At 29.7% G+C, this 72,089-nt stretch overlaps 4 protein-coding genes across 12 annotated transcripts in view; 3 read left to right on the forward strand and 1 right to left on the reverse strand.

The window, feature by feature from the left end:
* LOC126897231 (uncharacterized) overlaps window positions 1–4,055 on the forward strand; it is a 14,677-nt gene extending 10,622 nt beyond the window's left edge. For all 7 annotated transcript variants that reach the window (XM_050670661.1, XM_050670667.1, XM_050670664.1 and 4 more), the window contains 5 exons: window positions 112–336; window positions 589–825; window positions 1,005–1,109; window positions 1,170–1,375; window positions 3,850–4,055. In XM_050670661.1, the coding sequence (XP_050526618.1) occupies window positions 112–336; window positions 589–825; window positions 1,005–1,109; window positions 1,170–1,375; window positions 3,850–3,871 (795 nt within the window). In that variant the 3' untranslated portion in view covers window positions 3,872–4,055. The remainder of the gene's footprint in view (window positions 1–111; window positions 337–588; window positions 826–1,004; window positions 1,110–1,169; window positions 1,376–3,849) is intronic.
* Window positions 4,056–19,066: 15,011 nt separating this feature from the next.
* On the forward strand, window positions 19,067–43,426 carry LOC126897235 (eyes absent homolog 1-like). 3 transcript variants are annotated; one of them, XM_050670685.1, is made up of 12 exons: window positions 19,067–19,861; window positions 34,116–34,321; window positions 35,572–35,945; window positions 36,365–36,846; window positions 37,609–37,921; window positions 38,153–38,239; window positions 38,364–38,617; window positions 38,703–38,792; window positions 42,030–42,276; window positions 42,426–42,540; window positions 42,642–42,864; window positions 42,954–43,426. In XM_050670685.1, the coding sequence occupies exons 2-12, from the start codon at window positions 34,317–34,319 to the stop codon at window positions 43,032–43,034; spliced, it is 2,271 nt and encodes a 756-aa protein (XP_050526642.1). In that variant the 5' UTR covers window positions 19,067–19,861; window positions 34,116–34,316; the 3' UTR covers window positions 43,035–43,426. The 3 variants fall into 3 exon arrangements, with proteins under 3 accessions (XP_050526642.1, XP_050526643.1, XP_050526644.1); XM_050670686.1 differs by lacking the exon at window positions 19,067–19,861 and adding an exon at window positions 29,211–29,508; XM_050670687.1 differs by lacking the exon at window positions 19,067–19,861 and adding an exon at window positions 33,210–33,228.
* A 2,267-nt stretch (window positions 43,427–45,693) lies between these two features.
* On the reverse strand, window positions 45,694–46,819 carry LOC126898097 (chymase-like). The gene is made up of 4 exons (XM_050672045.1): window positions 46,565–46,819; window positions 46,375–46,488; window positions 46,088–46,278; window positions 45,694–46,015 (listed from the first exon to the last, which is right to left on the reverse strand). Exons 1-4 carry the CDS (start codon window positions 46,817–46,819, stop codon window positions 45,694–45,696), a joined length of 882 nt encoding a protein of 293 aa, XP_050528002.1.
* Window positions 46,820–49,790: 2,971 nt separating this feature from the next.
* LOC126898098 (neprilysin-2-like) lies at window positions 49,791–52,221 on the forward strand. The gene is made up of 4 exons (XM_050672046.1): window positions 49,791–50,985; window positions 51,136–51,253; window positions 51,326–51,438; window positions 51,629–52,221. Exons 1-4 carry the CDS (start codon window positions 49,791–49,793, stop codon window positions 52,207–52,209), a joined length of 2,007 nt encoding a protein of 668 aa, XP_050528003.1. The 3' UTR covers window positions 52,210–52,221.
* Window positions 52,222–72,089: the final 19,868 nt, after the last annotated feature.

Here is a 72,089-nt window from a genome sequence, read left to right on the forward strand (position 1 = left end):
TTTTTTGTATATTTAATTATACAAACATCAACAAAAAATATCTATTTTGGTAAAACTATTTAGGTAATATTTTAGTTAAACTACTGTATTAATTTTTTTTATTACAACTAGGCTATTGAATTTTCATTAGGAAAATTTAAATCAATCAGTGAATTTCAAATTTTCAAAGATTTACTAGTTCAAACTCTGGTTGACAAAAAGTTCATTGTTTCTCCTAATAATGTTACATCAACCCCATCTACAATAAATATCTTTGATGCTGAAACTCTGGCTAACATATATGATGTTGTTATTAATAAATTTATAGAAATTTGTACGCCAAGGTTGAATTCATCAGTAAGTTTTCCAAAACATAATGGTAAAATTTACATATAAAACAATATATAATTATTTATAATATAACTAAATTATTATAAAGGTTATAATGTAATAATTATAAATTTATGAAATATATATATTTTTTATTAAATTAGATTTATGAGTTTTAATCTTATATACTGATGAATAATAAAATCAAAACGCTCGAGTTCTCTTATTTATCATTACTAATTGATATTCTTATTTAAAATGAATGATTTTATTTTATAGACTGAAGAAAATGTAATTGAAGCTAAAGTTATGTCAATTGTGGATGGTTATTGGTACATTCAACTTAAAGATAGTGTTTTGTTACCATTATTTGAAAAGTTATTTTCGGAAGATGAATTTTCATCACCATGTCTAAGAAATATAAGGGATGTAAACTATAAAAATGTTTATTTAACTAATTTGACTGACAAAATTAAAGGACGAGTGAAAGTGTTGCATTTAGTTGATGAAAGTCGAGTAAGAAAAAAGTGGAAATTTTGTTTAGATACTAAATATTATTGTTATATTTAGAACTTATAAAAAACAATTTTTATTTATTTTTCATAAAATTGTCAGATTTATCAAATAATTATTTTTTATTAAATTAGCATCAAATTTAACTTTCACAATGTTTAATTTTATTGTTATTTTTTTAGGTTAAAGTATTTTTTATTGATTATGGAAAAAGTAAAATTGTAAATAGTAAAGATTTAGTAGAAGTTAACAAAATTGAACCACTTATTGCAAGATTACCATATCAAGTATGTTTTATTTTTTTTAGATTTAAATTTTTGGATAAATGTATAAAAACTAATTTTTAGGCAATGAAAATAGTTTTACAATTGTTCTCGCCCAATTGTGTGACTGACAAAACAATAGAATTATTCTATCAGATAGTCGGTGAATCTGAATTACCGGTTGTTGGTTTGTTGAATGTTTCTTATCATGATAAGTATAAAGCTCCATGTGCTCAATTCTGCAGCAAGTTGTATCCCAATACAATTCTGAACATGGTTTTGTATAAACGGTGAGTAATAAATTATGATTATAACATTCAGTAGCGTTTTTGTAAAAACATCATAGACTATACGTTTCATGAGATGTTTGCAAATTTCATATCAACGATATCTACATCTTTTTTTTTTTATTAGATTTCTATATTTTAAAAGAGATGGTAGAGTTGGCAAAAATAATTGCATATTAATTATTCTGAATAGAGGGTAATTATTTATATATTTTTAAATGTACAAGAGTGTATAAAAGCATAATTTTATAGGGTATATTTTAATTATAGAATTGAAACTAATTATACTCTGTATACTTGTTATAATTCAAAATACCTCCAGTAACTTTATATTAAACTAACTAAATTATTTTACTAATAAAAATGTTAATGTATATATATATTTATATAAAGGGGTGTTTAAAAATTAAGGAACAATTTGATTGTTATAAACGATAAGAGCAATAGAAACCTGTTTCCTTAATTACTAAACTTACTACATATGGGATTTTTACACAAAAAACATATGCTACAATTTTAATAGAAATAACAGATCCATGTTTCATAACTTTTATTATTAAACTTAGAATCATGAAAGTAAAACTCCCATAAAGAAAATTGTATAAGAAATTCAAAAATAGTAACTTCAATGTCATTTTCTTAATGAATAGCTAACATAATTATTACATTAGTAACAAACAGTAATTTTTAAAAGTATTAAAAATACGTTATAACAGATTTTTTTAATTTTTACTTAATAATTTTCATTTTATTCAACGGAAAACACTTATTTGTTAAGAAAGAAATTTTAAAAATTAAATTTTTTATGCAGAGTACGATAATTGTACTAGATTTATTATGAAATGGTGGGTTAATTAATTATTAATTACAAATCTAACTTAATTTCTAGTATTAGATTTTATCGTACCAGTGATTTAATTTGGTCCATTGAATGAATTGCTTTAAGATACTCTTCTTCTTCATCAGTTTTTATAGGCCATTTTGGCTCGTCACTGCTCCACACAGCCATCTTTATTCCTCTCTGTCATTTGCCAATTCTTCCAGGTTATATCACAAGTATCTAAAAATTCTGGTTGGGTTCATCTATCGACTTTTTCTTTGTCCTACCAGTGGTCTTTTACCTTCTGGTTTTAGTTAAGCGCATCCTTTATTATTTTATTCGATCACCATACGTGTCCAAGCCAGCTCATTTTTGTTTCTATGAGAGTCTGTACTATGTTCTCTTCTCTCTGCAAGTCTTTAATTTCCTTAATGGATCTTATTTCATAATCACCTATTCGATCATTTTTTTTAGAACCAAAAATGCGCCGTAAGAATTTTCTTTCTAAGACTGCCAGTTTTCTTTTGACATGCGTATAGAATCATCAGTCATGCTAAAACCTTCTATAGTCGCGTTTTTTATTTTTTTGATAATAATTTGGATTATGATATTAATATAATATCAATATATTATCATTTAAGAAAAGTATATCTGTGTTTTTTCATTTGATTGACATAAATTGTGAGGCATAAATGCAGCGGACAATACGAGGAAAAGTTTAATCATATTATAACTTATTTATTGGTTTTTTGAAAGTTGATCCATCATTTTGGAGTGCAAGTATTTTTAAATATTTTTAATAAAATCTGATTCTGTTTTCTAAGATATTATTAACTTTCAGATTATATACTAACAGAGATAAGTTAATAGATAGAGCGATTATATACTTAAATATATATAATATTGAGGTAGTAAATTATTAATCAAAAGCTTAATGAAATAAAAAAATTTTAAACCTAATATACTCAACATTTTTTAAAATAAAAATCAACACACTTAAACTAAAAAAACATTTTTCCACTTTCTTAAGGTGTTATTTTTATATTTGAGAGTAAAGTTATTACACTACATTGTTATAAAGTTAAGAACTTTTATTTTGCTGTTTTAATAATTACAAATAATATAAAAAAATTGTGTAGACTTTATATAAAAACTATTGTTTTAAAAAAGAAGAAAATATTTTCAACATTTGTATGGGTAATCTAAGAATAATTATTTTATTTAATATTAAAGTTATAGTGATAAAATGGGCGCTGTTAAGTAATTTTTCTTGAATTTTTGTTTTTAAACAAATAATGATTAAAAAATTAAATAAAATTGTAAAAAATACTTGATTTTTATCTTGTTGCTCAATTATTGTAATAAAAAATTAAATAAAAATTGAAGAAAAGTTTTATTAATGCTGAGTTATTTTTGTACAATAAGATAATGTAAAATTAAACTTGGAATAATATATTTTATTCTTAATTTTATTATTTGATTGATGTTTCTATAGATGACAAGCTTTACTAAAGGGCCTATTTTAGCTGTATTTTAATTAAATTCAAATACTTAAATAAAACATTGTTTTTACATATCTATTTATTTTAACTAAATAAAATTGTAATAAATAGTGCATTGTATGTTTTGAATACTGATTTGATTTTATTATTTTCAGGCTTCAAGATTCCAAGAAATAAAAATTGAATTGAGTTATTACTTATTTTTGTTGTGAGATCATTAATTTTGTTATTATTCTTATTAATGAAATTTGTTTTATAATAATGTTTTCTAATTTTGGTGATTGATAATCAATTTTTTTTTAGATTTATGACTAATCATGATTATTAAATAAATAGTTTTATTTAATTGATTTTCAACAAATATATTGAGAAGTATTAATTATTCATAAATTTACATAGTCTTATAATATGTCCATGATATACTGATGTATAGTCAGTGTTTATAGTGTACAAATATTATTCGTAAAGTATTAAGAAGTTATTTAACTGGGTATTTCTGTTAACTTGTACAGTTTTAATTAATAAATGTGTTTAATTTTTAATATTATCATGAATGATTAGTTAATTAAAAGTTTTTGTTTTTTGTGTTAAATAAAATTTATCAACCTAATAACTGTCAAAATATTGAAACCATTATTATTTTTATCAAGTATATAAATGTTAAAAATGCACGTAAAAATCCATTTTAAATAATGATATTTTTAATGCAAATTTTATTAGTACAATGTATACTGGTCATTCTTATTCTAAAAATGGACGAATAAAATGTTAATTTCTTAAAAATGTATTTAACTAAGAATTGATCGTCTTTTTTTTGTTTATTTTGTATATTAATTACTACATTCAGGGAGTATTTAAGATATTTCCTGGTAACATATAGCATAATTTGGTCTAGATAACTAGATGAGTCGGCTTTCAAAAACTTTTTAAGAAAAATAAAAAATTTTGTTTTATATTTAAATATAGCAAAAAAGGAATTGGAAATACTTTATGTACTCATTTTTACCATTTTGTTTATGTTTTAATTGCCATCGCAATTTATTTATAGATAAAATAGTTGTTACTTAAAAAGTAGCCGTTCCTACTTATCCACTTAAATATTACACAATCTTGAGTACTTCATGCACACATGTGAAAATAATGATTTTTTATCGTTTATTATCAATTTGATAATTGTTCATTCGTGAACACTCGATTTTTTGCACCAGTTATCCATCTCATATCTTTAAGGCATATAATTTTAAAAATAGAACGTAGATGTAATAAATAAAACTTTCAGGGGACCTAAGTTGGGATAATTGAAATTTGAATATTTGATTTATGTAGGAGTGTAAATTACTACTGGTAAATTATTATGGTAGGGTTTGATCTAATTTTCACTAAAATATTTAAAAGATATTTTATAACCGGTTAATAAGGTTTCGATTCTTTAAAAAAACAAAATTGAAGTTTCGGCCAGGATATCGATTTTTTATTTTGTGTATTAGAACCAATTTTGAAAGGTTCCAATTATTTGGAACCTTTTACCTAGTTATTTATTTTAAAATACACATTTTATCGAAAAAAAACTAAAAAAATATACATATATATATATATTACAAATTATCTGAAGAGTATTTACCTCAAAACTATGCTATCTGAATCAAAATATGTTATGCGATGTAAATTAGTCATTTGAAAAAAAAAGTGAAAATTTTATTTAAACTTTTTTTTTTGAAACCGTATTTACAGAGTGATTTTTTATCATATATATATATATATATGTGTGTGTGTATGGTGTAGGTTTAATTTATTCTTTATAATAATTGGATTATCTAAAATAAGTCTCTTGTTTAAATCATAGTGAAGTTGTGCTTTGTTTATTCAGTGATGTTACAGAATTGTTCACTAAATCTGTTGATTGATTGTCTGTCACTTAACTGACGTGCGTAGGCGCTAGGTACACTGTGAAATACGTATAGCGCACCGAGTGCTTAAGAAATAATGTGCTCTATCTATATAACCGGAAATATCAAAGCCGAACGAGGAACATGACGCGAAACATATTATATTTTTCTCCCTTGTCTCGTGTACGTAACGTTTTGACACATTATCATAACACATCGTAGACAACCGCGTATGTATAGTTGTAAAAAATAGAGTCGGCTGCAGTACCGCGTCCGATAATCTGCGATAAAAATATTCTGTAAAGACGTTATTGTGCATAATGCGACTTAAAAAAGTAATGGCGTTATGTTATCCGTTTATATATTCAACATTTCATTAGAATATTATTTTGTAATTGGACTTTTAAAAAATAAATAACAACTTTTACTGAAGTGCACTTTTTAGTATTTTGCTTAGAAATTTTGTTAATATTGTCGTGAAATCTTGTTTGCTCTAATATTTACAGCGTAAATATATTTAAAACATATACTCCGCCCACGCTTCATATTCACTCAAGAATTCTAAAATAACTTTATAAGTACTTGTACTCAAAATTTTGTGTAAAAAAATATCTAAAAAAATGGCTATTTCAAAAATTAAAAAATAAAAATTTTATATATTTATTTCGTATTAGAGATTACTGCTGAGGTTCCAAAATGACCTTCAGTATCCTACAATAATTAAAATAATACACTTTTTGCAGCAGCAGAATGATACGAGGAGAAGGTAGTGTGTAGTATAAATAAAAGTATATCAATTACAAAATTATGTATATTTCAATGATTAATTGCATTTATTAACTTAGGATTAACATGCAGTTTATATCGCCCGATCTGCTTGGTATTCTTGTCCTACCGCCGAGTGTTGATCAATGCATACGTGGATTTTGCCTCACTGGATCCGACAGTATACGGTACTTCAGTCATGAATGTCCCCATCTCAATACATTCACCACTAAATTCTAGTTTTTTCTCACGCTGACACTCCAAATCCTCCAGGTTTTCCGCTTACACAAGCTTAGAAAAATACCAATAAAATTCGTCGGCTCACTGGCAATGAGTCAGCTGATCTCAGTAGAGAACGACTCGATTAACACTGCACACACGTACTGCAAAGGTGCCGAAACGACTGATCGGAGTGTGGTAGGTCAAAAGAAGGGGATGATAATCTACGTGGAATAGTTACCTGATTTTACGCAAAATGTTCAAACAGTCAGAAATGTATACTAAAATAATAAATTATTTTTGAAAAAATTGTCATCGCTTAGTTGGTATCTTCAAAACAATTTCCATAAAAAGTTGAAAAACATTACAATATTTTTTTTATTTAAGAATATCATCTCGCCCCGAGCATTAATCGCATTCCTCTATTCAACTAGTTTATACAATTTGGAATGATCTAAGAAAATTATGGGTCGAAAACAACTATTGGACCAGTAATTCAGAAATTATAATTTGATTTTAACATATAGACTAAGGGAGAGGTGTAAGTATGAACATATTATTAGACATTTCTCAGCCATATTTCTCCTTCAACCGCGTACAAAAATGTTAATAAATTTCTAAGTACTGGTGCAAAAGTTGTTATCGCACCGTTATTTTCTTTAATTAGACCATTTCTTATAAGCTAGTTAAATGTTTCCACATTTAAGACATTTCATAAATATTTCCGTTAAAAAAAGTTTACACCCCTATGAGTTATAAGTGATGATGGTAAAAATTAATTAGTACTCGATAAATTATAAAATATATGTAACTAAAAAAAAATAAGATTTGGTGGACGTGTCAATAAGACTGTCGATTTTAGTTGTTTTTATTTGAGTCGGCTTTTTTTAAAAGTGTTTTTTAATAAACGCCTTTTTTCAGTGTAATTTTTGCGTTTTAATAAATCAAACGAACTCGATGCAGTAAACAAACTAACATCTCAAAATTAATAACACAACGTGCAACGTTGTAAATAACAACGTGTAAATGTTATCACCTAATGTCTGGTTGAAAATTGTTAGATAATCGTCTTAAATGGACACCTGCCAAACTTAAGGATTTATGACTATTTATAAATAATCCGTACCTATTGATTTAAACTGTTTTATAAATTAGACGAGTTGTAGATTAAGGATGATATTATATTGTTATTAGTCGTTTTATCATAATTGGTATGTAAGTCAATCATGATTGGTATAGTTACCTAGAATTGACTGTACCTATCATAAAATGTATGTCCCAAAAATTACACGGAGCCCCAAATTTTCTTGGTAACTCGCCTAGCCTCTTTTGGCCCGCCTACGTTATTTTAACGAGTAATACATATTTTAATGTAAATTTTGGCAACTGTGGTAGTAGATATGAAAAAGATGCGAGAGATTATTTTTTATTTGGATGAGAATTTCACTTTAAAAAGTTTGAAACGTTTTAGTGGTATTTGAAAGAAATCGCAAATTTCAGAAAAATGTTATTGTCGCACAAAAATTTATTTTAAATTGTGTTTTCAAGAAATTACTGTGAACGTCATTAATCCCCGCGGATAGGAGATAAGAGAATACTTGCACGGCTCGTCTGTAGGTTGCGAGAGGCGACCAATGAGGTTGCGTCACCTGACATAACCTCGTAGCCGGTGTAAAATGTTGTCAAAAAGTATGAGGAGTCCTGAATATAATTCAGTGGGAACAACGAGGCCGGAAAAAAAATCATGAATTTCATAGTATCATCACATTATTTTGCTCCGATTAATACTCGTTATGGATAGAGGGAAGAACATTATGTAACTTATAAGCGCGGGAGTAATAGATCACAGATTGACCGTTTTTTGTGCAACAGAGAGAGCCTAAAGTGAGTTTGAGATTGTAAAGTCACCTTAGGCGAGAGTGTGACCATTACAGACTCGTGGTAATGGTGCTGTACACCATAGCTCCGTTACAACATTAGCTGGAAGAGAGTATACGAAACCAAAAAGAACGCAGAGGGAGAATTAAGGATTTGGCGGTGGAAATCGAAAGGCGAAAAAGAGTTTTTAAAGACTGTAAGAAGGAAAATGGCGTGCGATGTCGAGGAGGGAGACATAAATGACACGCGGAATAAATTTACCAGTAGAGTAAAGAATACTGCAGAGAATATTGTTGGCCAGAGTAGGAGTAAAATCACTTTTACTCTCCAAGAGAGTTTGAGTTACCGAGAAATGAGGAAACCTGGTGATGGAACGAGGATGTTCAGAATATCGTAGAGATTAAAAAAGAGCAGTTTAAAGTATGGCAGGAGAGTAAAAAGAGAGAAGATTGTACGGAGTAGAAACGCTTGTACAAAGAAACCGAGTGTGCGGTAAGTAAGGCGAATTTTAAGAGGTATGACGAGTTGTATGATAGGCTAGAAACAAAGAAAGGTGAGAAATATAGCAGAAATGAAAATGCTTAGATGGACGAGTGGAGAGACTAGAGAAGAAAGAATAAGGAACGAACTTATAAGAGGGAGTTTAGGCATAGCGTCAATCGCAGACGAGGTGAGAGAAAATAGATTAAGATAGTTTGGTCGTGTTACGAGGAGAGAGAAATCGGAAGATGCAAGAACAGTTATAGAAATTTATGTTGAAGTGAGAAAAGATAGAGGAAGACCAAAAAAGAAATGAAGGGATGTTATGGAACGCTAAGTGGAAGTTTAGAATAAGGACCTCGAGTAGTTGTAATAAAGACGAGGAAAGACTGTGAACTCCATTAGCGTATTAAAAGAGGGAGGTCATGAGATTAAACCTCTCCAATTTTTTTTTCGAAACTACTTTTATTTGATTTAAGATCTTTAAAATTTCTTGAAAAATGTTTTTAAAAATGATAGTTTTTTATAGTTATGAAAAAGTAGTGGTTGGGGGACCACGTTCACTCTTAAAAAATTAATTTAAACTTCTTTTGTGTACATTTTTAGTTTCGACACGAAGCTAAGAAAGTATTAAATTTACAATGTGTTTTTTTTTGTTTTGTTGCCACTTATTCTTAGTTCTCATCGGACCGATTTTAATAAACAATACGCCAAAAGATCACAAATCGTGTCTAATCGAAAGCATTATCCTGAAAAATTAAAATTCTCCTCGTTTCCCGCAAACGGGGAAAATCTCCCAAAAATACAATTTTTTTTTTTATTCAACTTAAAAAATTACTGCTATTGTTAATATCAGTTATAATTATTTTTCTTCCATTGATACATTATATATATTTCATAAATATATTTCATAAATATATGAACAAATATATAACCATAGACTAAAATAAAGGCCATAGACACCAATTTTTTACGCAGAATTAATCCTTTGATCCATTTTTTAATAAACGAAAATCGCTGAGCTCATAAAAACACGTCTAACCTTAGCGAATGCCAGTGACAAAGTAAAAAATGAATCTGGTTGAAAATTTTATCATAATTCAGGGTACATGTGTACCGACATTATGAAAAAAATTGTTGATAATCGGACTCACTACATTGGCGAAATTTAAAAATTTCCATTATTTTCCGAACACACTAGTTCTCGTTAGTTCTCGAAAACTAGTAATTAATTTTCAAGTATTATTTTTTGAGATATTAGCACTTGTAGATTTAAAAAGGACGAGAAATTCGATAGTGACGATAGAATTTCAATCTTTATATAATTTTCATCTCGCTTAGATTTATATTATTTTATTATTACCACGTAGTTAGTTTTAACTACTTGAAATTAACTAATACTTTAAAATATCATCCCTAAAATTACTTTTAAAAGATAAAAAATTATTAAAATACCGATAGTCGTTTTATGAAGAATAGATACTACACAAAATGATAAAGAGAGTAAATAGAGCTAAAGGAAAAGTATAATGTATATATCGATGACTTACTTCTTGTTAGTGGAAAAAAAAAAAATTTATTTTTGTCGTTTCAGGAGAGTAGTTTTAATTTTTTTTACTATTATCTCTTATATGTTATATGTTATATGCATTTTTTAATGCAATTCAGTTACTAAAATATTGAGTTCTTATTTTTCGCACTTTTACATTATACATTTTAGTAGAAATTCAGTACAATTATGTAATTAGCTCACTTTTCTCCTAAATGCACTTTATTTTTTGTACTCAACCATCGGTATAAAATAATTTTTAAAAACAAAAAAAAAATTGTAATAATAACGACAACGATATAAACAAAAACAAAACAACAACAACGATATAAACAAAAACAATAAAAACAAAACAACGATAGAAACAAAACTAATAATAAACAAAAATTACAAAAACAAATAGAAAACACATTAAGTCGGCAGTATAACTCCAAACTCGGACCTGAAACTGTCTCTCCGGAGATGAATTCTAAGACGAGTTAAATATACATAAAATATTACTGATAATATTTTTAAAAGCTTAAATGTAATTTTAACATAACTCTTTTTTTTATTATTCATTCATTTACTTTCATTATTATTCTATATAATATATAAAACGATATTTTTTCACTTAATTTTTTTCTACATTAAAAGATTTCAATCACTAAAACAGTCATTAATCTATTTTTATTTTTCACAATTTATGGATTTCGAAAATTATTTTGTCAATGTTATGTAAATAATTATTCAATAAGTTTTATTTGCATTTAATTAGCTAAATCTAGGCCGGTAAAGAACTGAAACATCGTCTTATCATTTTCTTCTCCAAGTATTTAGAATAGAAAATGAAAAAAAAGTGATTTTCTAGAATTATTACGGCATTTTAATATCTTGAATAGTTAGTTATGATATGTTGTATTGTGAGAATGTATTACAAATTAGATTATCATTTATTGAAAAATGGTTCGAATGAGACAGAAAAGTGTGGATGCAATTGTCCGAAAATTCGATAACTCTTACTCGGATTAAAATTATTTCTTTACTCGTTTTATTGATGAGATTATCGTTTTCTTTTAAATCCATTAGTTTTCTAGAAAAATGTTAAAATACATAATATTTCGTAAAATTGCTGAAATTGGCATATTTACGAATATTTCATCATATCTGACGAACCATATGTGATTAATCTAATGTTTCATAGGAAAATTGTTTAAAATTAAATTATACGAAATAAAAGTAATAAGTACAAATTTCATTAATAATATAGTTTATGAGGAAATAAAAAGTCATCAAAACATTGAAACGAAATTCAAATATTAATAATAAGCTTAAAAAATATCTAATACGTATAATAATATGATAAAAAATAGATCTATGATCTATACATTTTTTGATAGTTGTTGAAAACTAATATCACAAATTCAAATAGGTCAATTTTATTTTTATTTGTCTCTTTTTTTTTTGAAACTGATTTCAATGTTATTCCGTATGTTTTTTAAGACTGCATTGTTAGAACTATATATTTTAATGTAATTGCACAAGACTTAATATTTTCTTTTATATTTTTTAAAAATATATTAATAGAAGGATGCGCCTTACAACGTTGTTCATTAAAATGTGAATGAAACGATACACAATTATTTGTAGTATGCACTGCTATCTAATAACACTAATAGAATAGTAAAAAGTCCGATTAAATTAAAAGCAGATAATTATTATTGGGTTATTTTGGCAAATATTTTAACCGGTGGTTCTCAAGATTCTATTTATAGACAGGTATAAACTATCGGTTGGGTGGAAACGATGAACGTCCGTATTGATGGACCGGTAGCATTTATGATTTTTTTTTTTACAACTTAAGCTTATTACAGTTCAGTCCCAAAGTTTTTGAAACGTCTTTATTGTAATTGTTCTGTCTCTTAGATTGCCTCTTTTTGAGTTATGCGGTGTTGATATATGGCATAAGTTTTTTAGATTTTCATTTATTCGAGAAGGTGTTATATTTTTAGCAATTGTAGTTTTATACTATATTAAAAAACAAATTGTTGTTATTTTATTTTAAAAACACATTCTCCTGTATAACTTAAGAAAATAATCACTTAATAAATTCGGAAAGCTCCTGTGGCTAGTCGAATATTTTCGTTGTAGACTGAATTTAGAATATTTTGGTTGGGTGGAATAGTATTTGATAGATCCATTCTCAATCTAAGCCAGTATTGTTTTTCTATAAATTAAACTAATATTTTTATGCTTTCTGTATAAATTTTGCTATGGTCATTAAATTGGTGTGTTACTATTTTTGTCCGTTTATAGAAAAGTGCAATAGTTCTTAATTACATTTCAGGTTAAAAATAATACTTTGTGTAATATTTAAACGCTTTTGGCAAAAATAAAGAAGTTTCCTTGTATTAAATCGTGTTCTATATTATATGTACTCGCTACACGCCTTAGTTACATACATTATTTGTACACTTTAGTTACACATTTAACTCAGTTTATAATGTGAGACTAATGCGTCCGTATAAAAAAATTAACAACAATTAATGCTATTTGTGCAAAAATAAATCCTAATTAAAAATGTTAGATATACAACACTATGACACTAACGAACTGCACAACTTAGTGTATTAGCATTATCGAATGAAATAGACTTACTATTTCTAAACGCTATTGCTATAGACTATTTATTTTATTGTTAAAGCAACGCCTATATAGGCAATATTTCTTACTATACACCATAAGTATTCCTAAATATGTTAGATAGGTACACCGAATACTCCTACTCGAAAAATGATTTTTACATTGAAATGTTAGTGTTAGAATCTCTTTAATAACCTTATAACGCTTAAAATCCTCGAGTGTTGAAGACTAATAAATTGCACGATTTAGTTTTATTAGTATTTGTTTAGGTTAGATAAGGGTTTAAAAAAATCCTTCGACATTCGGTAATAGGGAATTTAGGAAAGCATTTTGACCAAATTGTAAATTGCCAAATCATTCGTATATTTTCAAATATACGAATTATGCAACTACTTTATAACTCTTTACAATTTCTCCGTAAATATTACATTACTAAATTATTAAATAATTTCATGCTAAGTTTAATTGGTATAATAAGTACTATACTTCTGTATTATATTTGTAAATCATAAAACTTGAATTCAGGATATAATTAAGAAAATAGGAATTAATAATAAAATAATCGTCACGTTTTTACTGAGTTGGGATTTTTTTTTTTTTTAGTTTAAAAACGCGCTGGTTAAAATTTACTCAATTTCCCTATAGCATAATATAGCTACAAAAATATATAACACAAATATATGTACTACAAAAAACCATCTTGCGTAAATCCTTGAAAAATTTTATTTTTAACGAAAGTGTAAAAATAATAAATAAATAATAATAACAGCTGAAAACTTCATTTACTAAAATATTTGCAATGAACTTTTTTTTCTTTCATTTACCAAAAAATACACATTTTAAATGCATACATATAATTCGGAATCGATTCATTTAGTTAATATTATTGTTTGATTCATTTTCTAGTATAAGTTGTACGGCAGCATTGGAGAAGTATTGATGTTTTAGCTTCGATGCGAAGCTGAGAAGGTATTAATTTTACCATGATGTGTTTATTTTTTTTTTTATTTTTTTTTTTATTTTTTTTTTTTTTTTTTGTGTCTGTCACTACTTTTTCTCAGCTCTCACTGGACCGATTTCTTTTAACAATACGTCAAAAGATCACAAATTGTATCTAGTTGAAGACATTACCCTTAAAAATTTAAAAATTTTCCCTCGTTCCCCGCAAATGGGGGAAATATCCAAAAAAATTACAAATTTAAAAATCGACAAATTTTGTCATTTTTTTCACTTTTTTTTCTTAAAACTTCCATAACTTTTTCAAAAATCAACAAATCAACATAATTTTTTTTTAAACTAAAACCTTAGATATTTTCCTTTCATTTGATATAATTTTTTTGAAAATTTAACACTTAACCTGCTCATGGGGGGGGATTTAAAATTGCAACTTTTTTACAAAAACTAACTTTTTCAACTTAATTTTTGAAAATGTTCCGGAAATACTGCGTCCTTTAAACATATATCAAATTAAAGCTTATTTTATGTACTATAAAATGAAAAAAAAAAATTTGTCCCGACACTTTATCTTCTGCATGTAAACGGTTGCCGTAGTTAAAAAAACACTATTTTTGTGTTAAAATTTTCGATTTTCAATTTTTAATTTTCAACTTAAAAATGCTATAACTTTTCGAAAAATGCATGTATCAGCACAATTTTTTTTTTTCTAAATACATTATAAGTACATCTTCCATTTGACATACTTTTTATTAAAATTAGACAATTTCCCCTTATATAGGGGGGGTTCAAACTTTGAAACATTGTATAAAAAATAGAACTTTTTCAACTGAACTTTTGAAAATGTTCCGGAAATACTGCGTCCTTTAAACATATATCAAATTAAAGCTTTTTTTATGTACTATAAAATGAAAAAAAAAAATTTGTCCCGACACCTTATCTTCTATGTGCAAATGGCTGTCGAAATTATAAAAAAAATGTAATATTTGCGATAAAAATCACCTTTTATAACGATGTTTTTTGTACTTAAAACTGCCATAACTTTTTCAAATATTAACTAATCAAAATAATATTTCTTTATATTGAAACCTTAGGTAATTTTCTTTCATTTGATATCATTTTTTTTTGAAAATCTAACACTTATTCTGCTCACAGGGGGGATTTAAAATAGCAACTTTTTTACAAAAACTAACTTTTTCAACTTAATTTTTGAAAATGTTCCGGAAATACTGCGTCCTTTAAACATATATCAAATTAAAGCTTATTTTATGTACTACTAAATGAAAAAAAAAAATTTGTCCCGACGACCTATCTTCTATGCGCAAAAGGCTACCGTATTTAAAAATATGCTATTTTTTATTAAAATTCTAGGTTTTGTATTTTATTTTATTTTAAAATATTTTATTAGGGGAATAAACTGACTTTCATGAATATTATATAATTTCATTGACATAGAATAAAGTTCATAAGACATATGATATTATACTTATTAACATTTTTTACTTTTTTAAAGTCGAAAAAGTAATTTTTAAATTTGAGTTAGCTTAAATAGCCAATTTTATCATGCAACAAAAATCAACGAATAGTTGCCGAATGGGTAACACCTTGATCTTTAACGCCTAGGGTACGAGGTTCAAATCCGTTTGTGGCTTCTAAAATTTTGCATTTTTTTTTTGAGTTAGAATAGAATTTTCAAATCATTTGATATTTATCTCATTTAGATTCAATAATTTCAATAAATATAAAGGATCTTATCACTATAGTCTCCCCTCGTGAGAAGAAATTGATATTCATGTTAATATTATTTTACTATGTGGTTCTTTTTCTGGCTACGATTTATTTTGCCAACCCTCACTAGACCTACTTTTTTCAACGATACGTCAAATGATTCATTTAAGTTTATGATATTTAAGTTAATGATTAGTTTAAGTTATTACTCTTAAAAATCAAAAAAATATTCCTTATTCAAATAAAAAGTAGCTTAACTAGATTTGTCCATACAAACAATTAAAATCATTAATTTTTAATATTCTTAAATTATTTATTGTCGAATTAAATTTGATATGATAAAAGTATTCAACTACAAAAGTAAATAATTTTACTTTATAATTTATTAATTTTTTAACTCTATTTCTGTGTGCTACTACCAGTCTATAATATGCCAAATTTTTTAGTAATATTTTGCTATATAAATCATAAATTTAAAAAAAAAATGATTTTTAGTTTCACCTGAAGTTAACGATGGAGTTTTACAATTATAATTATATTTTTGATAATATGCTCAATTGAGTAAATCTTTTTAACTACTTTGGTTTGATTGGTTCATTTAATTAAAGTAAATTATTAAAATTAATTAAGTTCTGAATATTTCAATTGCAGAATTTTTTTAAACACCAAAAGTTATTAGGATATGATTACTATTCTTTCTATTTCAGTTATCTATTACGATAAAAATGTAAAAAAATCGAATTTTTCTGACAAATGTACTGTAATTAGTAATTATAAAATTTCCAGATTGCATATTAATCTTAAAAATTTCATTTTTTTCAATTTAATAATGTCAATTTCAAACTTGCAAGTTGAACTATAAGTTATGGTAACAAATTCATTTTTTAGCTTCGATGCGAAGCTGAGAAGGTATTTTTCATTAAAACTTTCACTTTAAAAGACAATAAAAAATAGGTTCAAAATGATTACCTTTAACATATTAAAAATCAAAATCAGTATTAATTTAATACAATTTTTTTTGTTCTTAATTATTTTTTTTTATATGTAAATACTTATTTTTTAATAATAAGTAATAATATTAAAACTTAGAAGTAATAGAAAAAGTTTAATTGCACATTTGAAAACATCACGAAAAGTTTATTTAGAAAAGTATATTTTTTTTCTGATGAAAGTTCCTTTTGTTTAGTGTATTTATTCATAAGTAACAAAATTTTTTTATTAAAAAGTATTGCATAAATTCCTTTAAATTTGTATACGCATTAAAAGTATATGAATATACAACTCCTTTTTATTTTTATAATATCTCCGTAAAAATTACAATATTATATTATTGAATACCACTTTCATACTCAATTTAATTACTGTAATTATTATGTATTCATATATTATAGTTATAAATCGGGGTAAAATTAAGGGAATAAGTGTTATTGTTGTTTTTGAAATAATCTACCAATTTCATTTTTTTCTATTTAATAATATTTATTTCAAACTTGCAAGTTGAGTTAAAAGTTATGGTAATAAATTCATTTTTTTTTTATTAAAACTTTCACTTTAAAGAACAAAAAGAAGTAGGTTCAAAATGATTACTTTTAACATATTAAAAATCAATAATAATTTGAAAATAATTAATTATAAAAATTATATAATATATAATTAAAATAATTACTAATCTGGATATAATTAAGGAAATAGGAGTTGATGTTGGGTTGGGTTGGTTACATTTTTAACTTTATAATGCTATAACTCATTGAAAAGTGTACGAATCAACACAATTTTTTTATGAGAAATAATATTTTTTAATAATCCCTTTTTCATTCGACATACTTTATCTTAATCAGGGTATTAATAAGAAACTAGCAGATAATGTAGCTTTTGTAATTATCCACCAATTTCTTAGAATTAAACACTATCTACTGATTTGCATCGAAGCGTTTCTTATGATAGTGATTTTAATCACTGTCAGATTAAATCTATACTGGACCCAACTATGCAACATCCCCACTATGCCGCGACCCCACTGTGCTGGGTTTTTTTTTTAATTATTTTTTCATTGATTATTAAACGTATGAATCAGATTTTACCTATAATGTATGTAAAACATTGTCGTTTGTATTTGTGTGATTGATGTGGTGTATTCTGGAAATCAAATCGATAAGCAGTGTGTATTATGCATTGTAAAAAACGATTCCAAGCATTTAGTATTATTATTTGTGATCATGTTTGTTATCGATTACCAATACATTTTTCTAAAAAATAATCCCACGATATAGTTTTCAAACTATACTCGAATCGAATTACTTCCAATTTCTTTGTTTTAATCACTCGTGAATAGTATTAATGGAGTTTTTATTTTTCTCACTATAAAGTGAACTTAAATGCCACTTTTGGCCATTTGATCGATGCCCCTTCAGTCGTGAGGCTTCGCGCAGAAGCCGTTTCCGCCGGTCTTAACCTTTTCCGAGTATTGGATTTCAACTCGTGATAAAGGCGAGCGGGTTCTCGACTCACGAATCTATGACAAGTAAGACGGTCGCACGCGTTTTCAATTACTTTCGGATTACTTTCGGTTCGTAGTGTTCTATTAAAAACAACGACGACTCACTTCCTCTTATATAATCGCAACAATAAGTAAATGTATAAAATGCGCGTTAATAATTTCACCTTAAAAAGAAAAATGTGGCTATTAATCGGAGAAATTAGCGGTTCTTCTACTCTTCTAGGATTGAATGTAAAAGTCTACTTTAATGTAAACGGCGGCGGTAAATCGGACTGATGAAAATGTCCAACTCTTCTGTTTGTTTACGTACTTGAATTTAACCGTTGGACGATTCGATAATTATCTAGGAACGCATGCAGCTACTCGATCCTCAGCATAGTTTGGTCGTTATCGTATTTAATTATGCAAAATCTAGTTCAATGTTTAATTACAATTGGTTATTAATCGTTAAATGATAATTGCGATTACACGTTTTTATCGTACTTAAAAACGATTTGATGTTCATAACGACGTGTTGTGAAATAGTTTCCAACATAGTTCTATTTACATTTACATTTAGTTGGTACCGCTGGATACGCTCATCGCTACATCGGCACCACAATTACTCGATGAATATCCGACGAACCGCTGTGATCTTTTGCAAGTAAATAATGCGTTCGAGTGGAGGCGTGTACCGATACCGCGATTGGCCAGTAGCGCCGCACCGCCCTAGTGCGCATCGTGACCGTGTCGATACCTGTGCGTTGCACGACGGTAACGATTAATCGCGTTGTTCACGTTATTAGTGTAATGACGAGTTATTAATCTCGACGGTCGCGCAGAAACAACAACAAAAAAAAAAGGCCGATACGATTATACCAAGACGGCACATTTGTCGGTTGCTCGGACAACGGCAAAAAAATCCATACTGCGTGTGTGACAACGGTAGCGCAGGCACCACAATAGTTCTTCGGCAGACTCTCCGCCACCGCATTCACCTGCGTCAAACACGCCCATTAGCGTCATCTGCCCTACCGGGCAAACGCATGGAACCCAACGAATGATTTCCGTGCTCGGTACCATAGCAAGGACGGATACCCACAGCGCGAGTATCGTGCCCACACTGCTTGTGCGTTCCTACTCTATGTCATATGTGTACACTGTTTGGCGAAAGAGGTTTCGCTCATCTGCTGGTCCGACGCACTGTCAAATGGTGATGGTGGGGAGGAAGGTGGAAGTCGCTTAAACCCGACACCGTCGTCGACGCGTTCCCCGTCGACCCTCACCGCCGCCAACGCGACCGGTATCGTGTTTCGCGCGCTCCGTGGACGCCGCCGGTCGTCCTGCGCCGCTGCTCTTCGGTAGTAACGTTCAGTCGGCCGTCGTCCCGTAATCGCGTCCGTGTCTCGTATTCAACCGGTCGATACCATAAATTCTATGACAGTAGTTGGGTTGTTTGCTTTTTTCACCGTCTTCACGTTGGTCGGTAGAAGATAACGCCAAGCTGATTTCAAAGTTTTCCAAAAGGCATAATATCGTTCACGATGCCAATAGAAACCAAACGATGATTTCAGTAGTAACAAAATTTGAATGACAAATGGAGTTAAAAAGTGAGTCTCTGGGCTTTAATTGATATATATTTCGATTTCATAATAAAATTCACTCATAACAACACTTGGACATTTACGGTAAAGTACTTCTGCCGGCAGGTTTCTTACTCTTTATAAGAAAACTGCCTTCTGTTATAAGAGTTACGTGTTCATAAACTATGCTTATTGTTTATGCGTTCGACAGATTGTATAAAATACTAATAATAAAAAAAAAAAAAGAGAAACAATAGCGCTTATTTTATTTACATAATTTAGCGCATAGGTCGATTATTATGTAAGAAAACTTTTCTGAATTATTTTACACGATATAACAAGTATCATCAGTGTAAAAGTTGTTTTTTTTTTTGGGGGGAAATTTTGAAAATTTTTACATATGTCATAATGGTCAGTGTTGTTTAATGATAACCTTTAAGGAAAGAAAACGCTGTTTTGCGTTCACGTAGACAGTTTTTTTCTATTGAACGTTATTTTCTTCGCGCCAGTCTATTTTACGCTATTATTTTTCTAAGCTACGATTTCAGCAAGTTTTTTTAATTTTGAGGCACTACTTAATGCGTTTTTATTTTGTCATAATAAATAATTGGATTAACAACTATTAACAATCAGTTGAAACGACAGTATACTTTGATAGTTGAATGAGCTCGAATTAAACGGTTAAGTCGAAGGTAAATATTTCGAAGTCTATCATCAATTTGAATAGCGTATGCAAAAACATATACGATATGTTCGATTATAAAACAAATCTCAACAATACTATAGAAATAATAGCAACTCACAAAGAAAAACATGTTGTAATAATAACTATAGTTCGCTTGTGAAGAAACCACACTTCTGTAAAAGTATTAGGGTCTCTCGTCGTGACAAATTTCAAAGTTTTTTTTATCAACCCGTTCAATTTAATGTCGAACAATTAATAAAGTCGATTATTATGCTAATCGATAAAATTGTTAATGGACACAACATACCTACCCTTCAAAAAGAGTAGCAATAGTAAGTAAGTAAAGTAGTAGTAATTTCAAACGAATAAATTCAATTTGCATTATTAGCTTAGAAATGTTGCTTTTAAAATATCATTATGGTCATAAGTATATGTTTAATAAAATCAACATTGTTCTATAAATAATGTATTAATATAATTACGCCCGTAAAAACGTTTTCGTTAAATCGATAATCGAATTATTCAACGGACTGTTTATCGATATTTGTATTGAATTGAATAAGATTTTTGATTTAGTGTAGAGTACTGAAAATCCCACGCTAAAGCAGAGAAAAATACTGCGGGGTAGACTCGGTCGATTTTGCTAGATTAGTAAATTTGTGTTTTTTTAACAGTCTCGGTTTTTATTGTGTCGGACACGCATATTTTTTGCCATATCGTAATTTTCCCATGTATATTATTATTATTTGGTTTTTTTTACCGTTTGTTTTTTACTCTAAGCGCGTTCTATCAATAGTGAACACAACAGTAAGGCCGCTCACGTATTTCTTTGGAATTACTTAAAAAAAAAAATAAACAATATGCGGTTTCTCGCATTGACATATATTTGTTTCCGAGGATCGACGTTAAATAAACCGGATATTTACTGTGATTAAAAATTGCACGTAATTAGCGCGATTAAACACTTGTTTACTACCCGGAAGGATTAGTTTTGTGCGATTATCATATTGTCGAGATGATGGCAGTTTTTTTATCTCTGCTCATTACAACCGGATATTTAATAAAATACTTAGCTTTTACGAGGATCGAAAGATTACTAGTGAAGTCAATCGATTAATCGGTAGAGTTGCTGTATGTAAGGTGCGTAAATCATTGGTGTTTTTTAATTATACAAGTAAATGAAATATATGAAGTATAAATGAAATCATCTATTTATCGACAAGTTTTTAAATATTTATTTCGGGTTAATCGAATACATTTTATTCATTATGATGTATTGTCTTTAAAAAATAAATGCAAAAACACAATAATTAACGACGTGATACAATTATTTGGCCCGTCTGTTATTAATTATTTGTCATATCTGTTTAAAAACCAGTGAAAATCTGGTACGGGCCCTGTGTACATTAAAATAAAAAAAAAAAAAAAGGTTCTTGTATACGAATTGATTTCGTCTTTTTTCTCCTGCCAACGAGCAGTTTTTTATAATGTACGTACTTTTCTCTGAATGCGCATAACTACCGCCGCCGTATAGGTCGCACAGTAAACACATATACCCACACTCGGTCGTCGGGGCGATCACCGAGTGCTGCTGGCGAAACCCGATACTTTGGAACGTCCGCCCGCCGAGGGATGCGAAGCCCTTCGCATTGTCAGTGAGTGTTATTCTCTCTATTTTATTATGTCGTTTCGAGGGTATTCTTCTTTATTCGCCGTCGACAACAATATTATTATTATTATTATTATTATTACTGCCGTGTGGACTATAGCTACCGTATTTTTTCATACCATACGTACGCGCATTATAATGATGCGATAATTCTGCGAATGGTGTACAATGCGAGGAGAAATATAAAGAGATAACGACGGGGGTTTGATGGATGTCGTTGGTGGTGGTGCGCAGGTTCAACAACACACGCGAACCCAGCGGCAGTTGCAATTCAGGTATTGCCGTGTGCCCAGATTATCGTTGTTATTATCAATATTGATATTATTATTTTAGCTAATACGTTTTTTAAACGTCGAATCATTCGATTTGTCGTCACGAGCCGGTTTCCTTCGATAGGTTTGAAAATCAACTAGGACTCGTCCGTCACTCAACACATTTTTTTTAGTGTGGAACTTGTGTCTTATTTTCCTTCGTACTCCCAAGACAACCGAAATTCATCCGCAACATTTTTCATTGTGATATTTCGTGTGCGGGTCGATCGAATCGAAAGTTTCGCGTACAAAGGCTTAATCAGAAGAAATGTTGATGTACTGCCGTGTCCAGTGTGTCGTGCGAAACAGATAGATGACGTTATAGTGTGTTTGACGGCGATCCGGTTTCGAAGAAATTTTTGTGGGTTTTTACTGTTTTCTAGTGAGTTTTTCGTTTGTTTTACTACACATCTTGGCGTATATATAACACGTGTCGGTGAACCGCTGTCTATGCGTTCAAATGCCGGTCTCGAGAGATCGTAACGTCTAATCTAATGGTGATTTATCGACCGGCGAGGACGCCGTGGACAAACCGGTGTGCATCACGTGTTTCGGTGACGGGCGTTTTGAGACGCGGTGTTGTGTAGACCAGCGGGCGGCCAGCGCGTATACTCGTGCGACGAGTTCTTTTTTTTTACCCTTAAAAACAACACGCGACGTCCAAAAGGTCGGCGGCGTGCGATCGATAAAATTCATTTCGACTCGTTTATATTATGGTTATTTATTCCGCGTTGAAACGCGGCGTGGTTACACGGGAGAAAATAAAAAACCCGTTTCGGTCTGCGCGGCCGGTCATCCGAATATAATCTCGAAACCTCTGAAGCGAATACGCGACCGTACGGGATTCGTGTATTGTGTGGACCGCTCCTATGTCGTGTTCGGTCTGGTGAGCGGTGATGACCACCGCGTTGGCCGTTGTCTTCGTCGTCCCGCTATTGTTGTTGTTGTTCTCCTTGTGCGGGTAACGCGATACCGCGCAACGGCCGCCGGCATTACGGTCCACTGCCGCCGTCGTCGATGCCGCGAAGACGACGAGATGCGCCGTCATGCAAAAGTAACGTGCGTACCTTCCATGCGACTTGCACGTGAAATCCAATACCACCTCCTCCAAACACACACCGACGGGGGTGGAGGAGTATTGCAGTCGGTTTTCAAATATCGTGGAGGTAATCGTTTGCCCGGATTACGTAACGTTGGCCGTCGAAATTGATTACGATTTCGTATCACACGATCCGGTTCGAAACGACTGGTATTATCGAGTAGCGCACGATTTATAAAAAAAGTGCCATTTTTTTTTAGGATTACGCGTTCGACAAAAATCAAAAATAATAATACGGATCGCACGACTGAATCGGATTTGTATTTTTCGTAATTGTTTGCCAGCGGTTATTACGCAGCGGAATAGTATTCGAAACCGTGAAAAAAAATGTTGCCGCGTTAAATTGGGGCGGTGGCGACGGATGATTTTATAGAGCCGAACAGCTTTCGTCACAACAATACACACACGACGAACGCGAGGGATAAAAAAATCGAAAGGCGCTGTACGATATCGTCTTGGGGCTTGGAGCGTATTCGTTTTGCCCGGCGAAGTAGTCTCGTGGAACGTCGTGTACACGACAGAGTCGATGTGACAACGGAGTTCGCACAACTTTTAGCCGTATGGTATTGACGTATCGCGTTACAAGCGCGTATACGGTTTTATATATGAAAAGTACGCCAACGAAGGGTTAGTGGAGTAAAAGGGAAAGAGCAGAGTGACAGCAGTTCACTGAACGCGCGCGCGTGTCGCAGCAGATCTAATAACGTCATTGCAAAACAACGTTTTCGCTGGATATTTTCAATAAGCGACCAAAGTCGTCGTCCGAAACTCGATGGACACATTTTCTCATTTCAAGTTCATCGTCAATCTGTTTTCTTTTCTCCGGTCACAGAGACTTTTAATTAGAAACGTCACTCTCGTCGTATTATTATTTTTTATTTTTTTGCACGTATAAATTAACATGATGCGAATTGTGGTGTTTGATGAAGCGTCAGTCGACCGATGACTTGTTGCGCTAATAAATAAAAGCGGGCGCAATAAGTTTAAACGTCAAATCGCAGTCGGTAAGGTCTGAGTCGAGAGTAGCCATTGAATTCATACGAGGTGTTGAAAGGACGTCATCCGACCGGTACGATTTATTGTAGTGCTTGAAATTTGAATACTCGTTCGTATATTACGTTCACCCTTTACAACATAATCGCATAATTATATCAGTGTGGTGTTTGTTGTAAAAAGAGGGCGGCACGAATGAAACCGACAAACGATTTTGTTAATTAAATAGTCGACGACGAGGACTCTAGGGAACAATAGAAACGTTGTATTTCGTTGTTAGCATATTGTTATAGTTCTATTGCAAAAAACCCCAGCGAGAGTGTAATTATTTTTAATACTTGACGAGTATAAATACATTAATTATCGTTATCATTATGGATGTTTTTAGCCATAATAATAACAATTTTTTTTTTTTTTTTTACATAAACGGTTGATGCGAATTAGCGTGTGAACCGCTAAGGGAAAATTTGTGCATATAACCATTTTGTGGTACGAATAAAATGTCAGTTACTATTTCGCATTTTTCGATCGTATAATTTGTTGGAAATGTGTGATTTGTAAGTGTTGGGGTAGAAATGACTAAAAAATACAATTATTAAACCCGAAATATAATGTAAAAGGGTTATCGCTTCTGACTGACAAATACGTGAACTAACGGGAGTCGTTTAGATATAAATTAAAGGGATTGATCTAGAAGTCCGGGTAAACCGCATTGTTAAAATAAATAAACGGGCCGTGTAACGGCAGTGGCCGAACGGCGAAAGGGTTAGAAAGTGTTGTGAGAAATGCGGAAATGTAAAAAGATTTATCGGTGGCATTTTTTTTTTAAGAAAACTGACGAATTCGAAAGGGGTAATTGTAATGTATTGTTTGTTTGTCGACCGGTTTGGAGATTCGATTCACACGCCACCGCTACTCTAGTTGATAAGCACTCGGGAGAGGGTTAACGCGGTACCTGTTGGGAAAAACGCGGAAACGAATTTTTGTAAAGAAACGTAACAAAGGGTTGGACGACAATTTAGAAAAGGGAAGTTTTTTCTTATTTAACATTGCGCCGAGGTAATAATTTTTGCAAACGCCAATAGGGACATTATTTTTCCATTGTTGTACGCTAATAAAAATACAAGCCATATAATGACTGTTACCCACTACGATGGAAGCGACTTAAAACGAAAAACGTCTAATTCGAATTTGTTCGAAGAATAAAACTGATTTCCCGAATTTTCGGGAGAAAACGTTTAAAATAATACTTGGATTCAACTCTAGAAAGTAAAAAAAAAAAACACGTGTTTTTAAGTGGTAAAGCTAAATCGTATTAAAAATAATTTCGAGAGCGGTATAATCTAAAAACGAATACCTCGTAGTCTATAAATCGGTTATTGTCTTGTATTTTGGGTGATAATTTTCGCATTGAAAGGATTTTTACCGTCGTTGATTTTTTTACAATATATCGATGAATGTGTTCACTATGAAAATTGTCGATACTCGTAGACAGCCACAGTCTACAAGCCGTTGCGTTTTCGAGTAAGGGGCTCGCAACAAGTACCTCTTGATGTTTATACGTGTTTGCTCACTTCTAAATGGAATTATTTGCACACGGACGACCTCGATAATGGAGTATTCATTATTTTGAGTGTACTCTATTCTGTGTGTCAACGTGCCGCGACAAAGAACGAGGGTAGCACGAGTAGGCACAACAATGACAACCCTGGCGAGTCTAGTGTCTGCTACGGGTACATTATGTATACCTGTGCATCCGAAAAGCGTGTATTTACAAATAATGATGAAATGTGTACACGGTTCGCCGGACGCTCAGAAAGAGCCGGTTCGGTCAATCCGTTTTTTCCTTTGTATTTTCCTTGGTTTTTTATACCGTATTGATATAGTCCTAATAAACGAGGGTCGAGGTATGCCGTCCAAAGTAAAAACTATCGAACAAATCGATGAATAGACGTATCAGACGATAATCGCGCATTCGACGGACAAGGTTCGACTTAGTTAACGCTCGTTGGACTTTATAGGGGAGGTGATGCTTCCGTCGAGTCGCGACCCTTCGTTAAACGACCGAACTCGACCCGACTACGACTAAATAACCTAAACCTAACTACAACTAAGTACCTAAACTACAACGAGCATATGGACCCTGGCACGGAGGACGAAGCGCTCTGTGAAAAAAAATCAAAGGTATATCGCATGACGCCGTTAAGATAGACTTATGCGCATCGAGACTGTCGGTATACGACTATCGTTTTTTAAAAAATGTCGTATACACGTACGCGTAAGAGCTGATAAAATGTGTACCGTTTCGCCGTCTTCAGTTATTATCCTTAATTTTTAGTTCGGAGAAAACCCACTTGTTTCACTGCACTATCAATCAAAAATCAAGTCTACTTTATTAACAAATAAAAAGCTTGTTATAACTTCTTTATCGTGACCATTTCAAATCTGTAGTAAATCTTTTTCAGTTTTCCAGTGTTTATAGGTTGGATTTATTTAGAGATATTTTTCAACTACTAAATTATTTTTTTTAGTGATGAGCGATGTCTATATTTATGATTTATGAACATTTTTTGACTAATAAAGTAATTGTACTTGTTTTTCCTGGCCTTTAAAGTCGATTTAAATAAATATTTATTAAAAAAATTCAATTATTAACCATACCTTTTTGTTGGTTAAATCGCAAGTTTTATCGAGAGTAAGATAATGTAAAATGCTTTATAATTTTTAATGTTCGTTGTTTTAAACAAAATTTGTCTATTTTAAATTGAATAATAACACAGGAAAATAGCTATTTCTTGTTTACAAATTTTATGAGTTCTTTATGGAATTTTGACGCTTAAATTTTAACTAAAATAATTTTATAATGTTCAATAAAAGTTTTGAAAAATTTAGGACTGTTTTAGGACATCTAGTTTAACCTTTTTTTTTTTTTTTTGGTTCTTTGGAGTTGAGTATAAGCGTCATTAAAAAAAAAGCTGAAAAATACATTTTTTTGGTCTAATTTACAATTATGAAATTTTAATCGAAAAATTGATAATTTTATAAGGGTTAAAAAATATTATCTTTGTGCACTTTGAATTAATATAATGCGAAAAAATTGTGTAATACAAAAAAAAAAACGGGAAAATTTACCATAAACAGAAAGTAGGATTGTATAATATAATTAATTCAATTACCTCAAAATAAAACAATACTGGAGAAGTACGTAAAAAACAAATGTAAAATTTTCCCGTTGTTTTGTTTCAACGGCAAATTTTGCCATTTATATTTACTCTAAATGCACAATGTTAATATTTTTTAAACTTTTTTAAAAACTATTTGTCGGTTAAAGTTTCATCATTGTAATTTTGATTCTCAACAGTTCAGTTATTTTTTTTGAAAATGACACTGAATTTTATAAAATATCAGTTAAACTTGACCGAACACTGTTCGGCGAACAGTCTTAAATTTTGTACATCACAAATTCATGTATAATACAAATTTTTAAACATAATGAAATAATTTAAATAAAAATAAAGTAAAAACTGAATATTTTTTTTGCGATTTTACTGTATAACTGTCGCTAAAATTAGTAATTATCTAAAAAACTTTATGTAATAAAAAAAATGTGAAACCAGATTTAGAATCAGCATCCATGTTTCATATAAAAAATGTAAATTTGTTTTGACAAAACGATGTCGATATTGATGTGTAATCGCTTCACTAATTAAGATGATAAAACTAATCGTTACAGCAAATCAATAAATATTAATATTTTTATATATTATTACATGGCGTATTTTATAGGTCGGCGATGGTGTGATCACCTCCTGAATATGCAGCGATTCGAATTATTAATGTAAAATGTTGGTTAATTATGTTCTATGTTCGTGTGTTGACTTTTTTGATTTAGCTATTTTTTGATCGAGAAACAAAAACGTCAGTTGAATTTCTTTTCAAATTCAATTCTAACAGGGCTGGATTATGAAATTTCTACGGTCTGAAATTTCTTAATCCAGCCCTGTTAGACTCTATATGATGCGGGGCATAAAAATAAAAAATGTAAAAATCCATTTTGTCGTTTATTGAATATATAAAACGTAGGGCGTTTTAATTTTCGATTTAGTTTAACAGATTGTTGTTAAAGGAACTAATTTAATTAGTCGATTTTTTCGTAATATTTTCAATTCATAACGGCTCTCCTAAATCCTCTTGGGGTAGCACACTAGTACAATCCGAACCGGGCTGAAATAAAATGTGGATACGTTCGACATAATATAGTCGACTTGTTTCTGTTACTGTCGATGCAACACCACGTGTTGTGTCACTGCTGTCGTTGTCATTAGAGGTTTTTGGGCGTAAAAAAAAAAAATCGGTTTTGCTGAATATTTTGCGGAACGTAATTAACCACTCCTGAACTACAACGGTGCACGTTTAAAACGCGTTAAGTATTTATTGTGTGGGTATTTGTTTTACTAATATAATAACATTATTATATTGCTCTTGCCTCTGTCCTGCACCCTAAGTGCGTGCGCCTCACCACCGCGCCCCCCGTTGTTCCCGGCGTGTCCCCAAACCATCGCGACTGTTTGAATTTTTTTAACTCAGTCCAAACCGACAGACCGTTCGACCGTATAGTCGTACCGGTACCGTTGCCGCCGACGTTTTAGCAATCGACCACTCGATGCTAAGACATAAAAAATTGTTACAACCGCGTACCGTTTGACTAGTGTGATTTTTTTTTTATCGTTTCGTTGATTTTGTTTATTTATTCTAGATGTTCGTTAAACAGTAATAGCGTTTTTTTTTTAACGATTTTTTCCCTATTATGAAACCTAGATTTTAATTAATAAACGGTTAAGTTTCGTTGTTGATTTTTAGTATTATAAGAAGACGTCGCCACCGCTGTTATAACTGCGGATCTATTTTTATCGAAAGGTAACAATTTTCGTTCATTCGATAAAATTACACTATCCCCGATAAATGTATATTTTCCATTGAAAATATTCAGGTAATGAAGTTTGACTTTATCGGTAATCGGTTTTTAAAAACATTATCGATCGAGTAAAATCTGCTCGTTATATATCTGTGGGTTTACAGCTGTAAAAAATGCAATACATATATATTCGCCCTTTTAGCGTTGCCGTTGGGTATTCGGTAATTTTAAATATCGGTATTTCATTATGTACGGTATCAGCTTTTTTGTCTCGTCATACATTAAAATATGGATGAAGTACTGTTGAATTCCGAACAAGGCGACTGTCATACGTGTAACGCATAAATACCGTGTGTATACATTTATTATTCTCTGTATAAAAACGTGTGTGTATACAAGCGCACATATGGCTGAGGATTAACCGAACACGAGTAAATCAGGATAGCCGACCGGACCGTATCGGACATGAGGATCTTTGAAATCGTCGAGGTCCGGCACACCGCATACCGCCGCCGCAGCATAAACAACGCATCTCGTCCAGCGAATTATTACGGCGAAGCCGAGTCATTTGTTTGTCTCTGAAAAGAAAAAAAAAAAACTAAAATAATGAAATCGTGCTGGGCTCGGTTGCGACAAATTGCCGGCCGGCGACGACGACAACGACAGGCCTCCACACAACGGGCAACTCGAACCAGTAAAAAATTACTCGACACAGGAAAAACGACAAATTATCGAACACTGAAACAATGTGATGAAATTTAGTATTAATCTGCGTGTCAATAATATATTTAATGGTACAAGTCAGAGAGCGACTTGGACTTTTTTATGTCTTGTTATCTTTCAAAGACGGTCTATAGATTTATTTTCCATTTTAAACCTGTAGTTTTTTTTTGTCTATTATTATTTAGATTTTGTAGAACTTGAAATTGTTGATGCTAATAACCCAATCGATCAACTATAAAGTTGTTACAATATGGCATGGTGCTTATAAAATATTTATATGTTAATATATTGTACACGTACAAATGTATAGAGAAATTTTTTATTCCAGTTCATGTGTACGGCGTATTTACAATTTAACTTATTGATATAATAATGTCAATTTGTTTGCTAATTTTTATATTTTCATGATTAATTTCAATCCTCCCGATAAAACTATTGATAATTGTGAATTTTTCTTCGAGCTACAATCATTTGTGAACAAGATCACATGATAATGAAATTAATGATGATCGCGAATAGTAAACTGCTTTGTGTTTCTCACACTATTTTATTGTTTAAATAATTGTAGCAAAGAATATTTGTTGAAACTCAATATTTTATTAGATCTCTGTGAAATGGCGTGTTTGAGTTTGTTTTGCCTTTAATATTTACTTATTATATGAATTTTTCTAAATTCAAAGAGCAGGATCTGTATTCCTTTATATATGTATATAATCGATTCATATAATATAATACTAAAATTTAGTGTTTGAGTATAAATAAGTCTTCATTTAATGAAAACATTTATTTCTTTTTTATATGGTAATCTGGCCTTTGCTCACTCCGGGGCGTGCAATAATTGAAAATACTAATTATTTAATCAATTATATTAATTCAATTTACTTAGCTATAGTTATTTTTTTTTTTACATTCCACCACGAAGGCGAAGAACTAAATGTAAGGTAGATTCTTTCTGAATGTTATAATCGGACAACGAACGGCCGTCTTCCAGTTGCTTACCGGCGAAGATGAGGCGTTGTTGGTCGGGTGGTATTCCTTCTTTGTCTTGAATTTTGGCTTTTACATGTTCGATGGAGTCTGACGATTCCACATCTAACGTGATGGTCTTTCCAGTTAAGGTTTTGACAAATATTTGCATTTATATAGTTTGTAGCGCCTCGCTCTTTTTAATTTTAGCGTCCGGTCGGATGTGAACCTGTCAACGGTCTGTTTCTTACTGGCGTAATGTTCGCGGCCGACATTAAAATCTATAGAAACCGCGCAAATAACAAACGCGTGAAATTTAATTTTAAACCAACATGCTATAAAAACGAAATACTTTTTCAAACTGCTCGATCATATAGAATTTGTTTTGGCTTCGAGGCGTTTACCGAGAAAGAATTTAAATAATTCTCCGTTAAGAGAAAATATCGCGTTTTAAGTAAAAGATATATCGAAATTCGCGATATTTGACGCTTTTATGTAATTCGACAACGTTTATTGTTCTCTATCTAAATACGCTAGAAAACTGCGAAAAAAATGAATTGAGCGCAGTAAAATTAAAAAAATAAAATAACACACGGCTCTTATATATTATTGAAACCGTATATCTCAAAACGACTTTTTTCGAGATCTCGCGCTTACAGTACTATACGTTTGTTGTTATCATTTACTTTTCACTGTCGACTACAATAAACAATGGAAATTAAACGATAACAAAGATAATTATTATTGGTTATTATTTCTTCAATATTAAAACGTTTATAATTGTTATCGTTTATTATTAATTTTAGTCTATTAAACGAAACCGTCTTTACCTAAGGTGTATCGGCCGGGCGGGTCGTTATCGATACGGAACAATAGTTGTTTAATCTTGCATCGTGTTAGTTTTAGCTTTATTAATAAAATCGTGATAACAGTCATCACATTACGCGGCAACGGCGTTTTTGCAGACGTCATTATTATTATAATTATGGGCCACACGAGAGTACTCGACGCGTATTTTTCTAAATTGTTTGAATTGCGACAAAGAATTCAAAACAATTATAAGATATGATATACACGGAGAAGCCATTAAAACATACATTCTTCACAACAGTGTTTTATCGGTCTTGTCGGTTTACATCATCATATTCTCTATCATCGGGTTATACCCATCACAGTTCTCGACCCAGTTTACTACGGGCGGGTAACTAGGGTAGATCGTTGACGAGGGATCGGATAAAACATGGTGGTCGCCGCCGATTCGAAGAGATCGGCCATTGTTGTAGCACACTGTGTACTTCTAATGAGTTCGGATCGCAATACGATTTACGATCGAGCAATCCGTTTGAAATTATTTTCGAATATCGAGTAAAATTTAAACGCGATAGCAAAGTACACGGTGGAATTTTTATTATTCAAATGTTCGGTTATTCGCCTCGACTAATACTCCAACTAATACTCAAGTTCTCTTCGAGCGTTTACTCGAGTTTTTTACTAATCGTGTCGATTTCTAATAAATAAATGTTTGAAAATTAACACGTGTGTGCCTTAGTCGACGCGCGATTGATATTATTCATGATAATTTTTTTCTGACAAAAGTACTTCATGGAATTTGTTTTCTGTAAAATTGGATTAAATGTAAATTTAAACTCTGTACCTACGCGTTGGAATTTCGTTGTTGAAACGAGAAGAGGACGGCAACGGGGAATTTACGCATACGTTTTATAAAAAAAAAAGAGAATAAAAAAACCCGACCGACTCTCGGCGACACGTACATATACAACACTTAACGCGAGATAACATCATCATCAGCTCGGTGGTGTGCTCGAGGCTGTGGGTGGGCCCGTACCCGTTTGCGACAAATTATTTCGAATATTTTATTTTATTACGCACATTACGACGATGTAAACGTACGTTTGACGTCTAAATGTTATTGGACTTTTAATTTTTAGCGATTAATTTTGGTTTGTTAATTGACGCGGAGAAAAAAGACTACTCGTCGGATAGAGGAGAAGACGCGATGACTTTAAATCTCTGTACGTTTTACCCCTCTTATTATTATTATTTCATCGCTATTCGTAATTTCGTTCTGATACGACACGTTTAATTTCACTCGAATTGAGAATACAACGATCAGATAACTCAAACGATTCAAGACTTAATTCTATCTAATTAAAGACGCCATTAAACGTCGTGCGAGTATGTTCGGAATAAATTTATTGTAATTAGTTGGGCTTCAAAGATACTATTAAGCGCGACAACAATGTTTTTTCTTTGTACTCGGTGTTATAATAGCGCATTTAATTTGTCAACGTATCGTAAGCGTTGTTGATTGGATAAGCTATCTGTTTAAATAATCTAGAAAGAACTATAAAATTAAATCTGCGTAATAATCGTCGGAATGATTGATATTTTATCGGATTATTTCCAATTGAATTCTATGTATCACGAGTCGTCACGAGAAGGCCCGACCGGGTCGTTTTAGAGTATTTTTATTTTTTAAATTTGGTCCTCGTTGTAATATTAAATTATTATTATTATTGCCATAAATGGAAATTTATATTCCGGTTTATAGCGGTGACTTATATTAATTTGTTGAATTACTAAAGTACATGTTTTCCTAACTTCAAGTCATTAATTTACCTCGTAGTGTATGGTCATTTGTAATATTTGTTTACACTATGCTTTTCGATTATATATTACATTCTAATTTTTTTATATGCGCTCTTATTAATGGTTTATTCATCGGTTTGAGCTGTTGAATCTAAAATTAACGTAAAAAAATCTTTTGTCTATTGTTACGGTACTTTTTATCGAAATATTATGAATAGTAAACTGCACATAAAGCGTTATTTAGTGAAAACAAATTTGTTTGAAAATACATAATTTTATAAATTACGTTTTTTTTTTTTTTTTTTTATAGTTGCTGAAAACTTATCCGAGAATTGAATTATTTATCCAAGTTCGACCGATCACGTTATTCTAACTGTATTGGTGGCTTTTGAGCCAGCCGATTGGCAGTTTGATCGCAGCCGTAGCAGTGGCGGCAACTACAGCAAAGGCTGCAGAGTTCAACGCTGCAGAAAAATACACCACGACGGCGGATTACCATCAACACCATTATATGAGGTAATTTTTATTTATTTCTCGCTCGAGTTCAATCTTTATAATTAGACGTATTTTTTTGCAAAATAATATGATAGTTATTCTCATGTGAGCTATTTTAATTAAAGTGTCAACAATTTTTCATTAATGACCAATTGAAAAATTGTTTACACTAATACTGCCGTTCCAGTAAAATAAAAACGTACGCGCCGAAAATTAAAAAAACATATTATCCTATTAAAATAACGAGGATTCAATGGCGTGTCTTTAGAGCTAGGTAAATTTTTTGTATCCGGTTTAGAAGCCGAGTAGTTGAGGATATGGTTTGTACGTATTTCATAAAAATACACCTGATATTTAAGGTCTAAAATAGATCTAATACTTGTGGACAAAACAATGTATTACGTAAAAAGTAGTAACTCCCCATAATTTTGCTTGATACAACTCGATATTCGTCTTTTTGTTTAGTTACGACGGATTTTTTAAGCTGTTACAGCAAAATTATCATATGTTAATTTACTGGTAAGAAATATCGATGAGCCTCATAATCAGTTTGAACCGTACTATCCTAATCGTGATTTGTGGCAGTTTTTCGGTTTTTTTTTCTTGTGATAGCGATATTTTTCATAGAGGAGTCCGTCGTATTGGTCTTAATTCGGCCTCGCCTTTAAGAAGGTTTTAAAACAAACCTCGTATCGATATTTTATTTAAAATCGTCACGTTTCGAAACCATCGATTATTAAATGTTTTCTGCGTATTCCGTTTTCTTTTTAGACAATAAACGATTTAGATTAGAAACACCGCCGAGAAAAAAATACATAAATGAGTTTTCGGTAGAAACAGTCGTCCTACATCCTTTTTAGTAGTTTTATTAGATTATACGTTAAAAAATATTTAAATACTAGTGACTATATAGTCGATCAGTTTTATAAAAGCGGAATAAGAAAAATTCGTTTTTCCTAAAGCGTTCGTCTTTCTTTACTTGATCGGCAGAATAAACTTATAGTCATCGTGTACTTGATCTAATTCTTCCGAATCCGACTGATAAATTTCGAATAGTTGGAACTAGTGAAAATAGGAAATTCGTTTTCTATCAATTCTATGAAAATCAATTTTATTACTATAACTTGTATAACTAATAATCGTTGTAACAATTAGTAGATTTCTCTTAACGCGCATAATATTTTTGTCGTTTGATCTATTTTTTAAATTTCATGAAATTAAATTAAATGATTTACTGAAGAAATAATTAAGCTTTATTTTTGTACCAATAGTACTATGCAGCAGACGGCTTCGTCCTATCGAGGTGTGGTAGAGCCCGGTAACGTTGTCGGCGGTTGTGGAATTTCTTCCGGGACGACAGCAGTGACGGCGTCTTCGTCATCTCCTTCGCCTCAATCTCCTCCACCTCCTTCATCACCTCAACCTCGGATCTCGTCGTCACCTACTGACACGTCTACGCCTTCGTTGCCGCCACCGCCCACAGCAACTGCGCTAATATCACCGCCGCCACTTTCTCCATGCGGCGGTTATAGTTTATTGAACAGTGGTGCGGGAGGCGGTAGTGGATTTTACGGGAATAGTAGCGCCGGTGTGCATCTTCAAAATCAACAACAATTCACGGGTCCATCGTCGTGTAATTACCCGGGTAAGTTTAATTTTAATTTTCAAATTCAACTACCATAACGTTTAATAACGCGAGCGAAGAAAATAACACGTTACAAAAGAAATTGAATTAAATAAAAAACAACAATGTGTTTCGCACGTTATAAATGACGCGACGTTTTTGAGATGAAACGGCCACCCATAGAGATTTGCTGCGTCAAACTGTGGCGAAATCGCACGACGTGTCAGCCTCGGTGTGTGTTATTTTTGCTAACAGATCGGATCAGTGTACCGTTACCTCTAATCTTCTTATAATTTAATCCTGTCGTGGAGTACATTTTCGCAATACCCGTCGTCGCGATCGTCCAAAACGCATTTACAATTCCGATAAATCCGATTTTACGAGAACGCGATTTTATTTAATCTCTTATAAGCGTTTTAATTTTTTTTTTTCTTATTCAGCTAGTGGTGGCATAACCAGAAAACCACCTTGTTCCGGAAGCGATTCTCTTTTGCTCTTGCATCAACAGCAACAAGGACTTCAAAACGGTTCCGACCATCATTTACAACATTTGGACGTGCACCCTCACCAATTGCACCATCACCAACAACAGCAACATCATCATCATCAAATGCAACAAAATGGAGGAGGTGGTAGTGACTACCACAGTAATCACCACCACCATCATCATCATCACGACTTACATCATATGCACCAAGACGACGGCGGGATTAGTTCGGCGTATTCGGGTCTATACGGACCTCCGTCGTCACCTCCGTTACAGCAGCAGTTGGCCGGTGGAAGCAATATGATAATCAACAACTCCATGTCATATTCGAGTGGTTATAATGGAGTTTACAACGGAGGCACTGCCGGAGGCCAAAGCTGTTATTCCGCCGCGGCCGTTGCTGCGGCCGCAGCTGCTGCAGCTGCAGCACAGCAAGTAAGCGATAAAATAGTTTTTACTCCTTAAACATCTTGCGATTATATTGATATATTAATTATATTATATATCCTTTGATGAAATAGACCTTAAGGTTTTTTTTGAATTAATATAAGTGACTTACGTAATTACGTAAAAATTACAAACTTAAAAAGTTAAAATGTTATCTGTCTGTCTCGTACACAGTAACGTATTTTGAAATTTGGCGTTAGAATGTTATAATTTGTCCATATCCAAAAGGATGTAACAAATCTTGAAGTTTTGATGGTACTTTTTTTTTTAGTCAAATCAAAAAGCTCATTTACGCCTACTTATAAGATATTATCAGGAAGGTCGTCCTTTTTAATTTATTTGTATTCATATCGGTTAATCATTTAGATATATATGAGCTGTATCAATAAGCTAAAAATTAAAAAAAAAAATAATGTTTCCTCTATATGAATTATTAAATGTCTATGTGAACATTGTGCAAGGCATGCATTGGCAAAAGCTACTTCAATATTATAAAAACAAATTCCAACATATAAGGCTTTTATCAAATATGAAAAAAAGACAATTTTTTGTTTTTTTAAACAAAGGAATGCCCTTAAGATTCCTCATATTTTGGCATTTATCTAATATGCACAAAATAAACGCAATACGCGATAAACGTCAAACAGATAAATATTTATTATTTAGACCGATTAAACTTTTACTATCTATAATTAATATTTGGAGAGTCTATAACCTATTAAAATACGAGTATAATTATTGTACGTTAAGGACTATTCTGGAGGATATGTCGGAGGAGGTGCTTCGACGGGCGCCTATTCATCTGCCACTAGCCATCACGGTACTAGTCACCAAGTCAGTGCTCATCATAGTGGTGTCAGTATAGGTCATCATCACCAGTCATCTGCTAGTACGGCGGCGGCGGCTGTAGCCAGTTATTATGCGGCTGCTGCAGCAGCTGCTGCCGCTGCAGCTTCAGCTGCATCTCAAGGTCCGGGCGGCTATTCTTCTCCGTCTTCACATTACGGTAGTAACGCACCCACTTATGGTCAATTACAACCAGTGGTTGGAGGTATTCAGCCAGGTAAGTCTAAATTTTTATTGTAATTTTTTATATAATTATAATATTATTTATATTATATTATTATTTTCTTTTCATTTTTTTATGGGCTTTACGCTTGTAATCGGTTTAATCTATCGATTTTATATTCATATAGTCAATAATGATGTCGGTTTGCTTTTTTTTTTATTACTACGTGTTACTTTATCAACGAAACTGAAAATTAATTTAATATATAAATATCTGTTATTACAGACAGTCCACCTGGCGGTGGTCCTTCATCACCTTCTTCTCCTGTTAAGTCAATAACTTCGAATAGTCGACGGTTAGTTGATAGTAGTGGTGAGTATATGCGTTGATATTAACATAATAATATTTGAAAATATTCGAGCTATTATACAATACATATTTTATAATAATCAATACTATATAATGATTTAAAATAATTTTTGTACGATTTCTGTAGGTCGTTGTAGTGGAAATGGCAACAATCGCAGTGGCCGTGGAAGAAGATCGGTTGCGGCAAATGCTAGCGGTGGAGGTAGTGGACAATTAGCTTCCTTAGTCAACAACCCTTCGCCCGTACAATCGACTGGTAACGTAGCTTTAACCGGAGATTGTCAACAGCAGCTCGAGAGAGTATTCATATGGGATTTAGACGAGACCATAATCATATTCAACTCTCTCTTGACCGGTGGATTTGCCACTAACCATTCCAAAGTGTGTAGAACTACAATAGTTTAGTTTTTAATAAATACAAATATAGTCTGTTTTATATTATATTATCTTATTTATTTTTTTTAAGGATCAACAAATCATGCAGCCACTGGGATACCGAATGGAAGAAATGATTTTCAATTTAGCTGACAACAGTTTTTTTTTCAATGAAATTGAGGTTATTCTTTAAATATAATATTAACGGTTCTAAAATTAAATTTTTAGAAAGCAATATTTTAATGATTAAATATTTACTTTTGTTTAAATAAATATAAATTAGGTAAAAAGTTGAAATATGGTATTTTAATATTTAATAAAATTACCCGGGGTGATTTTTTATTATTAAACATGTATGTCGATGGACATAGTTGTCAACAAATGCGATTAGTGTAAAAACCAATTAGCTACCCCTATGCGTAATCCGTCACACATTATACGTGTTAATTAATTTGAATATTTGAAACTTTAAAGTTCATTATCTGATAAACGAATATAGTTTTATTAAAATTAAAATTCCGTTTACTATTAAAATACGACCTCAAACATTTTATTAAATTCAAAATATGTGTTCCCATTTGAAAAAACAAAGTTGACACCCTCACGATGCGTAACGAACTCGAAAAGTATTACGTAGCTAATAGTTCAATAATAACGTGAACTAGTTTAAGTTTTAATTATTATTGAAGTGGACATAATGCCCATGTACTCAGACCCGTTGGTCTATTGTGCGCACCTCATATCAAATTGTCTTGATTCGGTTTACTCGTCTAAGTGTTATCATCAAAATGTTATTACATTATACCAACCATAAAGTCACTCCTATAGATGACCAAAGAGTCCTGTCTTTCCGGCAAAATTAAGTATCTCTCTGGGTGGTCTGGGTTTTTTTAATATCTTCTTTTTCAGGAAAATGTTTAGTCAAATAGTTTGATCTTAGTGTGGACAAGGCTTCACATTCGCACATAATGTGAAATGAGTCTTCCTCTTCTACTCCACACTTCCTGCACAATGGTGATTCCGATACCCCCATTGTTTTAAGATGTTTAAGCAGGTAACCAAATCCTGTCAGTACACCAGTCAAGGGGCTTATTTCATATCTAGTCATGCTACTAAGAGAACCCAACAGTAGACCAGAGGTCTTGATAAACATTTTAGATTGTCTAGGTACTACCAAGTACTTTCTGATTTTCCTTTGTTGTTTTCTGCACCAATTCTTGGATAGCGCTTTGAGCGATTGCTCAGCGAGTCTTATCACTGGCTCTGGTCCAACATAGGTGTTCTTTGCTCCTTTCCTGGCTATAAATTCAGCATATTCATTTTTAGTGACACCGTTGTGTCCTGGTACCCACGCTAGTGTAACTTTGTTGAAACTCGATAATGATTCTAAAGTTTCCTTGCATTCAAAGACCAGCTTTGAATTCACCTGATCATTACATAGTGTTTTCGAAGCCGCTTGACTGTCACTTAAGATAATTATCCTCCTATTTTTGTATACCAGCAGGTTCTGAGCTCCTACCATTATCGCAATCAACTCTGCTTGGAAAATAGAGGGTGTTGTGCCCAATGACATACTGACATTTGTTCGTGACTTTAACTCCAAATGCCAGTACCTACTTTTCCTGATTATTTGGATCCATCTGTATATATTATAATTCCTCCTTTTTCAGTCAGATGGTTAATATTCCATTCTCTACGTGTGGTAATCTCCACTTTGTAGGGAATGTTATTTTTAAGAACCGGTTTGATATAGTCTAAGGGGTATTCCCAAAAGCCCTGATTTATCTCTTTTATTATTTTACCATGTTCTGCTGTGTCACTCTCCAGAGTCCATATACCTAAATTGTGGAATCTTAGTGCTGTGGCTTTGGCGTGAGCTTTAACTTCTAGATGCAGAGGAGGCAATCCGATTAGTGCCTCTAATGCGACTGTTGGTGTAGTTCTTAATGCTCCAGGGATGGCTATGGCAGCCATTCGTTATATGCGACTGAGTTCTTTCCTAGCTGTAACAAGTGCTGTTCTGGTCCATCAGACTAGGGAACCGTACAATATCATAGGTTTAATCACTGAAGTGTACAACTAATACATAACTCTTGGTTTAAGACCCCATGTCTCTACTGTAAGTCCGCAATGTGGTCATTGCTTTTTGATTCTTGATTCATAAAAATGATTTCTATTTGAGCTTACTATCTAAGATAATACCTAAGTATTTTACTTCCGATTTTAAGCTAATTTCTTGTCCATTTAGAGTAAGAGTGTCAAGGCTGTCTAGCCTTGTTCTCCTTCTAGTGAACATAGCGACCTCTGCTTTATTTGGATTAACAGATAAACCATACTTACTGCACCATATATGTATAGTGTTTAGTCTCTGTTGTGCTAAGTCTATAATAGTGTCTGGGAATTTACCCTCCACTGCTATAACTAAGTCATCCGCATAGGGTTTTTGTTTATTAGTATTTGTTTAACTCTTTAATAAGCGAGTCCAATACTAGACACCATACCAAAGGAGGTAGAACCCCGCCTCGCGGGCGTCCCTGTTTAACACTCTTGATTACTTTGGTTTCATTGAGCTGTCCCATAATGGAGCGTTCCTTTAGCATGATTTCTATCCACTTAGTAATAAGAGGTTCTATTCTATGCTATTGTGCAGATTCACACATACCATTGAAGGGAGTGTTGTCAAAGGCCCCTTCGTTGTCCAGGAATATACCTACTGCATACATTTTATTCTCCACAGCTTTCCCTATCTTAGTCGTTAGGCAGTGTAGAGCTGTGTCGGTAGATTTACCCGTTTAATACGCATGTTAGTTTTCATATTAAAGGGTGCTCCTTTAGAGGCCCCTCCTTAATGTACATATCAATAAGTTTCTCCATAATATAAGTGGTAAGAACATAGTAATAAATGTTCTTACAGTCTTGAGAATAAATGAAGTAAGACTTATTGGCCTGTAGGATTTTGCTTCATAATAGTTAGTCCGGTTAGGTTTGGGTATAAACACCACCCTGACCTTTCGTCAGCTTTCCGGTTGATAATCATAGGCAAGGAATGCCCTAAATATTTTTCAGAGATGGGGGACTATTAATTCTAACCCTTCTTGCAGAAGTGCAGAGAAAATTTCGTCACAGCCTGCAGCTTTGAAATTGACCATCTTATTCCACTTGGGGTTTGGTTTTTCATTTTTATAATAATTAAAGAACATAGTTAGGTCCTTATCTGAGTTTGTGACCTCATATGGTAGGTATCCTGAAGTTACTATATAATGTGAACTAAATATATAATATAATATAACTAAAGGTAACCAAAAAACAATGTTTAAATTATGCATAATTGAGTAGGTTACGATAAAAAAAATCACTCTGTACGTACAAGAGAAATTATTTCTTCTTTTTTGGACTTAATAAAAATTCCTTTTTTTAGGAATGTGATCAAGTGCACATAGACGACGTTGCTTCCGACGACAACGGTCAAGATTTGAACGGTTATAACTTCAGTACTGATGGATTTCACGGACAACATCACAGTCAACATCATCACATGATGTCCGGCGGACCAGGAACCGGTTCTTCTTCACAAGTACGCGGTGGTGTTGATTGGATGCGCAAATTGGCATTTCGATATCGAAAGATCAAAGAACTTTATAACAATTATCGTAATTCTGTTGGTGGTGAGTACTCGTAACTCGTAAAACATCTTGACATCGTAATCGAGCTAATGTCCGTTTAATTGATATTAAAATATAAAATAACTTATCGGAATCGAGAAAATGTCTATAAACGATTTTTAAATATTAATTATAATTATTATTCTCACTAGGTCTTTTGGGACCTGGAAAAAGGGATGCTTGGTTACAGCTTAGAGCTGATATTGAGCTACACACCGACGATTGGTTGACGATGGCTATAAAATGTCTTGGATTAATAAATTCACGGTAAATAATATATTATATATAATATAATAGTACTCAGTATTTGTAATTTGATTTTGATAAAGAATTGTAATTTTTTTGATTATTTTGGTGACGATTTTCAGGCCAAGTTGTGTAAACGTATTGGTAACCACAACTCATTTGATACCGGCTCTATCGAAAGTTCTTTTGTATGGTCTTGGTGGATTGTTCCAAGTCGATAATATATACTCGGCTACAAAAATTGGCAAAGATTCTTGTTTCGAACGAGTGGTGGCTCGTTTTGGTCGAAAATGCACATACGTGGTTATCGGCGACGGACATGAAGAAGAAAATGCAGCTAGACAAGTATGTCATCATTGTATTCATAATCGATATTTAATAACTTTTTCCGTATTTTAATCATAATAGTAAATGTATTCCTTTTTATGTTTCAGTTGAATTTTCCTTTTTGGAGAATATCATCGCGTAATGACCTGGCTGCACTTTATAATGCTTTGGATATGGGGTTCCTTTAAGTAAAAATATATAATTTTATACATAAATATAAATAAATATAAGTGTCAAATCTACATAACGCTTTCTAGATAATACCATGTTAATACTTTATAGATATATAGCGATTTTTCGTCTTAACGGATATTTGTATATTATGTATATTTTAATTTTATAGTATAAATAATTATAACTGGTGTATAAAATTATATATTATAATTATTATCTGATGTAAATAGTTTTGTTTGGGAATTTTTTTATAGTGACCAGAATACGCACCTCGCCTTGAATTTTTGTATTTATTTAATTATGTACACATGTACATAATATATATTTTCATTGTGTTATTATTACCATATAAGAAATACCATATAATCAAGATTAAATATTTAGCTCGATGATTAATTGTTTTTTTTTTCAAATCCTAATTAAAATAAATAAAAGTTTACTTTAAATTAAGTGATATATTTATTTTTCGGTGGCTATAGAATAATAAATGTAGTTTCAGATCTAAATTAGTTTTTTCACTTATTCCTTATTGCACATGAATCATATGATATATATATATATATATCATATAGCCATATGTTATTATGGTTCCTTTGACTTAATAAAATTTATATATACTTTCATTATTGCTAATTATTGGAAATGTGTTAAGGTGAGTTTAATAGTATTTTTTGTAGCTTATTGACGATCTTTATAATAGTAACGAGACAAATTACATTAAAAAAAAAAACTGAAATAAATCGAGAAAATAGATATCTAGTAGGGTGGATTAAAAAAAGTCGATCATCGTAACTTAAAGAGAACCTTTTTAAATTTATTATATATATTAAAATATGTAAAAATTTGAGATTATCAAAAAAATGTTTACTGGTCGCTATACGAGACTAGTAAAATTTAATTTCTAATATTAAAACCAAAAAAATTGCAATAAACAGAATAATCCAATTATCATTACCAATTATAAAGTTATACAAGACTCTAGAAGCCAAAAAGCGGCTTCTGTTATTCAATTTTTGGTCAAATATTATGATTAGTTAATGTAGTTAAAATAGTTTAACTTTTACTGTAGAATACAAATTTTTTAGTTTCAAAATTTTCAGTTGGTAATATTTCTAGTAGGTCTCATTCTTCTTATTTTCCTCACCTTAATCCCAACTACTCGGGGTCGGCCACCCTTATCCTAAACTTCCACTTGACTTAATCTACCACAACATCCATGCTCACATTATCCGCCCTCGTATTGCATTCGATTACATCTCTCCATATCTTTTTTGGTCCTCTTCTTCCTTCAACATTAATTTCTATAACTGTTCTTATAGCTTCCGATTTCTCACTCCTCATACCATCATCAAACCACCTCAGTCTCATCTCTCATCTGAACTACCATTGACGCAACACCTATATTCCCACTTATATGTTGGTTTATTATACTAGTAGGTTTCAAATAAAAATAAATTATTTTTTAAGCAGTTTAGCTGATATTTATGTATATTATGAGTAGAAAAAAAATTGTTCACTTATCTTAAAAACTTATACCTTTTTTAGGTACGATGCGAAGTTGAGAAGGTATTAATTTTTCATGATGTGTTTTTTTTTTGTGTAATTTTATATTTTCATCTTTAAATTGTTATAACTTTTCGAAAAATATATGTAACAACACAAATTTTTTTTTCTATACATTTTATATACTTTTTTAAATTCGGGCAATTTTCCCTTATACAGGACGCGTTCAAAATTTGAAACATACGTATAATTATTAGAACTTTGACAATTTAATTTTTGAAAATGTTCCAGAAATACTGGATCTTTTAAACATAAGTCAAATTAAAGCTTATATTACGAATTTTAAATTGAAAAAATACATTTATCCCGACTATTACCTTCTATGTACAAATGGCCACCAAATTAAAAAAAAAATGTAAAATTTGGTAAAAAAATTCATATTCTATCGTTATGTTTTTTATACTTAAACTGGCATAAGTTTTTGAAATATTAATAAATCAAAATAATATTTTTTTATGTTAAAACCTTTTATTTTCCTTTTATTTTATATGGTTTTTTTGACAATCTGACACTTTACTTGCCCATAAGGGGATTAAAAATAGCAACATTTTTACAAAAGTCAACTTTTTCAACTTAACTTTTGAAAATGTTCCTGAAACACTGCGTTTTTTAAATATATGTTAAATTAAAACTTATGTTACATACCATAAATTACAAAAAAAAAATTGTCCCGACGACTTATCTTCTACGTGCAAATGGCTGCCGTGTTTAAAAAACATGCTATTTTTGTTATATATATAACAAATTTAAAAGTATTCTCATTAAAATGTCGACGATCGACTTCTTTTAGTCTACTCTAATCCGTATCATATATTTTTCAAAACATGAATGGAGGAGCAATAGATTCTCTATTATTCCTGTAGTCGTTTTAGACTGAATTTATATATATATAAATTCAGTCAAAAAATATATTATACATATGCTGATACGACTTCTAGTTTTATAAAAGAAAAATGTAATTTAAAACTGAATTTTATTTAATACAAATTTAAAAACATTTTATAGCTTGATATGTGTTAAAATAAATTTCGTTTTAGTTAAAGATAAATTATTAAAATATTATGTTTCTGTCAAATTTTTATGGATTCTAAGTCTTTAAGACTGCTAATTTTACACATGAATTGACGTAAATAAACCTATTGTTAACTGTGAAATCAGTACGGTTACTAAACTTCCTAGGAAATTATTTGATTCATTCGACAATATTTCATTTATCCACTCTTTATACGGATAAACAAATAAATGTCTGGTTTGAACAGTAGCACTTCCGCATTTTACTTCTCTTTCTGGGTCGTGAAAATCGTATCCATGACTCGCTATGCCGTACTGGAAGCCTCGACAAATCATTGGGCCTCCACTGTCTCCAGGACAAATCATGTGAACATCAGGTTTTGAACACAAATACTCTGGCCACGTCAAAGGTATATTGTGCCTGTAAATGAATGAATACACAAAGTGTACTAAAAAAATATTTTCATAGCTTTTTTTTTATAAAAATGCTTACTTATTGTAATCCTTGCATGCTTTCGGGCCGTATCGAACTAGAGCTCTAGTAATGTATCCCATATTACCGGCCTCGCCATATTGTGTCTGCCCAAAACCAAGAACATTACACTTTAATTCAGTGTAGTTTTCGAAATTTCCCGGATGTCCTGAAAGTTTTACATACCTATGCACGTTAAACGGACTGTAGATCTAGAATTGTTAAATAAAAATCAATTCATCTCAAAACTATTCTTTCTGCTCTAATGTGAATTTCTGTAAATATTTTGTACTTTTAAAATAACCGACCTGTATAATACTAATATCGGCTTTCATCGTAATATGATTGTAATCGACATGACTGTAAATTCGACGAACTGATCGTTGAGGGACGAATTCGTCCACTGGACTTCCATGGTATACCTAAATAGTATTATACCTGTAAACATTTGTAAAAACAGAATAAAAATATCGAAAAGTCCTTCGTAATGCGATTTACTTTAATACTAGACGGCAATTTTTCATGAGTGCAATGGCCGGCTGTTAACACAAAAACGGGAGCTACCAGTGTACCGGTGCAAATGGAAAATTTCCTAAAATTCGAACGTATCCTCAAGCCAACGACGTAAGGATAATCCATTGGATCAAATCGCTTACCACTAGCCACGAAATCTTGTTTTGTAACCGAGGTCGCTACATTTTCTAATGAAATTAAGCATACTAGTACGTTTAAAGTAAGGAGGTACGATTTCATAATCAGTATTAATTTTTTTAAATTAAAACGATTGTAAAAAACAACGACATAATGAAAATCTGTTACTATGCATATATATTTTACGAGTATTATTTATTTTTATTATTTAACTGACGCAGCATATCCGGATACTGTTTTATATATTTTATTTATGTAAACGTCAAATTATTTTAAATATTTTCAAGTTGTCATCTGAAATTAAAAGAAATTTTATAAGTCATTAACTGGCACGTAGCACTTGTGAAGAACTTTTTATTTCTAATTTTAAGTTTCATATGGAATATTTAATAATTTTTTATTGAACTATATACAGTCTATATACAGAACTATATAGTTTTTAACTATATACAGTTTAAATAAAAAAAAAAAATGATATGGGTACTTGTTATTAGTGTTTGGAATTATATTAATTTATAAATTTTGTGAAGTTATTTCGAACACACCATTATCCAGTATAAATTTCTATTAATCGACTTGAAAACTTTTTAATATTTTGTTTCCTAGGTTATAGTTTGAGCTTTTTACATCGAAAGACATTTCTACGCTCCTATTATATATATTCCTATGACAAACTCGCATAAACTCGAGAAACTTCAAAGTGACTTAAACAAAATTTATAAATGCATAAACTTCGGGCCCTATTTATCATAATAATTATGTGAAGATAATGTTATAACATAATTTCAATATTTCATAAATATAAACTTAAAATAACAATTTTTTTAACATTGTAAAAATAAATATTGATGTTGTTATGTGCAACATAATTATGAACACAATTATTTTTTAACCGTTGACTAGTCCAATTAATGCAAATATATTATGCTAATTCGATTAAGCGATTTTATATGTATGCGCTAAATTTAACGAATTCAAAAGTACTAAATGATACAGTATGTCGCAATGAGTTGTCTGTATACTATTACAATATACTTAGTTTCATTTGCATGTACTAGTATTTCATCGCATAATTTAAATGAAAAGTCAATTTTCTATAAACTTTCCACCGCTATCGATCACGATATTGCAAGAGTATTGGATTTGATTGAAAAAAACGCTCGAATCCAACTTCCAAAAGCAGAACCCTTGGAAGAAATCGTTAAGCATAGACCTGACTTATTTACAAACGTTCCGGAAGAGATAATGACTTCCTGTCTTGACTTAAGTAATTTTATTGAAAATCCGTACACTAAGTTTGACTTAGTGATATCGACTCCATACTTGTACGACACCACTGACAACATTAAAGTTATAACGCAAAGCAACTATAGAGATGAATCCTTAAGGTTTGCCGAATTTTCAACGGAACGTTATGAGGCATTGACAACCAATTTTGTGATGGTTTTTAATTCTCCAAAAGTTAAAGTGACTCAAGAATACGACTCGGCGGAACCGTTAAATGCCGATCAATCTTATATACAGCACTTTCGAAATCCGATCAAAAGCAAGTCCAAAACGACAGAAATTTTCAAAAAAAATACATTAACCACAGAACCATTAATTTTCGATTTATTAAGTAAAATTTCTTGCAGCATGAATAATACTCATGGTACTACTGAGACAAAAAAAAATAAAACTATCACTGCATGTACCAAGCGTCCTAAATCACAAAAAACTACCAGTATTTATACGAAAAAAAACAAATTTTGTAGTACTACTACAGTAGTCAATGAAAGTACCAAACCGTGTAAAAATTTTTCTGTCTGTACAAATTTTACAAAACCTAGTGACTGTATCAAAACAGTATCTGCTGATTACATAAGATTTAGCGTTGCTACTCATAAATGTACGGAATGTTCAAAACCAAATATAAGTTCCACTTTTAATACGAATTGTTCTAGGTCAAGTAACCCTTCTGTTAGATCCACAACTCAAAAATATAAAACTAGTGTATCATCAATATGTACGAATAACTCTAAAACTATACCATTCGATTTTAATACTGTGAACTATTCTAACATTAACGAAACGACAAAACAAAACGAATATACTGATAAATCGGTCACAACCTTGTTCCCGGTGATTCCCTATTCGTTCAACATAAACTGCAGTACGCCGACCAATACGGTCGCTACTTATTCATCATCGACCAGAGTAACAAAAATCATCGATACAGCTAGAAACTTGACGGATATACTCAAACTTTTGTATGAAAAATCGGCTTCAAAGTCCAGCAAATCTCGTGCAGCTCAAAACAATCGACTAGCTGTGGATTTAATAAAAAATAGTTTTGTATTTGATTCGTCACAGTCTTCTTTAAAAAGTACTTCAAAAATACTATCATTATGGACCACAATGCCGTTTGGTCATAAAATATATACAGGGGCATTATCTAGCAATCAACGAACTCCTTCTGAGGACTCTAAACTACCATAGGTTAAATTACCAAATAAAATATTAAATAAATAATATCGGAAAATATCACATTATCATTAATAGAAGTAAAGAATTAACACTGTTTTAAATTATTGTTTTCTAGTAGTTCTGAACATTTACGTCCACTAGACTTGATTAAAGAAGAAATATTTTAAGAATATTTATTCTTAAATAGTTATGTTTAAATTTGTTAAAGTTTTTTTCGTAGGTAAATTTTATTTTTTTATTTTTACCCATTAGTTTCATTAAAAATTTTGAGAAATATAAAAATAATTTTTTATACGGTAACATTTATAATATTAAAAACTTTTCGTGAAAAATATATAAAACATAGTAAATAAATTCGCCAGAATTATAAAACTTTAGTTATCACTATAGTTTTAAGTGTTTTTTTATTGTAATTATTTCACTTATTCGTATAAATACGATGCAAGTATATTCCTCATTGGTTAAATGGTAAAATGTTCAATATCAAATATATTCTTTTGGCAATCGTTACTGATGGATTTGAAAAATGCGTAGACCGTTTAGTTTTGACCGTACACGGATGTTGTTATTGTTTTATTTATTATATACTGTAAAATGTAAGCCTCGAATGAATTTCAGATTTAAGGAAAAAAATATATGCGTTTCTGAGGGTTGTGTCAAATCGGCAGCTTCTATATTAGCTAATGTAGACAAGACGGTCAATCCTTGTGATGATTTTTATCAGTTTGCGTGTGGTAAGTTTACGACAGGTGCTCTAGTAGACGATGACAAAGCTTCTCGGACTACATATAGTGCTGTGAATCGCATGGTCGAAGACAAAATTAGACATGTTTTAGAAGAACCTATCAATCAGCTCGATTCGATTCACTCAAAATTGGCTAAACAGATATACGCTACTTGTATGGACGAACAAACTCTGGAAAAACGAGGTACTCAGCCGTTACGAGAAATTCTATCTAAAATAGGCGAATGGCCTGTATTGAGCGGTAACCAATGGGACGAAGAAAATTTTCATTGGACCGATACCGTTTACAAATTCCGTGACCACGGACTAAGTATCGACTACTTGATTGACTTATCAGTTAAAATCAATCATAAAAATACAGAGGCTTATATTATCGAATTAGATCGAGCAACTCTAGCAATGAGTTCAGTATATATGAAACACGGACTCAAAGATAAGAGAGTCAGTTCGTATTATCGATACATGGTAGACGTCGCCGTTGAACTTGGAGCAACCGAACAGTATGCCAAGTCGGAATTACGACGTGCACTTGACTTAGAAGTCCAGCTCGCTAGAATATCACAATTGCAGTCATTAAGACATCTAAAAGAACTATTTACTGAGGTCACTTTAGCTGATTTGGCAAGACGTTATTCAGGAATACCCTTACGAGAATATATTAATCGACTGATTTGTGGAGCCGGCAAAACGTGTGTATTAAATAACGACAAAATCGTGGTTAATACACCCCATTATCTGGAAGGACTAGAAGCAACTCTGAAATTTACCTCAAAGAGGGTGTTAGCAAATTACTTGGTATGGCGGGCCGTAGCATCGTCGATTGCATTTTGCAACCGAAGAGTCAGGTACCGAGAACAGCTATGGCATGAAGCAGTTTTAGGTCGACCGGCTCGAGAACCTAGATGGACTGAATGTGTAACTATCTCTTCAACCGTGGTAGATTCAGCAGTTAGCGCTTTATACGTCAAACAATATTTTGATAAGCAAACCAAAACAGTCGCTACTGATATGGTTAAACGCATTCGAAAGGAATTTTATCATACTCTTTCAAAGTCGGGTATGACGTTAAATTAAAAAATACTATTTTATGGAAATATATATAATCATTTTTCCTCTACGTAAAATAAATTAAGTACCAAATATTCAAGTATTTGTTAAAATAACAATTATATATATATATTTAGTTTATATGTTTTTAATGTTTTAGATTGGATTGACCCGATAACAAAAAGAAATGCCCTCGATAAAGCTGAAGCCATAGAAGAATTTGTGGGCTATCCCGATGAGCTTTTAGATTCTCTTACCGTCGACAAACATTATGAAACGTTACAATTTAATAATTCAAAAAATTACTTAGAATCTATATTGAAAATAACGAAATTTCGTTGTGATAAAAGTTTTGAAAAATTACGTGGTCCAGTTAACAAGACCGATTGGGTGACACATGGACAAGCCATTACTGTAAATGCATTTTATAACTTAGTTGAAAATAGTATTCAATTACCTGCAGGTTAGTAGTTGAAAATCGGTATATTTCTGTAAAAACGACATTTGAAATTAATTATATTTCTTTTACGGTTAGCAAATATTTATTGCTGAAACTTGAACTTATCATCTTAAGTTTTTATGCTCTTTAAATAGTATCTATTTATTTTAATTTTCTGTAAATTAGAACTTTTTAAAGTGAAAGTGTCTTTAAGGTATTTTGCAAGGTATGTTTTTTTCGCCCGATCGACCCAATTATTTGAATTATGGAGGGATCGGCTACGTTATTGGTCATGAGATTACTCACGGTTTCGACGACCAAGGTCGTTTGTACGATAAGACTGGTAACCTGCGAGACTGGTGGCTACCAGAGACCGTTGAAAAGTTCCACGAACGAACCAACTGTATGATTCGACAATATAGTAACTACACTGTAGATAAGGCGGCTGGATTACGTATTGACGGGCGACATACGATCGGTGAAAATATCGCTGATAACGGCGGAGTAATGTCGGCTTATAATGCGTACCGTCGATGGTCAGCTGATAAAATAGAGCCACGGTTGCCCGGACTATTCGAATATTCACCTCAACAGATGTTTTGGATTAACGCAGCGAACATTTGGTGTTCAGTGTATCGACCAGAAACGCTCAGGCACGTTGTTTTAACCGGCTTGCATGCCCCGGGCAAATTTCGCGTGATAGGTACCTTACAAAATCAACCGGAATTTGCGAGTGACTTTAATTGTTCTTTAGGATCTTACATGCACCCGCAGAAAAAATGCAAAGTATGGTAACGTCATAAAAAAAAAAAAACATTGGAGTTTATGATGGTGGTTTTCTTATTTCATATACAAAATATTTATCAATGATTTTTTAATTTGATCGTAGTCTTAGAAAGTAAATATTTTCTTAGAAACGCGTAAAATAATTACTGTACCTATTAAGTTATGTATTTGTTGAAATACTTAATTTTTATCTTGAATTTTTAGATTCTATGATAACATAGAATGTGTTAGTTATCTATCTATCTATATATATAAATATAATTTCTCATGTAGATTTATGAGATAATTCGATTGTATTTCTATAAATGTATTTTTGTAAAATAGTATATTAAATTATATTTAATTTTAGATATTTGCTAATGCTAATTTTTTAAAAATAAAATGTGTTTAAATTTTTAATTAAACCTTTGAATTAAATACTAATACTAAAAAGAAAGAATAGGCTGGTGGTTAAAATATTAACACACCGAATAAAAATAGAAAGTTTAAAGATTATAAAGAGTATCATACGATTAGTAAAAAACCCATTAAGTTTACGTACATAAATACATAATGTGTAATTGATAATATGTTTAAAAAATTTTTGATATTTATAAAAAATATTATTCTGGTATAAATGAACTTAAATAAGCCAGGTCCTTATTTTTCAGTATTTTACAATACATAAAGAGTAATACGAATTCGAATGTGCGTAGTACGAAATTTTTAATACATGTAGAGANAGTACGAAATTTTTAATACATATAGAGACTTATTACTCACTCAACACTTAAAACAAAACGGTAGCACAGTGTGGACGAGGCATAGATAGGACAAGTATAGATGATATCTAACAGTGATTAAAATCACTATCATAAGAAACGCTTCGATGCAAATCTGTAGATAGTGTTTCATTTAGAGAAATTGGTGGATTATTCCAAAAGCAACATCAACTCTTATTTCTTTAATTATATCCTGATTAGTAGTTCTTTTATTTTAAAATATAATATATGAATAAATACTAATTATAGTTTTTAAATTTAGTATGAAATTGTGAGGCCAGCTATGATGTATGGTTCATAGTGTTGGGCGGTTGATAAGAAAGTAGAGCAGAGAATAAGTGTAGCAGAGTTGAGAATGCTTAGTTGGATGAGTGGAGTGACTAGAGAAGATAGGATAAGGAACGAGCATATAAGAGGAGTGTAGGTGTTGCGTCAATCGTGGATAAGATGACAGAAAATAGACTTAGATTGTTTAGTCATGTTATGAGGACAGAAGAATCGGAAGCTGTAAGAACAGTTATAGAAATGAATGTTGAAGGAAGAAGAGATAGAGGAAGACCAAAAAAGAGATGGAGGGATGCTATTGAATGCGATTTGAGGACAGCTGATGTGAGCGTAGAAGATGTGGGAGATCGTGTCAAGTGGAAGCTTAGGATAAGGGTGGCCGACCCCAAGTAGTTGGGATTAAGGCAAAGAAAAAGAAAAATATTACCAGAAATTCCGGTGGCAATTGACATAATATGATTGTTGTTTGGGAATGTACAATTTAGCGTTTAGTTGGGTTTAAACAATATAGCGTCAAATCAATTACCTACTCTATCGGTTGTATATTAAAATACACTACACTTTAATGATACAATAAATAAATAAACTTACACATACGCACATATGCATTTATATCATTGTGTCTAATGTAAGTATAACATGATAAAAAGTAACCGTAAAATGAAAAACCCAGCACAGGGGGGTCGCGGCACAGTGGTGACGTGGCATAGTTGGATCAAGTATAATGATATCTGACAGTGATTAAAATCACTATCAAAAAAAAACGCTTCGATGCAAATCTTTAGATAGTGTTTAATTTTAAAAAATTGGTGGATTATTCCAAAAGCTTCATAAACTGCTAGTTCCTTATTAATATCCTGATTAAGACAAAGTATGTAGAATAAAAAAGAGATTATTAGAAAATAGTATTTCCCATAAAAAAATTATATTGATCAATACACTTTTCAATAAGTTATAGCATTATAATGTTAAAAATGTAAAAAATAAAATTGAGAATTTTCACACAATAATAGCATTTGGTAGCCATTTTCACCTTGAAGATAAAATAAAGTCCGAAATTTTTTTTTTCCATGATAAAGTATATTACATTAGCTTTAATTTAAGATATATATAAAAGTGTCAGACTTTCCGGAACACTTTCAAAATTTAAGTTGAAAAAGTCAATTTTTTGTGAAAAAGTTGTCATTTTGAATCCCCCCCTGTAGGCAGGTAAAAAGTCAGATTTATAAAAAAAATATACCAAATGATAGGTAAAGACATCATGCATCTACAAAAAAAAGAATTATATTGATCCATACATCTTTCGAGAAGTTATAGCATTATAAAGTTAAAAATATAAAAAAGAATTTTTTTACAAAAATCGTATTTTTTTTATTAAGTTTAATGTCTGTTTTCACCATGAAGATAAAATAAAGTCCGAAATTTTTTTTTACCATTATAAAGTATATTACATTAGCTTTAATTTAAGATATATATAAAAGTGTCAGACCTTCCGGAACACTTTCAAAAGTTACGTTGAAAAAGTTCTACTTTCTATATGCATTTTTATGTTTTGAATCCCCCCTGTATTTAGGGAAATGGTCCGATTTAAAAAAACAGTATGTCGAATGAAAGATCTATATAAATACTACTTCTCATAAAAAAATTGTAATGATTCATACATTTTTCAAAAAGTTATAGCATAATAAAGTTAAAAATGGAAAATACAAAATCGAAAATTTTCACACAAAAATAGCATTCGGTAGCCATTTTCACCATGAAGATAAGATAAAGTCCGAAATTTTTTTTTTTCATGATAAAGCATATTACATTAGCTTTAATTTAAGATATATATAAAAGTGTCAGACCTTCCGGAACATTTTCAAAATTTAAGTTAAAAAAATTAATTTTTTGTGAAAAAGTTGTCATTTTAAATCCCCCCTTGTGGGCAGGTTAAGGGTTAAATTTATGAAAAAAATATACCAAATGAAAGGTAATGATATTATGCATCTATATAAAAAAGAATTATATTGATATGTTCATTTTTGAAAAAGTTATGGCACTTTTAAGTAAAAAAAATTGAAAAAATTTCGAAAATTAGCGATTTTTAAATTTGTAATTTTTTTGGAGGTTTCCCCCATTTACGGGGAACGAGGGAATTTTTTTCAATTTTTAAGGGTAATGTCTTCGACTAGATACGATTTGTGATCTTTTGACGTATCATTGAAAGAAATCGGTTCGGTGAGAGCTGAGAAAAAGTGGTAACAGACACTAAAAAAAAAAAACACATCTTAGTAAAACCAATACCTTCTCAGCTTCGCATCGAAGCTAAAAAACGGAATATAAATTTTAGTACTCGTATTAAATGTAATGTAACTCGAAAAATATTTGTTTAAATGAAAAAATATAAGATAATTTTTTTGTTTAGAATTGTCTTTTAAACATCTTTCGTACAAAACTTTTTTATGTAAATTAAATATTTTTTGAGAAAATTAAATAAAATCATATTTTTTAACTTTTTCGAGGCTGTAAAAAAAAAGCTCAATTCCAATCAATGAGGACTATTAGTATGTCATTATACATATTTTAATTCAACTTTTAGAAAAACAAAATTTAGTTGGGAATTTTTTTTAACTACGGCAGCCGTTTAAATGTAGAAGAAAAAGTGTCGGGACACATTTTTTTTTTTCATTTTTTAGAACATAAAATAAACTTAAATTGTTATATGTTTGAAGAACGCAGTATTTCCGGAACATTTTCAAAAGTTCAGTTGAAAAAGATCTATGTTTTTTACAATATTTTAAGTTTTGAACGCCCCCTATATAAGGGGAAATTGTCCAATTTTAATAAAAAGTATGTCAAATGAAAGATGTACTTATAATGTATTTAGAAAAAAAAAATTTGTGCTGATATATACATTTTTCAAAAAGTTATAGCATTTTTAAGTTGAAAATTTAAAATCGAAAATCGAAAATTTTAACACAAAAATAGTGTTTTTTTAACTACGGCAGCCGTTTAAATGTAGAAAAAAAAGTGTCGGGACAAATTTTTTTTTTTCATTTTGTAGTACATAAAATAAGCTTTAATTTGATATATGTTTAAAGGACGCAGTCTTTCCGGAACATTTTCAAAAATTAAGTTGAAAAAATTAATTTTTGTAAAAAAGTTGCCATTTTAAATCCCCCCCAATGAGCAGGTTAAGTGATAGATTTTCAAAAAAATGATATCAAATGAAAGGTAAATATCTAAGGTTTTAGTATAAAAAAAAATTATGTTGATTTGTTGATTTTTCAAAAAGTTATGGAAGTTTTAAGAAAAAAAAGTGAAAAAATTTCGAAAATTAGCGATTTTTAAATTTGTAATTTTTTTGGATATTTCCCCCATTTGCGGGGAACGAGGGAATTTTTTTCAATTTTTAAGGGTAATGTCTTCAACTAGATACGATTTGTGATCTTTTGACGTATTTTTGAAAGAAATCGGTCCAGTGAGAGCTGAGAAAAAGTGGCAACAGACACAAAAAAAAAAAAAACACATCATAGTAAAATTAATACCTTCTCCGCTTCGCATCGAAGCTAATAAGTAAAAAAATAAGTTTTATTGTATTATGTTTTTTTATAATTTTTGTTTACATTTATGTTGAAATATTAATTCAAAACATTACTTAAACAAAAATATATTATGTTGTCTGAAAAATCATGTTCTCTTCCATATAGAGTAATAGTGATTAAAAATAATAGGTTGATACGTTTTTCGTTCTTCTACAATTTTGCCCTTTGTAATTGCTAAGTAATTTTACTAATTTGTTTCCACTTTATACATGTACACATTTCAAGGTCTCAAGAGTTGGACAGCACCCCGTTGCCTTAGTGTTCTAATGAAGGTGCTTACCAATCAATTAGATTTTATTCGTGATCAAAGAGCATCTGAATTTATTTCTGTACACTTACTTATCTTTATAGTTTTAAACCACATATTCTACAACAAGATAGGAACCGTGATGTGATTTTTTTTTTTTTTATGTCTGTTGCCACTTTTTCTTAGCTCTCACTGGACCGATATCTTTCAAAAATATGTTCAAAAGATCACAAATCGTATCTAGTTGAAGACATTACCCTTAAATATTGGAAAAAATTCCCTCGTTCCCCGCAAATGGGGAAAATTACAAATTTAAAAATCGCTAATTTTCGAAATTTTTTCACTTTTTTTTCTTAAAACTTCCATAACTTTTTTTTAAATGACCAAATCAATATAATTTTTTTTTATAGATGCATCATGTCTATACACATCATCTCCAGTGGCCGAACATTTATTGACACATAATCACTCTATTAAAACCATAAAACTAATTAAAAACGTAAATAATTACAAAGAACTTAATATCAGAGAAGCAATAGAAATGTTTAAAAATAAAAACAATTTAATTAATTGGGATCTTGGCCCACTGAAAAATTCATTATTAAACTTGTGTAAACTGGCAAAATGTGATAATATTACTTAGTGATAACGTCACTAGGTGATAAGGTCACTAGGGGTATATAAGGGAGTTTTTTCTAGTCGGGGTGTCAGTATGTGTTTAGCGTTGATAATGGTAACATTGTTTCCGAAATACGTATCCGCGACTTTTCATTAATTTTTTTGTGGCTTTTGAGTTTAATATTTTTAATATTTTTTAGTTTTTTTAAATTAATAATATTTTTAATATAGTTTTAATTTTACTTAATGACAGATTTTTCACAATAAATTAATTTTTTCAACTTAACTTTTGAAAATGTTTCGGAAAGTCTGACATTTTTGTAGATATATCTTAAATTAAAGCTAATGTAATATACTTTATCATAGAAAAAATAATTTCGGACTTTATTTTGTCGTCACGGTGAAATCAGACATCAAAGTTAATAAAAAAAAATACGATTTTTGTAAAATAATTCGTTTTTATATTTTAAAATTTATAATGCTATAACTTTTTGATAAATATAATAAAAAATTTTTTAAGAAGAAATTTTTCAAATATATTCTTCTTTTATGTAACAATTTTTTCTTTCAATCGGATCATTTCCCTTTATATATTTATGTATCATAAATATAAATATATAATATATATTATATATTCATATATTACACTTATAAATCATAAAACTTAATCAAATTATAAATAAGAAAATAGTTAATCATGTAACTTTTAGAATAATTCACCAATTTTTTAAAATTAAGCACTATCTACAGATATGCTTAGAAGCGTTTATTATGATAGTGATTTTAATCACTGTCAGATATCATTTATACTGGACCCAACTATCCACGTCCATACAATTTTTTTATGATAAATTTTTTTTTTATGTCTGTTGCCACTTTTTCTCAGCTCTCACTGGACCGATTTCTTTCAAAAATACGTCAAAAGATCACAAATCGTATCTAGTTGAAGACATTACCCTTAAAAATTGAAAAAAAATTCCCTCATTCGCCGTAAATGGGGGAAATCTCCAAAAAAATTACAAATTTAAAAATAGCTAATTTTCGAAATTTTTTCACTTTTTTTTCTTAAAACTTCCATAACTTTTTGAAAAATCAACAAATCAACTAAATTTATTTTTATACTAAAACCTTAAATATCTACTTTTTATTTGATATCATTTTTTTGAAAATCTATCACTTAACCTGCTCATTAGGGAGGATTTAAAATAGTAACTTTTTTACAAAAATTAACTTTTTCAACTTAATTTTTGAAAATGTTCCGGAAATATTGCGTCCTTCAAACATATAACAAATTAAAGTTTATTTTATGTACTAAAAAATGAAAAAAAAAATTTGTCCCGACACTTTCGATTGCTATTTACATATAGAAGATAGGGACAAATTTTTTTCTTCTAATTAGTAGCACGCAACATAACTTTTGATTTAATATGTGTTTAAAGGACGCTTTATTTCCGGAATATTTTCAAAACTTATGTTGAATAAGTTGAGTTTTGTAAAAAAAATGTTATTTTGAACCCCCTCTGGGAGGTATATAGTTAGATTTTCTAAAAATATATATCATATGAAAGAGAAATATCTTGTTTCTATATAAAAAAATTATATAGATTTGTTCATTTTTGAATAAGTAATGACAGTATTAAGAAAAAAAATGTCAATTTTACCGATTTTAAAAAGTGTAATTTTTTTGGGTGGAATTTCCTCTATTAATAGGGGAAAATTATTTTGATTTTTAAAGATAATTTCTTCAACTAGATACGATTTGTGATATTTTGACGTATGGTTGAAGATATCGGCCCAGTGAGAGGCTGAGAAATAGTGGCGGTGACAAATATATATATAAAAAAAAATACATCATGGTAAATTTGATATACCTACTCAGCTTCGCATCGAAGCTAAAACATACGTTTGATATTATTATTATTTGAATTGGAAAAATAAAACAAATTTATTTATATATGAATTAATTCACAATGTGTATATTAATAGTTCAATATTATAAAAAATATTTTCATGAAGAGTTTTTGTTGTTATTGGTATTGGTATCTTAATATATATATTTTTTAATTATTAAATAAGATTATTTCTATCAATATATTTTGAATCGTGAAAATTAATGTGTTCCATTTTGTATTATTATTTGTTACCATATTGATGAACATATTTTTATGTTAAATTTATTTATTTATGTAATTATTGTATAATAAAAAACTTATTTGACTCTTTTAAATAAAAACAAACTTTGTTAATAGTGTATAAATCTATTTTTAGAAAAAATTTTTAACGCACTAAAAAATATGTCAAATAGTCGTTTATTGCAGTTTAAGAAATGATTCGATAATTCTCGTATGTCACTGTGATATAATTTTAATTTATATGTTAATTTTACACGCATGTTCTTTGTAATTATTTACGCTTTTAATTAGTTTTATAGTTTTGAAGGAGTGATTATATGTCAATAAATATTCAGTCACGGGAAATTTATTAACTTCTTGATTTTTAATATTTCTTCGGTATTCTTTAAACGTGGATCCCGATATTTCTTTTTATTTGTTCTTTGTAACATTTATTACAACTTCGACATTGTATTTTATAAGTACACGATTTGCCCCTTCTTCTACTTATTTTCTAATATTTTAAACATTCAATTTTTTTAAATTATTTTATTATAATAATAAATCCAACCCTACTTTAAATTTTATTTAATAATAAAAATCTATTGTGAGCTTTTCTTATTGGGTAGCTAGTCTCGTCGCTAATGTCTTAGTTTTAACGAACATCGCGCCGGTAGACAACGCAGAGAAACTTACGAGTATATTTGCAATGTTTAATTTTTGTTTTGGTGTTAATTGTGCCGCATCCTTTCAAGGCGTTTTCTAGCGCCGGGACACATTGGGCCACCACAATTCCGCCTTGATAAATTTTTTGCATAGATATAAATATTTCTGATTCTTGTTTTGGCCAGGCCAGAGGAAAATTTAAGAAATATTGGTGTCTATCACTCAATAAAAAAAATACTTATTCAACAGACGTAAACAACTAATAAGTACTCATTATAAATTATATTTATAATAAAATATAGAGTGTTTAAAATCTTTCACGAGTAAGATCAGTCATAGACTTTGTGTAATTAAATCTTATTATTTAAAATTTTGAATAGTTTTTGTATGTAATTATATTGACTATATGACGAATAGTGTAAATTGTATATGTAGTGCGTTTAATACCAAAATCAACATTGGATTACTTGAAATATTATTGCATTACACAGGACGTAAGGTAAGTACAATTTAATCTATGCTTTTGAATCTCCAATAATCTATTGCGTAACAAACCATCAATAAAAATTGAATAGGAGAATTAATAATTAGTAAGAGAAACAATTAATAAAAAAATATATAATAAATATTATAGATGAGACATTTAATTTTAATTTAATAAAAAAAATTAATATTATATATTAATTTATTTATAATATATTTTATTTAATTATTTACATTTATACTTTCTTATTTCTTTTTATTTTTGGTTTATTACAAAAACATAATAATTTATAAAATTTAAACTAGTAAATCATAAAATAAATTGTTAACAATGTGACTAGAATATGTAAGAAATGTAAACATAATTAGCAAAATATATTCCTCAAAAAAAATTATTTATTTAAAATAACTTAATTCACTTTTCTGTAACTTAATTGTTTAAAAATGAATTAGCAACAATATTCCAAAAGTATTGTAATGTTTCAGTTTCTAAATCATTAACTCTTCATAACTAAGCTGTTAAATTTTATTTCTTAAGACTGGCATTACAGCTTTTATTATAACGAATAATTAATTATTATGAATAAGTTTTGACTTACAGAATATTTTGAAGAATATAATTTTTTTTTTTGTTTAAATAATCAAAATAATTATTTGATAAATGGTAATTTATAAAATTATGTATATGATACATTAAGTAGCTGTCTTAAAAATGTAGTTTTAAGATGCTTCTTCAATTAAATAGTCTTATTTTGTAAAAAAAAATAAAGGATTATTTAAATGAAGCTATTAATAAATGCTTTTGTAAAGTATAAAATGTTGTTGAATAAGAATTTTATGTTTAATTTTAAAATTCTTAAATTAAATAAGAGATTTCAGAGTAATAACACTGAGAAAAAAATAGTTTTTTTTTCATAAAAATTAATTTTTTTATTTAGTATTTCAAAAATTAATATTTAGGATACTCAGGGTCCAATGTAAGATTATTGTTCACAAAATGATTGGTTCTGAGTATTTTTATCTATTAGAAATATATTTTTATGGATGTTACTCAATCTGGTTGAAAATTAACTTAGGAGTTAATAAAATCATCTTCAAAAAATGGCTACAAAGAATAATAATTTTTGTTTGTTTAATTTTTCACAGTCAATTATAAAATAAATGTTTTTAGTGTAGTTAAAAACTAAAAAAAACGATTAAAACAGTTAACATTTTTTTTTATCAAAAGTTAATAAGGATGTTAGAACCTGGTGATGGGACAACCTGTACGTTCATATTGAGATTATAAGCTAATTTATTTTTGTCATGCTCATTAATATAAATGACGTCTAATAAATTAATATTTTTGACTATTAATTAACTTAGATTAGTTAAAAAAATTTTTGTTTTTTTTTTTTAGCAAAGAAAATTTTAAAATTCATTTTATATTAAATTTTATTATTTATAAAATAATAAATGGATGAAATAAGATGAATTAAATTTTTTATGTCATGTATTACAAACTTTATTTTATTAGCTTTAATGTTGATTTTCGGCACTTTTAGATTGCATTGTATCTTTAAAAATTTTGGACCTCCAACCAATTTTATGTATCAAATCTTTTAGGACATGTATGCAAGTCTATCTATCTCTTCATCTAACAATTTGTGCATACTTAATATTTTTATTTATTACTTATGAAAAACAAGCTTAATTTCCTAAGAATGATTATATAAATATTTTTCATAGTATTATAAAAAATATTTATAATTTTTTTTTACCGTACAAATGTTAAGTATTAAATTTATATATTAAAACTAAAATTTTTAAAATACTGAAATTAGCAGGTTTGAATAATGAATTGTATTTTTAAATATTGTATTCTACAATTAATGATCATTTGTTCTATTCCTATGTGAAATTCTTTTTTATGAATCATTTGATTTTAATTTAAATAATAATTTACTTTTATTGTTCTACTAATTTAATTACATACATAATTAATATTTATATTAGACGGGTAAAAATTTAACAAAATTGTCATTTTTCTACCGTTGATAATTTAAAAGAATTCAAAGAACTATTATTTTCTCTAGTAAATATATAATGTAATGAATAGTTTTTTTACCTTCAAAAGTTTGAATTAGCTGTTCAAGATTTAAATCTTTCAACTTATTTGAGTTCATTCATCCATTGTTGTAATTATTTTATAATGTATTGTTAAATTATATTATTATATATGTTAATTATAAAAAAAACGGTAGCACAGTGGGGTCGCGGCATAGTGGAGACATTGCATAGTTGGATCCAGTATAGATTTAATCTGACAGTGATTAAAATCACTACCATAAGAAACGCTTCGATGCAAATCTNTCTGACAGTGATTAAAATCACTATCATAAGAAACGCTTCGATGCAAATCTGTAGATAGTGTTTAATTTTAAAAAATTGATGGATAATTGCAAAAGCAACATCAACTTCTATTAAAATAAAATACAAAACCCATAATTTTCATACAAAAATAGCATATTTTTCAATATGGTAGCCATTTGCGTATAGAAGATAGATCGTCAGGACAAATTTTTTTTTTTCATTTTGTAGTACATAAAATAAGCTTTAATTTTATATATGTTTAAAGGACGCAGTATTTCCGGAACATTTTCAAAAATTAAGTTGAAAAAGTTATTTTTTGTAAAAAAGTTACTATTTTAAATCCTCCCAGTGAGCAGAATAAGTGTTAGATTTTCAAAAAAAATTATATCAAATGAAAGGGAAATATCTAAGGTTTCAATACAAAAAAATATTATTTTTATTTGTTCATTTTTGAAAAAGTTATGGCAGGTAATTAAAAGGTAATTTTTATCGCAAACATTACATTTTTTTTTAAATTTTCGACAGCCATTTGCACATAGAAGATGTTGGGACAATTTTTTTTTTTTATTTGATAGTATATAACATAACCTTTGATTTGATATATGTTTAAAGGACGCAGTATTTCCGGAACATTTTCAAAAGTTCAGTTGAAAAAGATCTATGTTTTTTACAATATTTTAAGTTTTGAACGCCGTCTATATAAGCGGAAATTGTCCAATTTTAATAAAAAGTATGTCAAATGAAAGATGTACTTATAATGTATTTAGAAAAAAAAAATTTGTGCTGATATATACATTTTTCAAAAAGTTATAGCATTTTTAAGTTGAAAATTTAAAATCGAAAATCGAAAATTTTAACACAAAAATAGTGTTTTTTTAACTACGGCAGCCGTTTAAATGTAGAAAAAAAAGTGTCGGGACAAATTTTTTTTTTTCATTTTGTAGTACATAAAATAAGCTTTAATTTGATATATGTTTAAAGGACGCAGTCTTTCCGGAACATTTTCAAAAATTAAGTTGAAAAAATTAATTTTTGTAAAAAAGTTGCCATTTTAAATCCCCCCCAATGAGCAGGTTAAGTGATAGATTTTCAAAAAAATGATATCAAATGAAAGGTAAATATCTAAGGTTTTAGTATAAAAAAAAATTATGTTGATTTGTTGATTTTTCAAAAAGTTATGGAAGTTTTAAGAAAAAAAAGTGAAAAAATTTCGAAAATTAGCGATTTTTAAATTTGTAATTTTTTTGGATATTTCCCCCATTTGCGGGGAATGAGGGAATTTTTTTCAATTTTTAAGGGTAATGTCTTCAACTAGATACGATTTGTGATCTTTTGACGTATTTTTGAAAGAAATCGGTCCAGTGAGAGCTGAGAAAAAGTGGCAACAGAAAAAAAAAAAAAAAAAACACATCATAGTAAAATTAATACCTTCTCCGCTTCGCATCGAAGCTAAAATTAAACAATTAACGAAAAAATATTTAGATATCATCTTTTCGTCGACTATCGTTCTCAATGAATCACAGAATGATGAGTCGTTCATATACATCGGCCAATTAGCCCGACGCGCGTCCTTGTCTGGAAAAAGCGGCCATTTTTCATCGATGAATATAAGCGCGATCCAGACAACAAGTTTTATAAAGATATCTGAATAGATTTTTCCCGCGTACTAACAATTAACTCCATGTGCAATTATTATACAATCAAAACCGAATAGCGCATTAATTAACATATCATTGTGCAAGTTATAACAGTACTTACAAACAATAGCAAACGCTAAATTTTTATTTTATATTTGTTGTCCAGTAATCAATAATAATATGGTTGTATTACCTATACTGTATAGTTGCTCTAACTAAATACTCGGGTAAAAATAACCATGTATAATAACTAAATTAATTTGGCTAATCCAACCATACGTTACTGGGTAGAATTACTGATAAAGACAGTTGCAAATACTATAATATGGTTCTCCTAACCATTTACCATACCAAAATCATTTTTTTTCGCGTAGTGTCCATTCTATTCACAAAATAGTACAAACGAATTTTCTATTATTTGATGATGTAGTACAAGATTTTTATGAACGACTTTAAGAACAATGTATCATTTCGTAATCTTAGTCTCAACTTTCAAATTTAGCAAGAATATATTAGTCATAAAATAAAAAAATAAATAGATAAATAATATAGCATTGCTTTACCACGTATAAAATTTTAAGTAAATAAACTATTTATGTTGAGGATATACAATTTCAATTCGAATTGCGAATAACATTTTCATAATTCATATAAAGTATTATTTAAATAGCGTTAAAAAATGTTCAATTTTCTTTATAGCAAAATTACTGAACGTTAATATTATATAAAAATATACTACAAAAATTTGACCATAATAGAATTTAATTATATATTAAAATGTTTTTATAAACATAATGATTAAAAAATTGTTGTGACAAATGCTTCCAACACTAAAAGACAATAAATGATGTATGGAACAATACTTGATTAATTTTTTTTTCAAAATTTAAAAAAAATTAAATTGATAGATAGATATTTCTGAAAATCTTTATTCGACGTATCCTAGGGTCGGTTACCTATTCACTAAAAATAAAAATTCCGTTCTGAAATGGCTTAAATATGTCAAATGTAAATAAGGTTATGTCTACATAACTACGAGTATCATATTAAATGAAAAATACAGCAATTTAATAATAATTTTATTAAGATTATGTATGTTTAATATGGTAAATTAACGGTAAAAACTCATGTTTTATATAGTTTAAAAAATAATAATCTATACTATTTATTAAAATTCACATTTATATCGAAAATTAAAGTGAAAGGATAAAAAAGTTCCTTAATCATTGAATACATAATTTTTTTTCATTTTAAATTTGCACATTTTTCTTGCGCAAATATTTTAAAAGTGTACGATGTACATATAGAATTATGGTCCTTATTATTAAAGTTTTAAAATATGATAAACAGAACTCCAAAATGTGTTCTAGTACATCTAAAAGTAAGACGTTATATATTTGGTCGCGACTGATCAGCCTTAATGCGTGCCACAAAAGGGTTGAATATCCGATGTACAGAGTAGTTGTTCAGTTTTTTTTTAATTATCTTAAAATTTATTATATTTAAAATAAAAACGAAATCTGTAGATAATATTGTTTTCTGTAAAAAAAATTATTAAACAATTTCAAATTAACAATTAAAATTATTTGTGGTGCTATACCCATCATTATTTATTTTTCAATGTATTCATTATCTAATATTAATATACAATTTGAACTTCTATAGAAAATTTATTCAAAATTATATTTTCTAAAAAAACGCAATATTATCAAATTATTATTAGGCTAAACGTCTAGTTATAATACAGTTGTTCACACTTTATGCATTTATCATTTGTCAGAAAAAGTGTTGCACCAACTGGCGTGAAGGAGAATACAAAAAAAAAAATAGAAAAAAAGAAACACAACACTTAAGTTTTTAGAAGGCGTCGAGCCGTTTATTGACGGTTTCTATTATGACAATACTAAGCACAGGAAATAATCCGGAAACACAGAGTATGTATATATATATATATATATATATATATATATATATATATATATATATATGTATATATATATATATATATATGTATGCAGAAGTAAAAAAATGTTCGTAGCTGCGGTTGTGATTCGGTTGAGTTGACGGAAGGTAAAAATCTCCATATCGGTGTCACGAAGATGACTTACTAAACGTATTATTGCGGCGGGTATTTGAAATTAGGTATTTATTGGACTTACATCACGACGATAACGCGTGTGAGTATCAGTCCAGTTTACAGAGGGCTGAGAAGGAGCTGACACGATCGCGTTGTGCCAAACGGGTGACAACGCCGCGGTCGTGTCACATTGAATATTGGTATCGTTAGCTTGAGCAAAAAATACACCAGTTTGTTTTACAGAAGATATTTACGTAATGAGAAAAAAAGGTCAAAATTACTGTTTATGATTCTACGATTTATATAATCTTGTTGTAGTATTCATCTTGATTTCGGTTATTTCAGTATTTTTTAAACTTTTATTTATTGTATTTTAAAATTTCCCGTATATTTTTAGCTAGCCTAATAAGAAACCAAATAATTGACGGAAAATAATCTTGAAAATGAAACGTTTATCTTTTATAATATACGAATGATAAATCCTGAGTAACATGAAAGTGCGTCACTTGTCATCGATTGGAAAAAAGCTCGTATCTTTACTCAATATCGTTTGGACTGTATTATTAAGGGTAAAAAACTAAAAGAAGGTTTACGAAGATTAGGAAAATTAAAAACTCATACCAATGAACTTAATATCAATGGACGAAATGAACTTAACATTAAATGATTAATTTGATATCGCTTATGCTGGGAGCTTTTTTTTTTCATAAATATTGACCAAGAAAATTAGTTTTTAACTGCACAAATGAAAACGAGACGTTAAGGGTGTATACTAGGAGTGGACAAGACACTACAAAAATTGGAGACAACAAATTAGCTAAAGGAGAAACATTTAATAACTTGATAAAAAATTTTTAGCTTCGATGCGAAGCTAAGAAAGTATTAATATTAATATGATGATTTTTTTTTTTATCTTTTTTAAAAGATCATAAATCGTAACTAATCGAAGACATTCCCTTAAATATTGAAAAAATTTCTCTCGTTCCTCGTAAATGGGAGAAAACTCCAAAAAAATTACAAATTTAAAAATCGTTAATTTTCGACAATTTTTTTAAATTAAAACCTCCAGAGAACTTTTTGTAAAATAGATTAATTCAAACAATTTTTTTTTATAAATGTATTTTATATATCTCATTCATACGAAATACTTTTTATTTAATCAAACCATTTCCCTAAATACCATGAGGGTCAAAACTTTAAACATGCGTATAGAAACTAGGACTTTTTTTTTTATTTTCGAAAGTGTTCGGGAAATACTGACACTTTTATATATACCTGAAATTAAAGCTTATGTAATATACTTAAATTAAAAAATAAAATTGACCTCCGGTTTGCCTTCATGGTGAAAATGACTGCCGTATTAAAAAATATGCTATTTTTGTTTTAAAATTCCCGGTATTGTATTTCATTTAATTTTAAAATACCCGACAAGGGGAATACGCTAGTCAAACTTATTTAAAAAGTAAAAAAAAAAGGAATTATATGTGTTATGTATTAATATTATAATATATATTTAATTTTACCCGTACATATTATTTATTGGAAATAATTAATCATTTACAATTACTTTTCGATTCAGAAAATGAAAAACATTTGGCTCTTAATTATTCAAATGTTACTAAACAAATATTATAAGTCACAAATGTTTTAGGGACTCGAAATCTATACTAGTTTTTCAAGTATTCAATATATCATTTTAAAACATTTACACTATAATATAATTTATACCTATAGTATACATTTTGTACAACAAAAGTCATATTATATTAACGGTTTAATAGTGTCAAATGAGGTAACTTTATAAACCAATTACGTAAAATTACTAAAAATAGCCATTTTTTTCGTGGTAATAAAACGAATCATTACGTCAGATATTAAATTGACTTAATAAAATATTAGATTAAATTAAATAAAAAAATACAAAATAGAATATATTAATTCTAGTTATAGCATAATTATAAATTAATAATATACTTATTAAATTTATATTCTAATAAATTATGAGTAGTCATATTTTTACATTTTTGTACATGGTATAACTTAGTTAATACTGTTATGAGTCTTATTAATTGTACTATTCATGTTATCAATTTTCTCTTATAAAAAAAAATAATAAATAGTGTTATAAAAATGTGACGAAAAATCAAATTCTTCTTTTATTTTTATACTTTTCTTTACATGCGTATAACTTTATACACATATAAGTTAATATTGATAACTTGGACATGTGTAAAAAAAAAAAATACCCATTAAGACGCATAGGCGTAGGATAGTCAAATTTTTTGTTAGGGCTAAATTTAATTTTCTCCTCTTCAAATAATAGTTTTTATATAACAATGCTACATGCATTTTACTAAATTTTTGAGTGGCTAAGCTTCCTCGGTCTCTCTATTTACCGTACTCCTATACTACGACGATTAAATTTTATTTTTTAAGTTATTACCTTGAACTATAATAATTGCAGTAATTATTACTCCAACAATACCATTCAATAAATTACCATAATAGGTAATTACAACGAACAAAAATAATTTCTATTATCATTTCTCCAATAATATGAATGGTATATTAAAAAAAAAAGGCAGCACAATGGGATCGTGGTATAAGGGGACGTGGCATAGTTAAGTATAGGTGATATCTGACAATGATCAAATTACTATCATAAGAAACGCTTCGATGCAAATTTGTTGATAGTGTTTAATTTTAAGAAATTGGTAGATTACTCCAAAAAAAACTCTTATTTCCTTCATTATTATAAAGTAGTTGTTACTTTATCGTACCGTACGTTATCGTATAGTTTATTATTATTATTATTACTATTGTTTGATAAGCAGACGATTGGTTTTTACTAGCGATGGAAAATGTCGAATAGTAACTATCGAACTATTCCACAGATGTCCACTATTCGAACTATTCGATAGTTTATGCTAAAAATAAACTATTTGGTTGTATAAACACAATTTGAATAGTTTAAAATATTTGAAAATGCCTATCACTAATTTTTACTATTATTAATTGTATAATAATTTATTTTAAGTATTCGTTAATTATCTTTTTATCAAAATTAAGTGTACTTGATAAAAATTTTAGGTAGAACTAATCGAATAGCTTTTAAAACTATTCCGTTGTATAAAAACAATTCGATGAGTTATTCGATAGCTTTTACACAACGGAAAAAAAACATGTCTTCTAATACATGTCTCATTATGCACATATAGCGAAAATTATTTATAGTTAATCGATCAAGGAAGCCTTCTTCTTGTTGTAAGAAAATACAGTCCATATTCGCAAAATTTGATCCAATTACGTGCTCGATCAGTCTAAGTAAAGCGCGTCTTAAATACGAATATATCGTATTGTGGTACTAAATAATGTTTTATACTTTAATGATAAACGTGAATAAAAATTAAGGGGGTTGATACAAAACTTTTCAGAAAATAATTTGTTGTTAATTATGAATAAATGATCCACATGGTCAGAGTTAAACAATATACTTTTCTTGGTCAAATTTTCGTGCTAATTCAAATCAGCAATCATATTTTTTCTATAACCAATAATTTTTGATATTAATACTAATTAGTTAAAAACTATAGGATATAACTATAAGGAAAATAGTTCTAAACATTTCAATTGTATCATTTATTTAAACACCAAGAGTTACATAGAAACGATTAATATTTCTTTTGATATGATTTATTACCATAAAAATATAATTAAAAATAAAAAAAAATTGTTTTTAAATTATTACAGATTTTGATTTTTAATATGTTAAAAATAATCAGTGCAAAATATTATTTTTTTTGTCTTTTAAAGTTGATTTTTTTACTATAACTCATTGCTCAACTTCAAGTTTGAAATTTTGATTATTAAATAGAAAATTTTTTAGAATTAAAAAAAAAAATGTATTGTTAAAATTATTATACAGGAAAGTATTAAAAAATTTCCTGATTTCAGGAAATTTTATAATTACTATTTACTGTAAATCAGAAAAGCTCAATATTTTTTTTTGCAGTTTTATTGTAATAGATCAATTAAATTGAAACCGTAGTAATCATTTTTAAGTAACTTTTGGTGTTTAAAAAGATTCTACATGTGAATAATGAAGAATTAAATTAATTTTAAAGATTTACTTTAAAAAATCTGCCCAATGGAACGTATTATAAAATTTGATTGTAATTGCAAACATTTTTTGTAAATTTGTGTGAAACTGAAAATAAATTATTTTTATATAGCAACATGTTAACAAAAAAAAACCCAGCACAGGGGGGTCGCGGCACAGTTGTGACGTGGTATAGTTGGATCAAGTATAATGATATCTGACAGTGATTAAAGTCACTATCAAAAATAAAGGCTTCGATGCAAATCTTTAGATAGTGTTTAATTTTAAAAAAATTGGTGGATTATTCCAAAAGCTTCATAAACTGCTAGTTCCTTATTAATATCCTGATTAAGATAAAGTATGTCGAATGAAAAAGGGATTATTAAAAAATAGTATTTCCCATAAAAAAATTATATTGATCAATACACTTTTCAATAAGTTATAGCATTATAATGTTAAAAATGTAAAAAATAAAATTGAGAATTTTCACACAATAATAGCATTCGATAGCCGTTTTCAACATGAAGACAAGTCCAGAGGTCAAATTTTTTTTTTTCAAATTAAAGTGTATTACATTAGCTTTAATTTAATATATATATAAAAGTGTCAGACCTTCCGGAACATTTTCAAAAGTTAAGTTGAAAAAGTTATTTTAAATCCCCCCCTGTGGGCAGAAAAAAGGTCAAATTTACAAAAAAAATATACCAAATAATAGGTAAAGACATCAAGCATCTATAAAAAAAAAATTATATTGATATGTTCATTTTTTAAAAAGTTACGGCAGTTTTTAGTAAAAAAAATTGAAAAAATTTCGAAAATTAGCGATTTTTAAATTTGTAATTTTTTTGGAGGTTTCCCCCATTTACGGGGAACGAGGGAAATTTTTTCAATTTTGAAGGGTAATGTCTTCGACTAGATACAATTTGTGATCTTTTGACGTATCGTTGAAAGAAATCCGTTCGGTGA

Source organism: Daktulosphaira vitifoliae, unplaced genomic scaffold, assembly GCF_025091365.1.
Source record: "Daktulosphaira vitifoliae isolate Bord-2020 unplaced genomic scaffold, ASM2509136v1 Scaffold_2, whole genome shotgun sequence".
Taxonomy (NCBI): Eukaryota; Metazoa; Arthropoda; class Insecta; order Hemiptera; family Phylloxeridae; genus Daktulosphaira; species Daktulosphaira vitifoliae.

Bases quoted from the DNA above. Each gene is read 5' to 3' on its own strand.
- LOC126897235 (XM_050670685.1), top strand. The intron at 38,793-42,029 runs GTTATTCTTTAA...TCCTTTTTTTAG, and splicing joins TTTTTTTCAATGAAATTGAG to GAATGTGATCAAGTGCACAT. The intron at 42,541-42,641 runs GTAAATAATATA...GACGATTTTCAG, and splicing joins CTTGGATTAATAAATTCACG to GCCAAGTTGTGTAAACGTAT.
- LOC126898098 (XM_050672046.1), top strand. From the start codon at position 49,791: ATGAATTTCAGATTTAAGGAAAAAAATATATGCGTTTCTGAGGGTTGT. The intron at 51,254-51,325 runs GTTACAATTTAA...TTGTGATAAAAG, and splicing joins GTCGACAAACATTATGAAAC to TTTTGAAAAATTACGTGGTC. The intron at 51,439-51,628 runs GTTAGTAGTTGA...AGTGTCTTTAAG, and splicing joins TAGTATTCAATTACCTGCAG to GTATTTTGCAAGGTATGTTT.
- LOC126898097 (XM_050672045.1), bottom strand. From the start codon at position 46,819: ATGAAATCGTACCTCCTTACTTTAAACGTACTAGTATGCTTAATTTCA. The intron at 46,489-46,564 runs GTAAATCGCATT...AATACTATTTAG, and splicing joins AATTGCCGTCTAGTATTAAA to GTATACCATGGAAGTCCAGT. The intron at 46,279-46,374 runs GTCGGTTATTTT...TAACAATTCTAG, and splicing joins CCGATATTAGTATTATACAG to ATCTACAGTCCGTTTAACGT.